General features: G+C 40.4%; 3 protein-coding genes and 2 long non-coding RNA genes across 6 annotated transcripts; 3 read left to right on the top strand and 2 right to left on the bottom strand.

Moving 5' to 3' along the window:
• The first annotated feature begins 3,604 nt into the window (after positions 1–3,604).
• LOC141638142 (ervatamin-C-like) lies at positions 3,605–5,805 on the top strand. The gene is made up of 2 exons (XM_074447557.1): positions 3,605–3,946; positions 5,383–5,805. Exons 1-2 carry the CDS (start codon positions 3,605–3,607, stop codon positions 5,803–5,805), a joined length of 765 nt encoding a protein of 254 aa, XP_074303658.1.
• Positions 5,806–16,588: 10,783 nt separating this feature from the next.
• Positions 16,589–24,073, bottom strand: LOC141638140 (uncharacterized). Of its 2 annotated transcripts, XR_012542021.1 has the most exons (5): positions 23,947–24,038; positions 23,572–23,650; positions 23,341–23,416; positions 23,079–23,255; positions 16,589–16,691 (listed from the first exon to the last, which is right to left on the bottom strand). It is a non-coding gene; the product is annotated as an uncharacterized LOC141638140 (long non-coding RNA). The 2 variants fall into 2 exon arrangements; XR_012542020.1 differs by having other exon boundaries at positions 23,341–23,650; positions 23,947–24,073.
• A 1,478-nt stretch (positions 24,074–25,551) lies between these two features.
• Positions 25,552–29,604, top strand: LOC141638138 (pterin-4-alpha-carbinolamine dehydratase 2, mitochondrial-like). The gene is made up of 6 exons (XM_074447552.1): positions 25,552–25,650; positions 25,735–25,778; positions 27,930–28,015; positions 28,494–28,617; positions 28,726–28,794; positions 29,249–29,604. The coding sequence occupies exons 2-6, from the start codon at positions 25,772–25,774 to the stop codon at positions 29,335–29,337; spliced, it is 375 nt and encodes a 124-aa protein (XP_074303653.1). The 5' UTR covers positions 25,552–25,650; positions 25,735–25,771; the 3' UTR covers positions 29,338–29,604.
• An 8,441-nt stretch (positions 29,605–38,045) lies between these two features.
• Positions 38,046–38,675, top strand: LOC141638154 (uncharacterized). The gene is made up of 3 exons (XM_074447567.1): positions 38,046–38,261; positions 38,349–38,441; positions 38,538–38,675. The coding sequence occupies exons 1-3, from the start codon at positions 38,046–38,048 to the stop codon at positions 38,673–38,675; spliced, it is 447 nt and encodes a 148-aa protein (XP_074303668.1).
• An 18,690-nt stretch (positions 38,676–57,365) lies between these two features.
• Positions 57,366–58,123, bottom strand: LOC141638141 (uncharacterized). The gene is made up of 2 exons (XR_012542022.1): positions 58,032–58,123; positions 57,366–57,569 (listed from the first exon to the last, which is right to left on the bottom strand). It is a non-coding gene; the product is annotated as an uncharacterized LOC141638141 (long non-coding RNA).
• Between the last annotated feature and the right edge of the window lie 13,966 nt (positions 58,124–72,089).

Raw genomic sequence — 72,089 nt, 5'->3', positions numbered from 1 at the left:
CAAAACAGAATACCTGTTGCAATATCACTCTTATCAGGAGTCGCTGTAGTATCAGGAGTTAGACCTGCAACATCAGCAGGAACACTATAATAAGTAGGACGAAATTGATAAATTTTGATCAAATTCAGGATATTATAGCATACATTCACGAAATAACTTCTCAGATTTACAAAATTCACTCTTAGATTCACAATATAACCTCACATATTCACAAAATCAGGAGAATTTGGGCCTTTTGTTTAGATTATTCAACTTCCGTTGTTTCTCAATGAACTCTTCAACCTTCCTATTAAACTCATCATTACTCAATACAACTCCCTTGTATTGAACTTCATGATTGGGATAAAACCCAATGACATAAATGTGTTTTGAAATCGATTAAGAAGCTTAAATCCTCAGTACTTGATAGTTCATACTTATATCTCATCAAATTAGCAAACAAAAACAAGCTACCCAGACAAGCTTAACACTAAAATCTTCTCATTAACATATCCACAACTGCTAAATGATCCTCAGTAATCATCACAGTCCATCTTAAATAGCAACAAAATGGTTCACAAAAATTCAATTATTCACAAAAGAAGCTCTGTGATTCACAAAATAGACTTCGAGATTCACAACATCAAAACAAAGACCTGAAGTTCGATTATCATCAAAATTTCACAAATTAAAACTGAAATAGAAAACAATAATTAGAGCTTCAATAAAAGAAAATACTTGTTTCACAAACACTATTATTATCAACCATTGTTTTATCTACAATCTCCATGGCAATTTGAGCTGCAAAAATCGTCAAAAATTATGTAATAAGTAGTACAAAATCGCTAGGTAAAGGAAATCGCGCAATCTGCATCAATTTCGAACATTATATTTACAAAATCGCTCAATTTGATGAAATTCGAACCAAATCTTCTGAAATTATCGCACAATATCATCATAACTGCAATTGTCGATCAATTTGCTCAAATACATGTTTCCTTGTTGTAGCTTGTTGATCAAAACACGATATTGTTGTAGCTGTGTTGATCGGCAAATCGCTGCAATTGGAATTTACGAACAATCGCTGCTATTGATTAGGTTATGGAGGAGATTTGGGAAAGATGGCTGCAAGTATAAGAAGAACTGTAGCTTGATGATGAAGAAACTTTGAGTACCGTGTTTTTTAATATTTGGGATATAATGAACTCAGTGGGCCAAATTTTGAGCCCAAATTTGAAGCGCGCAACATTCACAATCCGCCCCAACATGAATGAATTTGATGAGACCAGCTGCCTCGCCGTAATGAGGTGCCTCACCGGATCCGGCCTCTATATATATATATATATATATATATATATATATATATATATATATATATATATATATATATATATAGTATTGATTTGAAAAAAATATACACTTATTAAAAATTTAATTTAATATCCATAATTCGGAGGTTATGATTATATTTCAAGAAAGTTACTTTAGTTCATTTCTTAACAAATAATATTTCGAATTTGGAAAAAAACAGCATGTAAGCATTTCCTTGAACAATTTCGGATGATCGGGATTTGGAAACTACTTCCTCCGTTCCAATAGATTGTATACGCATGCTTTATGCACGTACATCATTGCTCGTTTTCTTTTGCGCTTATCTTTAGTTACATATAACTAAAAATTATAAATATTCATAATGTACACGATAAGACAATTTAAACAGTATCTCACATGATTATCTTTTATGTTATATATTAGAAGTTATATTGAAGATTCTCCTCACTTATGAATAATGCCCAAAAAGCAAACGTATACAATTCAATGAAAGGGAAGAAGTACATCATAGATTTGGTAATATATTTCAAAATGATGACTTGTTTACTTCCAAAAATGGTTTTTGTTTATTTTAGGAAGATGTGATTATGTTTAAGGCAAAAAATTAGATGAAATTTGATTTTTATAAGGAAGTATTTCCATAAAAAAAAACTAAATATTAGTAAGGATTTGTTTGGTTCACTATAGGAAGTTAAATTCATGTGAATTGCAAAATACAAATTCTCATTTGTGACGGGCGTCATCCGTCATTGCAAAAATGTTGTTTGGTTGTCATGGGAAAATGAATTCACGTAGGAAGTTGTACTTACCAAAAGGGGACTAGGTAAGTGACTTTTTCCATTATGTAGGAACTAATATTGGTGCCCGTCTTCGCCCGGGCTACCTCTACTTACCATTAATTTTTTTTTCATTAAATAAAATTAGTTAAAGTTGCACAACCCATAAATTTATCATTAATATATTTTTCTATGACATATCCTAAAATTACGATGAAATAAATTTTGAGACAAATTCAATACTCCCGCTATTAATATTTTACTCTTATTAATGAAACAATGGTAATAACATTTCACTATTTGCCCGTAATCATTGTTACTTTCACTACTCCCGTTGTAATTATTGTTACTGTCACTACTGCCGCATTAATATTGATAATTTCACTACTTTCGCTGTAATTATTGTTAGTTTCACTATTGCCGCATTAATATTGATTATTTCACTACTCCCGTTGTTGTTTCTACCACTTTCACTAATCTCGCTAATAATATTGTTACTTTTACTATTCAAATGAGTGATTACTATCATATAACTATATCCAATGTTACTACAATTCTTTTCTTTACAGACGAAATTACTTTTACTACTTAGGCATGCAATTTTATGAGGATTATATATTTATATAAATATATTACATATATACATTAAATCAGATCGAAAGAATTATGCAATATTATATATTATGGAATCTAACTTGAATTATTTATAACCTATTTATATTATATTTTTGAATGTTGAATAATTAACACCTCTATACATCTAATAAACTATACAGTTTAATAAAATTGTATAGATTTTAAATTTAATATATAATTTTATGATGATAATAACTAATACCATAAGTGTGCATGTTTATACTAATTAATTATTTATTTGAAGGAAATTGACCATCTTCTAGTCTTGTACAAATATTTAGAAAAATTACCCGTCATCTCCTTTCTTCTAGTCTCCTTGAAATTGACCATCTTAATTAATTATTTTATTTTAAGGAAATTGACCATCTTAATTAATTATTTTATTATAAGGAAATTGACCATGTTTTAGTCTCTTACAAATGTTTAGGAAAATTACCAAGCTTCTATAAAATTTAATCTTAACACAAACTATATATATTTGCATTGAGATCCCTTAATCGGGGTCCATCACACGGTGTTATTAATTTAAAACTATATAGTATAATTAATTTGTATAACTTTTTTTTAATTACATTGAAGTCCCTTGATTTCTGAATTTAATATATAGTATTGGTTAGAGCTCCCTGAGAAGTTTTAATTACCATGAAATGGACAAACCAAAAAAACATCACATTTATCTAATTCACGGGAAGTTCTACTTAAGACTTGTCCTATAAAAGCCATCAAAGTTGTTCTAATTCTAATATTAACACTAGCTTTTGAAAGAGATAGTTACAATGGTTTCAACCCATCAAATTTTCCAATTCTTTTTGTTTGTATTGTTCCTTTGTTCTTGTGCAATTTCTCGTACTCTCGAACCTATGACCACCCCTTCCATAACCATGATCGACAAGTTCGAGCAATGGATTGCTCGCCACAGTCGTGAGTATAAAAGTGTAACCGAGAAAGAAAAGCGTTTTCGTATATTCGAAGAAAATATGAAAAGTATAGAGAAATTTAATAACGATGGAGCGGCTAATAAGTCGTACAAACAAGGACCAAATGCGTTTACGGACATGACCATTCAAGAGTTTCAAGCAACTTATACGGGTTACAAGGCACACTACAAATCATCAAGCACAATTAACTCTACGTTATTTGGCAATAATAATAAGGCTTTGAAAAAATCAATTGATTGGAGACAACATGGCGTTGTCACACCCGTAAAACAGCAAGCGATTGCGGTAAGTAAACAAAGATCATGACATGTGTTTAATTTATTCATCTACGCTATAATATACTCCCTGCATTTCAATCATTTGTTTAAATCAAGGCAATTATAATTTGAAAAGTTGAAATAACATGAGAAATTATTTTACATAACTTTTCTTAGTTAAAAAAATTATGATATCAATATGGTTTTTTAGTTTTTTTAACAGTAGTTGGTGCAGGAGTAGTAAAAACAATAATAATATAGCAGGAGTACTGAAAGTAACAATAGCGCGAGTATTGAAAGTAACAATAGTAGCAACCATTGTTGTTAAACTCCCGATCCGGATAGTAGGATATTACGATTCTACGATCCAAAAGGTGGCAACCGATCCCGATCCTAGGTAGGATCTTAATTTTGTAGGATCTTACGATTCAACTTATCTCAAATTTTTTTAAAGTAGAATCGTCTTAACCCGATTCTACGATCCCACGATTATACAATCTGATCCTACACTAGTAACATTTTAATTTTTTAGGTTACTAGAATTTTATATATGACCTTAAGATAGAAAATTACTATAAACTGGAACAATTTGTTGGTTCATGGTAAGATAATAGTGTTTTGAGAGTTAAATACAAAATTTTAGCATATTTTGTTAACGTAAATATGTATTTTAGTCAATTAGTAGGATGTTACGATTCTACGATCCGATCCTACCGATTCGATCCTAATAGCCTCATCGATCCAAAGTAGGATCTCGATCCAAACAACCTTGGTAGCAACGATATAAGTAACAATAGTAATAATGAGAATAGTAAAATTAAGATTAACAATAGAAAGTGTAGTGAAATTATCTCATAATTTGGTTGTTAAATATTTCCTAATCATAATTTTAAAAAATGTCATCATAATATTAGCATAAATAATAAGAGTTTCTCTAACGTGTGTCCTAAGGGCACACATTAAGAATTCATAAAAAGAAAGATTCTCAGGATAATTTTATTAAAAATGGCAACAATGAGTTCATCTCTAAATTTAAAGTAAATTGTAGTAGCAACGAGGGCATAAAAAACAATAGTAACAACGGGAGTAGTGAAAATAATTGTAATAATAAAGTAAATAGTGAAAGTAACCATTGTAACATCAAGTGTAATGAAAATAAGAGAAGTTTAACTTGAGTAGTTGACATGTCTCATAATTTAGTCGATAAATTTTTATTTTTTATTAATTATAATTTTAAGAGATGTCATACAAATTTAATTACATAAATGATAAATGTATGAGTTATAAAAGTCAATATAATTACAATTCACATAAAACATAATTTAAACGGTAAATTTAGGTATCACATGCATGGAGGGCATGCACCCTAAAGTGTAAACCGTGATAAGATGTCTCCTTTTAGTTTCAATCAATTGTTTCTCGTTGTTCCTTACGCCTTGTGATTATTATATAGCGGCGTGTTAGGCATTCTCCACCGTTGGGGCGGTAGAAGGGGTTTACAAAATCACAACTGGAAAACTGGTCTCATTCTCAGAACAAGAACTCGTCGACTGCCTTCACCCAGACGGTTGTGGTCGTGTCGGGGACATGAAAGAGGCATTTAAGTATATCAGTGAGAAAGGCATATTCACAGAACAACAGTACCCTTACGTTGGCAAGGCAGGCAAATGTAGAACTGGCCCCAACTTAGTTAAAATCTCGGGCTACTCAGGCTTTTCAAATGGCTCAAATTTGCTAATGGAGGCCTTGAAAGCGCAACCTATATCTTTGGGTATTAATTCTCGTGCAAAAGGATTCAACCATTACTCTAGCGGAGTTTATAACGGTGGATGTGGGACTAATTTGTTGGAGATAACCATACTCAGATTGTTAACCATAGTCAGTTAGTTAAATAACAACTATAGTTAGGTTGTTATAACAGTTAGAAGTTTGTTACTAAGTCGGTTTACCCAAACTGTCTATTTCTATATAAACAGATATGATTACCTTGTAATTACAACTGAAATTATAATACAATTGATTACTCTTCTTCAATTCAATTCCCTCAACTTATCTCTCTAACACATTCTGTTACATTCATACATACATACAACAATATTCATCTTCTTCATCTCTCTAATCATGGAGGAATCATAATTCCTTCATGGTATCAGAGCGAGGTTGTTCTGAATCTTGTTTCTGCTCGTTTTTTTAGTTAGTTCTTCCGCTGTTTCTCCATTGTTATTTTCTTCTTTCTTTTTCTTCTAAATCAAGATTTTGTTCTTCAAATATCCATATCAATCATCATGCCTGTAAACGAATTAGTCAACACTACCATCAATGTTGATGACCCGCACTACGTTCATCCATCAGACATTCCTGGTGTCAAGTCGGTAGGAAACGTGTTTGAAGGTTCGTGTTACGGGAATTGGCGTAGATCCATGCTCATAGCGTTGTCGGCAAAGAACAAAACTGGGTTCATTGACGGTACCATTCCAAAGCCATCAGCAACGTCTGCAACTGCTAAGTATTGGCAACGTTGCAATGACATTGTATTTTCTTGGATTCTCAACTCGCTCTCTCCAGAAATCAGTGATTCAATTCTTTACAGCAGTTCAGCGGAAATAGCATGGAAAGAGTTAGAAGATCGTTTTGGGCAATCGAATGGAGCTCAACTTTATGGGGTTCAAAAGAAGCTTAATGACTTTGCTCAAGGAAGTGACACTATTGCAGCATATTTCACCAAAATCAAGTCTGTGTGGGATGAAATAGAAGGTATGGGGATGAATCCTCGATGCTCGTGCAATTGCAATTGTGGAGCAGCAGAAAAACAACAGAAATTCGAGGAAGATAAAAGAGTTGTGCAATTCTTGATGGGTTTAAACGACTCATACACTACCATACGGGGCACAATTCTGATGCAGAATCCCCTTCCTAAGCTAGCAATGGTTTATAACATCTTGCTTCAAGAAGAAAGGCAAAGAGAGTTGCATAATTCATCTCAGATTCAGGCTGATGCTGCAGCAATGATGTCCAAGAATATGAATTATAAAGGAAATTCATTCAATAGAGGTTTTCAAGGTAATTCACAATATTTCAACAAGACACAGAATGCCAACTTCAGACAAGCTTATCAGGGTAACAATCAGAGAAGTCAGGGTAATAACTATCAGAATCAGGGCAATTACCATCAGAATCAAGCAAATGGCAAAGGACAAAATCAATTTCAGTCTAATCAATCTCAGTCTTTTGACGATAAACCTGTGATGTTCTGCAAGTATTGTAAAAAGGGCACTCAAATTAGTGGATCTGGTGGTAATGGAATGTTCACTAATAATTCTGGTGGATTACAGCATGGAAATTCTGGAGGAGCTTCTACTTCTAATGTTGATGATGAGGTTGCTGTTGCCTCTGCAAACTTTGCAGGTACTCTCACAACCAAATTCAATGCTTATTTCAATTCTTGGATTTTAGATTCAGGTGCCACTGATCATTTCTGTGCAAATAAGGATTTATTTTCTGAGTTTCATGACATTGATAAACCATATACTGTTTCTTTGCCAAATGGTCATGTTGTCAAAATAGGAATCATAGGCACTGTGCATTTATCTGCTAATTTTTGTCTGCAAAATGTGATATATGTACCTTCTTTCAGGTTTAATCTTTTGTCTATCAGTAAGCTTGCTAAACAATTAGGGACAGTAGTGAGTTTTACTCCCACAATTTGTTATATGCAGGACTGTTCCAAGAAGACATTGGTCCTTGGTAAAAATTTTAATGATCTATATCTCCTACAACAAGAATCTGATAAGCAGAAAGCCATGAGTACTATTTCTAATAAAAGTTGTAGTCTAAATTCTACAACAAGTGATGTAATGGATAATAAGTGCATTTCTAATTCTGCAAGTACAGTTGTTTCTAGCCATATTTGGCATAAGAGGTTAGGACATTTACCATTGTATAAATTGAAAACCATGGGCATTTGTACTTCTGATTCTAATAAAAACAATGAATTGCATTCTTGCTATATTTGTGCTCGGGCTAGACAGCATAGGCTTTCTTTCCCTATGAGTTCTAGCATCTCTTTTCACCCTTTTGAACTCATCCACATTGATTTGTGGGGTCCTTACCATGTTCCAACTTACAATGGTTACAAATACTTTTTGACCATAGTTGATGACTTCACCAGATGTACCTGGACTCATCTTTTATCCTCTAAAAGTAATGCTTTTCCTTTCATTAAGACTTTCTTGCAAATGGTAACTAGGCAGTTTGATAGAAAGGTCAAAATTATTAGGTCAGATAATGCATTTGAGTTAGGTACTAGTGATTCAACTGCTGCTTTTCTTGCTGATAATGGCATTGTTCATCAGACATCTTGTTTTCACACACCTCAACAAAATGGCATAGTAGAAAGGAAACACAAACATCTTTTGGAGACAACTAGAGCATTAAAATTTCAGTCTAAATTGCCAAATAAATATTGGGGTGAATGTGTACTTACAACTACTTATATTATTAATCGTATACCATCTAAAATACTTAATCATTTCTCTCCATATCAATTACTGTTTGGTAAAGCACCTGACTTGATGCACATGAAAGCTTATGGTTGTTTGGTTTATGCATCCACTCCTAAACCTGGGAGAGACAAGATGTCTCCTAGGGCCACTGCTTGTGTATTTTTAGGCTACCCATTTGGGAAAAAGGCTTATAAACTTCTGAATTTGGAAACAAAAACTGTTATGATATCAAGAGATGTGGTTTTTCATGAAGAAATTTTCCCTTATGTTGATAATAAAGTGCATCATTTTATTCCAATTGCTATTAGTGATAATATAGACAATATGCCTACTGTTGATGTTTCTGCAAGATCTCATGTCACTAATGAATCTAAAATTATTCCAAATAGAGCACAGACTAGAGTTTCTAATCACACTATTCCCTCTACCATAGCACCTACAAGACAGTCAGTAAGAACATCTAGACCACCTTCATATTTACAACACTATGATTGTCCATTAACTACTAAACATTGTAATGTTGTTCTACCTGAAGTTTGTTGTCATACACTCACATCTTTGTGTGCAAATCAAGCTTTTGCATGTGTTTCTGTTGCCACTAATCCTATTTCTAGCATAAATTTCACTGGTCCATTAAAGGAGCCCTCTATTTATGAGGAGGCTTCCAAGTTCCCTGAGTGGCAAGCAGCTATCCAAGCTGAGTTCACAGCACTTGATATGAACAATACATGGGATGTGGTTCCCTTACCCCCTGGCAAAAAGTCCATTTCTTGTAAATGGGTTTTTAAGATCAAGCATAGATCAGATAGGAGCATTGAAAGATACAAAGCTCGTTTGGTGGTGAAAGGATACACGCAAAGAGAAGGGATTGACTACACTGAGACCTTCTCACCTATTGTGAAGATGACAACTATAAGGAGTCTAGTTGTTGTTGCTGTCAAACAAGGTTGGCAAATGACTCAACTGGATGTCAACAATGCTTTCCTACATGGAGAGCATGATGAAGAAGTATATATGAGAATACCACCTGGGATGGATGTACAAGGAGACAATATGGTTTGCAAACTACAAAAATCCCTTTATGGATTAAAGCAAGCATCACGACAATGGAATGCTAAGTTGTGTGCAGCACTGAAAGCTAGAGGATATAGACAATCCTTGAATGACTACTCCTTATTCACTAAGAAAACAAATGGTAAAGTGGTATACTTGGCTGTCTATGTAGACGACATTTTACTTGTTGGGGACAACACAACAGAGATACAAGCCATCAAGCAGTTTTTGCATTCAACATTCAAGATAAAAGATTTAGGAAATCTGAATTACTTCCTAGGATTGGAGTTCATTTCTGTGGAAAATGGAATTGTCATTACACAAAGGAAGTTTGCTAAGGAGCTGATTACAGAATTTGGACAAGAAGGGATCAAGCCTGTTACATGTCCTCTTGATAATACTACAAAGCTTAATTCAGATACAACAAACTTGATGGATAATCCTGCTGCATACAGGAAACTGGTGGGAAAATTTAATTTTTTAACCAACACCAGACCTGATATTGCATTCTCAGTGCAACTTCTCAGTCAATACATGGCATTTCCACGAACCCAACACTGGGATGCAACCATACACGTTCTCAGATACATCTTAAAAGATCCTGCCTTGGGAGTTTTATTGAATAATGGTGCCACTTTTAATCTGGAAGGGTTTTGTGATGCTGACTGGGCAGCTTGTCCAAACACCAGAAAGTCAGTCAGTGGTTTTGTCATCTTTCTAGGAGGAAGCCTTATTTCTTGGAAGTCTAAAAAGCAGCAGACCGTCTCACTGTCCTCAGCTGAGGCAGAATATAGATCCCTGAGAAGGATCACTGCTGAACTTGCTTGGTTAAGTCGTTTGCTAGCTGAGATTGGTGTACCCAATATTGTACCAATACCTGTCAAAAGTGACAGCCAGGCTGCTATCCACATAGCTAAAAACCCAGTCTTCCATGAGAGAACGAAGCACATAGATCTCGACTGTCATTTTGTCAGAGAAAAGCTGATGGAAGGACTGATCAGTCTGTCTTACATACCTACCACACATCAACCTGCAGATCTTTTCACAAAATCATTAAATGGTCCTCAGTATTTGAAGTTACAAAGCAAGTTGGGAATGTCTCAGCCATCCTCCAACTTGAGGGGGGATGTTGGAGATAACCATACTCAGATTGTTAACCATAGTCAGTTAGTTAAATAACAACTATAGTTAGGTTGTTATAACAGTTAGAAGTTTGTTACTAAGTCGGTTTACCCAAACTGTCTATTCCTATATAAATGATATGATTACCTTGTAATTACAACTGAAATTATAATACAATTGATTACTCTTCTTCAATTCAATTCTCTCAACTTATCTCTCTAACACATTCTGTTACATTCATACATACATACAACAATATTCATCTTCTTCATCTCTCTAATCATGGAGGAATCATAATTCCTTCATAATTTAAATCATGTTGTGACAACGATTGGATATGGTAGAGATGCTGCATCAGGGAAGGATTATTGGTTGATTAAGAACTCGTGGGGTAATACATGGGGTGAGAATGGATATATGAGGCTTCTTAGAGACGAGAGAATTTGTCCCGTCACTCTCGATTGTTCTTACCCTATCATCGACGACTAGTTCGCATGCGTGCTCGAGCGCTCGGTGCATGCACAATAAGATCGCGATGAGACCATATTCACCTATATTTACTTTAAGCATATATAGTTTGTTGAAAATTCAATAATGGCCATGTTTGGAAATCTTGTATTGGATTTGAATTTCGTAAGTGAGATAGTTTAAGTCTTTGGCAAATCTTAGAATTTAAAGTTGGAATTGCACTCAATTTCATACCGATTGCAAGTTAGTTAAATTTTGGGGCTCATAAATTTTTAGAGTGTGTTTGGGTACAAAGATTTGTATTCTCAAATTCAGATTTGGACCAATTTGCGTGTTTGGCAAACCTATTAGATTTGGATTTGGATTTCATACAAATCCAACCAAATCCAAGTAAGGCTAAGATAAACCTTTTTGAAATCCACTCTCTAACCCTCTCATTTCCAAATCTTTATTTCACTTTGTTAAATTGAAAATGAGTCATTTCAAATTAAATTTTTGGTTCCAAACACTCTCTCCGTCACAATATTAATTTTTTTATCTAATAAAAAAATATAAAAAAAAATTTGGTGACCTCAACCTATACCCATCCCGACCAAGCCCAATTACAAATTCAATTGCATGGGTTTCCCAAATTCCATTGAGAAATTGAAATCCGGAATTGAATTACATGTGATCTCTAAACGAACTTTTAGTAATTGAATTCAAACATTTTAAGTTTTACAATTGAACTTTTTTGAATTGGTTTCCGAAACTTCATTTAGATAACTTCATTTGGGAGTCGCATTGACAGATTTACGAGTTAATTTGAGTGGTTAAAGACGACTGTTATTTATACATGAAATTTAGTCATATGTGATGCAACTATGTATTGACAAATTGATATTTCTATTATCTGTTGAGAGAAGCGCTACAGTTTCGCGAGCTATCTACCTAATATCACAACAAAACATTATGGGATATTCTACAGTGTATCCTTGGTTTTTGGTTTTCCACGTTATACCCCTCCTTTTTTTATATTTTAAGGTGTACCCCTAAACTCTATACATTAATCTATACCATGACCTATTATGGTGTACCCCTAAACTAGTAAACTGTAAGATAAATTATTAAGGATCATTGTATAGGGGTACATACCTTTAACGGAAGCAGCTGTTAGATCGTCTGAAGCGTATTATAATAATAATAATAATAATAATAATAATAGTGATTAATTAGTATACTAGGATCTTCTCCTCCCTCTTCTAGGTTTCCTTATGATGACAATCAATGGGGTCGGGCATGTCATTCCAATAACCTATTTATATAGGTTAGATGTATTCTAGACAGGAAGAGAGACCTGGCCATAATAGAACTGTATTTGGGCCCCCCATCAAGCTGCCCACTGTATAATAAACAGACCCTACACTTATCAGTACCATCACACTATGTACTTAACCGTACTGACTGAGACAGACCTAGGCCCAATGGATCATATAACTGTAGTGGGCTTTAGCGGTCACATTCAACCCGTTTTCATAAATAAGAAAATCGACTAATGAAAGTCCAAATCCAACATTCTCCCACTTGGGCGACATTGTTGGTTTTATTAAAAGAAGTTTTATTTTACGAAAATATTTCGAAAACTTTTATTTTGTAAAATGACTCTCGGGTTGAACAACATGGCCATATAAACATCTCAATCAACAGAACTCGGTCCAATACGCAATTTAATGTGAATCATAGCGGACATAGTACAATTAAAGTCATACAAGACCTTCCATGTTCACAGCACCAAAAGCTTACCGACATGAGTCCCAAGTGTGACAAAGTGTAGTGTGGTTTAGCATAATAGATCCAAACTTTAAGATGAGCATGCTTAACCACATTCGGTCACAGTCTCAAACAAGACCCACTTCTGAAGAAGTATTCCTCTTAACTACCTTAAAAGGTAAATACCACTAAAGGTATATTTATACTCATTAGAGATTAAACCACCCATTAAAGGGTAAATACACCAAAACAGGCAATGGCTAAACAGCCAACATCCATTAAAGGATAACTCCACCCACTAATGGGAAAATACACCACAATTGGCAATGGCTCAACAGCCAACATCCATTTCAGGATAAATCCACCCACTAAAGGGGAAAAGCTTTAATGCATAACATCTCTTAACGAGACAGGAACTGAACTATAACAATAATCATACATGCATTAAGCTTATATTTAACATGCATACACTTAGTGAGAATTAAAACATCAACCTTATCACTGAAAACATATAGTACCTCAAGTACCAAAATATCTTAACTACAACTCCCACTAATTCAGTGCATCAAAAGAAATTACAAGATTCATATTTTCAACATGTTTTTAATAACTCAATAGACCTGAGTCCTTTATTCAACGAGTCTGCAATCATCTCTTTGACCCAATTTCCGACTTTATGAATCTTCAAATAAAATCACTTAGATTTGCCAGATTTTACATTCTTCTTAGTGCATAAGACTAAATCCCTATCATCACAACTAATAGTGATAGCTTGTGTGATATGAAGAATGACCATAAAGCTGTAGATGTAATTTCTCAATTTCTTGACATGATTTGTGGATGTATAACAGGCTGTAATCTTTGCCTCCATAACAGAGGTAGACAACTAGACATATTCTTTCAAGAGATAACACAAACCAGCTAACATAAAAACAAATCCTATACCGGATTTCATATCATCAAACACAGCCTCCAAGGTCTAATACACACCTCAGTATACATCAAATTACCAACAACACTATCATAAGAAATATTCTACGTAGTGTTCTCATCAAGTCTACTTTAAGGACGACATTCATTCTTACTTAAACTATCACTTTTAGACATGAGAGTTACACAAAAAACATAACACTGCCGTTTTAAACGAGGCTAGAATTAATTCTAGCAAAATGAACTGAAAGTGAGGTGCTTTTATGGTGTTTGGTTGCCTAACTTAACCTTGCCCTTCATTGATTCAATACTACAATAGAGCTTTTTTAGGAGTGGAATGGTAGCAGGTTAATAAATTACTATTTACTAACAATTGAGTAATTGTTCTATGAAATTACTATTAATGTTACATTATTATACACCATATGAATCCTATCTACAGAGTATTTAACAAAAGTATTACTGTTTTGTTATCATCAATGGATTTCAAGAGATAGGGAAGGGAGGTAGAAAAAAGGATACTTTCCCTTTGTGCAAGTTAGTAAGTCGTGGCCGACTTTTAACCTAAAATTGTATAGTGTCATGATAAAGACATTCATAACTCATTTTGTCAGTTAATTAGACCATCAATTTTAGAGATTTAATAAAAATGGTACAATAAAAACCTTCTAAACTCATCATGTCAAATAAAAACTTGTAAACATGATCCCTTTCTGCAATTAAATTACTATAGGCATCCAAATATAATATACCAACAACAATAACAATGATAACTACAATCACTTGATATACTTATGGATTACAGTGTATATGAGGTGTGACTTAAATGTTCAAGCAAAGTCAAACCTACCACTTTGAATAAGGTCAATCCCCTGCTCATGTCCTTCAGTAGAGGGAGGATATGCGATAACTGATGCATCAGACGAACAACCATCCTCAGGCAACATGGGCCTGACTCTACAGAAAACACGGATGTTTCCTTTCAACTAGTTTTAAACCCGTGCATCTGCATTGATGCACGGGTTTGCTAAGACAAATTTGAAAGAAAATCAAATCTATATCGATTTTATTTAGTGCAAAAATGCACAGGTCTTTATTTTCATGACTTATATTTAACAAAATGATTTAAGATATTTATTTTGTGACTTTTTCTTATTGCTAATTGTGTTTTTTTGGCCTAAACCGAATTTTAATTTTCATGCATATTTCCATAATACGCTGCGCATACCTATTTTATTTTTAATCATGATTCATACATGTTTTACTACTTATATTACCATTTTTTTTATAAAAATATAAATTGAATTTACGATAAACATATTGATAGATCAACTCTTAGGAGAATTGCTCTCTTCGTCTCACGCATTTGTCATTTGTTTATACAAATATGTGATCGTAGGTTAGAGTGCTTAGACCATCAAATTAAATAGAATTGGTTACGTCGCTAAATTTGAAACCAGGTCCGCAAGGGTGGAGTCTAGTGGTTAAAATTTGGGTGAAATTCCTAGGAGACCCAGGTTCAAGCCTCCCCAAGAGCAAAATCTTGTAGAGCATTGTTGGCCTGAGTCCATGCCTAATATACTTCGAGTCTGTCACCCTCAGGTGGCTTACCTGGTATACGTGGTTTCCAGGCTATCATGTACACCCGAGGGTTTACCCAGTGCGCCACGAAGGTAGCGGCTGCGGGTTCCCTGGTCACCAAAAAAAAAATAGAAACCAGTTACTCTCGTTTAAGAGGCATACATCGATTTTAACATTAACACGGGTTAAATATTATCTCACTTGTCACTTGTCATATAAAACAAACATACGGAGTATTAATGTATTACGTGATTTGATGAAATTGGGCCAAAACAAACTTGGTCCATCAGCCTATTAATTTGGTGGTTATATAAACAAAATCACGTTTTACCCTAGTAAAGTAGAGTGCCTCTTGCCCTCTTTCTTCTTTATCCCCATCCATTCATCCTCTCTTTTCTAGTTTTCTTCAACACCTCTTTATGACTTTCTCAGTCACATTAAACATCACCGTGACTAAATTAATACTCCGTAACCAAACTCTTTCAGCAGCGGCTCTTGTTGAAGTCAAATCTACGCCATTTTCATGAAATTTGATGACTTTATACCCTTTTTACTCGGTTTTCATTGCATAATTTTAGCCCGTACTTGCATTACATGATTCACTTATACTATTTTTTTTGTTTTTGTTAATGTAAAAATTAGTAGTTCATTTTGAAATTTTTGCAAAATTGTTACCTTTGATATTTATGTCAATGATTTTTATTTTGGTTTTAGCTTACAATATTTTCATTTAATTGATGAATTTTATAAAAATTATTTGAGACACCTCATTTTTCCAACCGGATTTTTTTTTATTTTGTTCCCAAGTTTATTTATTACTCCATATTTCTAGTTTATAATAATTTGAAATGAGTTTGGATTTTAAACTTTTCTTGATTATAATAATTTATTAAACAATTATAAATACTTGAATTTTATAAAAATTATTTGATTTTAACAATTTGAGCAAACTGGATGTAATTTATAAATACTTGATTAAACAATTACATTCAGTTTGCTCAAATTGTATTTATAAATTAAATTGCATATTTATGTTATACAATTATGGTTAACTCAAAATATATAACCTACTATATTTTATACAGAGTATCAATTGTTGGAGTTGGAGTAACTATTTTATTTCACAGAAAAGAAAAAGCTATTTTGAGAGAGATGGAAATGATGTTGTAAAACCATTAGGGGTTCCAAAGAGAACCAAAGAGAAATAGAAATTAAATTAGATTTAGAAAAAAAGAAAGGAGGAGAAGGAGAGAGGGTAATTAATTAGCAGAAAGAAATTATGGTGAAACCAATATATTTTTTCATCCCTTAATTTCAGGAGTCAATTAAAAGCCAAGAAAAAACCTGGCTTTTATACTATGTAGATTCCTGCAAAAAAATAACATTGACATAAGTAGAGTTTTAAAAAATAAGCTTTTTCACATTTACAAAGACCACTTTATTGTCAACTGCTAAATAATTTAGGGTGTTGATTTTCGCAGTACGCATTTTACTCTTTGCAGTACACTATTGACTCTTTTACCCCTCTCATTTCCCCATCTCCTTTCTTTCTAATTTGTTATTCTTTCAATTCTCATCTCCTTTTCTAGACTTCTACCCACCACTGCAATCATTCATCACCGTCAATCACCGCCCTATGTCGTCGCCGTAAACCACCATACACAACCACGGTCAGAAATGACTGATTTTGCACAGTCGCATAGGAAACGGGGGTGTTGAGTTTTGTTAAGCCAACAGGAATTGGAAGACATAATGAGAGAAGTACAAATGCAGTTGAGCAATTTGGAGAATGTTGTTGTATATTTCATTAATTGTCTAAGTTGTATTTTTACAAGTACAGAGAAGTTTTCATATAAGAGAAAGATGTTGTGCAAGGACCGTTGGTCCATCAGAGAAAGCAACTGGTTTGCTGACTCTAGAAGACTAGCCTAAAAAGCAAATAAGACTACTAATTGTACTAGAGTGCATAATTTATTCAAGGAGGATCTTTTGTAGGATTTTCTTGATCTTCTTTTCTACACTCCCCCTCAAGATGAGAGTGTAAGCCTGCTGAAACTCCCATCTTGGATAGCAACCTATGATGTTGAGCTATAGGACAGGATTTGGTGAAAACATCAGCAACTTGGTCTTTGGTATTGACATAAGAGGTGGTGAGAATACCTTGTTGAATCTTTTCCCTGATGAAATGGCAATCTACCTCAATATGTTTGGTGCGTTCATGGTACACTGGATTGGCAGCAATAGCCAGGGCAGCTTGATTGTCACATTTGAGGTGAGCTGGTCCTAAGTGTTGCAAGCCAAGTTCCTGAAGCAACTGGAAGAGCCAGGTGACCTCACAGGTGGTCATAGCCATGGCTCTATACTCTGCTTCAGCAGAGGATCTAGACACCACTGTCTGTTTCTTGGACTTCCAGGAGATGGGGGAATTGCCAAGGAGGATGCAGTAGCCAGTGGTAGATTTGCGACTAAAAGCATAGGAGGCCCAGTCAGAATCACAATAAGCAGTCAGTTGTGCTGCAGAAGTGCTGGCAAAGAGCACACCCTGACCTGGTGCAGATTTGAGATATCTCAACACCCTCCTAGCTGCTTGCATGTGATCAGAGGTAGGGTGCTGAAGAAATTGACTGAGCAACTGGACAGAGAAGGCAATGTCAGGTCTGGTAATGGTCAGGTAGATCAATTTGCCAACTAGTCTTCGATATATGTCAGGTTGAGGAAGAGAAGTGCCTTTGCCAGGTTCTAATTTGAGGACAGGATTGACTGGGAGCTGAATAGCTCGAGACTTGTCCACTCCAAAAGATTTGAGCAAGTCCAGAGTATACTTCTTCTGAGAAATGAAAATCCCTGCACTGTTTCTCTCAACTTCAATGCCTAAGAAGTAGTTCAACTCACCAAGATCCTTCATGTGGAACAAATAGTTGAGATGAGCTTTGAGTGCCTGAATTTCAGCAGAGTTGTCCCCTGCAATAACCATATCATCAACATAGATAAGTACAACAGTAGTGCTCCCATGTACTTGTTTGATAAACAGTGAAGGATCAGCGTGAGATTGTTTGAATCCAGAAGAGAGAAGAGCTTGTGAGAGCTTGGAAAACCATTGTCTAGGTGCCTGTTTCAGGCCATAGAGAGATTTCTGTAATTTGCAAACTTTGGTTGCACTGATGTTGGAGTTGGACTCCCCCTGACCAGGAATGTTGAGGATGCCATCACAGTAACCTAAGGGAAGCTTCATGTAAACGTCTTCAATTAGGTCACCATGGAGGAAAGCATTTGCTACATCCATTTGACAGGTTTCCCAATTGTTCATTGCCACAATGGCCAAGAGAGCTCTCACAGTGGACATTTTGGCAACAGGCGCAAATGTTTCATCATAGTCAATGCCAGGCATTTGCCTGATACCCTGACAAACCAGCCTAGCCTTGTGTCTTTCTACTGATCCATTGGAGTTGTATTTGGTTTTGAATATCCATTTGTTACCAATGGCCTTCCTGTTCTTTGGGAGATCAGTGATAGTCCAAGTGTGATTGTCATGAAGAGCTTGCAGTTCCATGTTCATGGCTTGTATCCACTTGGGTTCTTGAATGGCTTCATGAAAGGTGACAGGATCAGGGCAAGTGCCATGAGTAGAGACATGGCCAGCAAAAGGCTTGTCCCAGGTGGAGAAGAACTACATTGGCAATGGTAGTAGGAGCCATTACAGGATTGGTGACAATGTAGTCTCTAGTCCACCCTGGAGCCCTTCTTTCTCTGCTGGGTCTGGTGGAGATGTCTGACTGCACAAGGTCAGGCAACTCAGATAACTCAGAGACTTCAGAAACAGCAGTCACTGGTTCAGGACTGGAGGAAGCAGGAGAGATACCAGCAGAGTTTGGGGGAACAGTAGCTTCATTCTCAATGAAACCAGATGAATCACTCATAAGAGGCCAAGTGTGTAGTTGATATTCATTAGACTGAAGTGTAGGAATGAACTGAGCAAAGTTTTTAATCTTGTAGGGAAACACATTTTCAAAGAAGATGACATCTCTGGACACAAAAACATTCTTTTTGACTAGGTCTAACACTCTATATCCTTTCTGAGAGGGAGGGTATCCCAGAAAGATACAGGGAATGCCCCTAGGTTGGAATTTGTCCTTATCCCTGGTGGGATTGTGAACCATAACCAAGCATCCAAACACTTTCATTCTGTCATACTTGGGAGCTTTATTGAACAAGATTTCATAAGGAGTTTTGTTGTTCAGAACACTGGTTGGCAGTCTGTTGATGATGTGGGCAGCAGTAAGAACACAGTCACCCCAGAAGCACAGTGGAAGACCTGAACTGAATCTTATGGCTCTGCTTATCTCGAGGAGATGCCTATGTTTCCTTTCAACAACCCCATTTTGTTGGGGTGTATCAACACAACTTGTTTGTTGCCAAATTCCCTTGGATAACATGAATTTCTTGCTGTCACCTTCAGTAAGTTCAAGAGCATTGTCTGATCTGAATGTCTTAATGGGTTTGCCAAATTGTGTCTTGACAAATTTATAGAATTGAACCAGAAGAGATGGAACCTCAGACTTATGTTTCATTAGATAAACCCATGTGGCTCTTGAGTAGTCATCAACAATGGTGAGAAAGTATTTGTGTTTGTTTCTTGTCTCTTTTCTGTAGGGTCCCCACACATCTATATGAACTATCTCAAAAATTGCTTTGGCTTTATCTTTCCTTAAGGGAAATGGTAGTCTAGTTTGTTTTGCCATAGAACAAGTAATGCAAATCTGTCTGGGTGTGTGTTTGACAATGTTAGAAGTGTTTGAGATGTGATGTAGTTTGTCATCAGAAGCATGGCCTAGTCTTAAATGCCAAATATTGTGATTTTTATCATTAATAAGAGGCAAATTAGTACAAGAGTCATCAGGTGCATTACAGGCATTGAAAACTATGCCACCTGATGACTGATCCTGACTAGAACTAGGAACAGGAAAGACTACATTACAAGAACCAGAATTACTCATCCTAATAGAGTCATTAATTAGCTGAGGGTGTGGTCTGCTAGCTTTATTTAGTAGATAATAAACCCCCTTGTGTCCTCTGCCAATCCCCCTAATCCTCTTGGTGATAGAGTCCTGTATCATACACCAATTTTCATGAAAAACCACAAAATAATTCTCATCTCTTGTTAGTTTATGGACAGACAAAAGATTGTGTCTGAAAGCAGGTACAAAGCACACATTAGTCAAAGTAATGCCATTTTCAAATTTGTATGATCCCATGTGTGAGACCACAGTTGTTTCACCATTTGGTAGATTTATTTTAGGTTTAGTTTTCAGTTCTCTTTTATTATCAAGGGATTTCAGATCTGATATCATGTGATCAGATGCTCCAGAATCAATTATCCATTCCTGAGCAGTATTTGACACATAGCCACAGTTAGAGTAAGCCATACCTGCAAAGTTCACTTCCATCTCATCCTCAGTTTCAGGATAGTTGCTGGATCCCTTCCCTTTCTGACTATTCATGAGTTGTTCAAACTGTTGAGTTGTCAAAGTGATGGAGCCACTTGTATCTCCAGTTCCATCACTTACAGCAGCATCACTTACAGCAGCATGAGCAGCCTTACCATACCTAGGATAGGTACTTTGTTTTCCCTTATTCATACCAGATCTGTACCCTTTGGAGCTTGACCCTTGCTGAGCAGTTCTGAGCTTATATGACTGAGATTTTTCAGGAAACCTTTTTGATACTGGGTGATCATCAGGGTATCCAATGATCTTCCAGCACTTATCTCTGGTGTGACCCTTTCTAGTGCAGAGTGGACAGGTGGGTGCTGGTACAGGTAACTTTTGTTCAGCTTGTCCTGCATAGAAAGCTGAGTTGTCACCAACACCCTGGTCCAAGCTCTTGAAATTTTTCCTTTGAGCCTCCTCTTGCTGGAAGATAGATGCAGCTTCTTCCACAGAAGGAAGAGGGTTCATCATCAGAACATGGCTTCTCATAGTAGAGTAGGAAGGGTTCAAGCCATTTAAGAATTGAAAAAGCATCCTTTCATTCTTCTCCTTGTGTTGAGCCTCAAGCCAAGCATTGATCTCAGCTGTGACTTGAGTCACAGGAGGCCAATCTGTCATGATCTCAAGGTTTGCCACAGGATTCTGAGTTCAGTGAAGTACTCATTGATTGACATGTCACCTTGGGTGAGATCCTCAAGATCTTTGTTCAATCTAAACTTCCTAGCTCCATTGCTTACAGAAAATTGGGTTTGAAGATAATCTCAGATTTCTTTAGCAGTCTTTGAGTACATCACAGATCTCTTGATAGATTTCTCCAGGTTGTGCATAATCCAGGAGATAAGCAGAGAATTGCAAGTGTCCCAAGCAGCTTCTTTCAGAGGATCGTTGATAGGTCTCTTCACCACACCAGTTAGGAATCCCAGCTTCCTCTTTGTACATAGAGCAATCTCCATCTGCCTCTTCCATTCAAGGTAGTTCTCAATACCAGTCAGTTTGGTGTCAACCACCACGGGATGAGTGCTTTCAGCAGGATGCAGGTAGAGAGGATCAGAGTGATCCATGAAGAAAGGAGCACTTGATGGAATTGGTGTTGTTATGACAGTGTTACTATCAGTAGTGTTGCTACTGTCTGTTATTTGAACATTGTTGTGTGGGTTTGTCATGATTTGTGTAGAGAGATATTTGAACAGATAGAGAAGAGGGAGTTGTTGTGAATTTGTGTGAACAACTCTTGCTCTTAAATAGGCAAAGATTTAATCTGAGGTAGTTTGCCCTCAGTAAATGCCATTCATGGTGTGGTTATCAGTCTCCTCTTCCTGTTGCTCTGATACCATGTTGAGTTTTGTTAAGCCAACAGGAATTGGAAGACATAATGAGAGAAGTACAAATGCAGTTGAGCAATTTGGAGAATGTTGTTGTATATTTCATTAATTGTCTAAGTTGTATTTTTACAAGTACAGAGAAGTTTTCATATAAGAGAAAGATGTTGTGCAAGGACCGTTGGTCCATCAGAGAAAGCAACTGGTTTGCTGACTCTAGAAGACTAGCCTAAAAAGCAAATAAGACTACTAATTGTACTAGAGTGCATAATTTATTCAAGGAGGATCTTTTGTAGGATTTTCTTGATCTTCTTTTCTACAGGGGGCGGACAATTTGATTTCTTGATACATAATTAGAGTGATGGGGAATTGGGGATAACCATGATTACCAGGATAACCCTTGTATGCCATTATTAGTGGACCAAACATTAACGACATGCATAAATTGACAATTAGGCAAGACATTTGTTTAAGTTGACATATGAAGTTGGGAGTACATCTGGGTTATAGACTTATAGTATACATCTGGGTTTTTCGAATTACGGAGGGTGAGAATGGCCGTCGGAGGAGGGTGGGTTTGTTGGTACAACAGGACGAGGGGAATGGTGACGTGTGGCCGAACGGACATCGAGGATCCGACGGTGGGGCCAGGGGTGAGGTCTATGGTGGTGGTTCAACATGGTAGTGAACTAGTGGGTGGATGAGGAGTACAATAGTCAATAAGGGTATGTAAATGGAAAATAGTGTGTAAAAAGTACTGTAATGAGTAAAATACGTACTGCGAAAATAAATTACGATAATTTAATACTGCATTTGATTCTTTGTTGGATCACGGTCAAAATATGGGTCCAAATAATTTATGATGTCTTTTCTTTTATCATTTTGAAAATGAATTTATATTTTAATCATATTCATAATTAGACTGACATGTACGATATTGTTAAAATTACCTGTCCATGTAAGATTTCTTAATTGCAAATGAAACTTATAATTCAAATCTAAAATAGTGTTGTTTAGTGTTCTCCTTAACAGCTCCTTCTCATGGATCTGAATTTCGGCTTCTGCTAAACCATCTTTTAGCTGCTGCATTATTAACTGCTGTTGCTCTTCATAATTGGTTCTTGTTTCTGCAAAAACAGATTTTAAAGCATAAATACAAGAACCCTAAGAAAATCGCTACCAAAAATAATACATAGAGGATGATTAAATCACCTTTTGTTTTTCATTGGCCAAACCTAATTGATGTTCAAGTATCTGGAGTTGTTGCCTTTTGAGAAGAGCAAGTTTCCTATGACAGAAAAAGGGACATATTAAAAATTATCAAAAGGCATTTGATTTCATCATCAGATTGTCCAATTCTTTTACAGTTGTTTCAGTGAGCCTTTTGATTTCAACAGTCCGTTCATGAATTTGTGACTGTAAACGATCACCATCCTCCCTTACTTGTTGAAGTTCACCTCTTAAACAAATGCACTTCAATGTTTAGCGTTCCTTTTAACTTTACAGCTTCATCTTGGGAAGCCTGGGGCCAAATAAGTGCCACAAAAACATAAGTCCACAGTCTTAAATCCATCACCAAGTTATACACATAAATGATTTTTACGGGTTTTTATATGAATATAGTATTAGTAGATATACTAGAATATAACAAATCACAAAAGAAACTTTCGCTATAAGTCACAAAATTCCATCATTCACCAAACAAGGCCTAATACAGCTAATACTAAGAGACGCCCTAAAATCTTAAACAACCATAATTACAAATGAGTATTTCGTCTCAATCGAACTTGTATTTTTAATCTAGTAAAGTATTATTACCTTAAATTGACTGGAATCGCCACCGGAGAATGATCAGATCTCAGACAATATATGTGATCCAAAATTGGAAGTTGGTTTTCTCACATAAACCATCCCTTACACTAATTTGAGTGAATGATTTTGTGTATTACCTCAATTTGAACAATGGGCCTACTCCCTCCATAGCTAATTGCTTATAGAGTGGCTGGACTATTTTTCATCCGTTTGGGTGTGGCTCAGGCCCGTTATTGAATTTAACAGTTTAAGCCACCGGGCCGAAATTTAGGCCTGATGCCGAGTGGTACTGTCAATCTAGAACTGAAAGTTTCTGAACCTTTTCTGTTTAGCATCGGAAATGATTCACAAATTATATATTCAGGATTTCAGGCCCTCTCAATCTGTGTTTGTTCGCCTCTACCGACAGATAAGTGGTTCCTTATCAAATTAGACAACCATATTAGTTGCAAACATACATGAGAAATTCGGAATGTATAGATTTTCGTATAATAGCAAACCTGATGCGAAATTCTAAGCATTCTAACCTCTAGTTATTTATTATTACTCAGTTTTTTCCGTTGTATAAACAATGTTTATAAACTAAAATATTTCGAAGTAATCAACAATCAGCACTATTAATAATTCAAGTATCTCATCTATTCAGGTAATGCTATTACAATAACAAGTTAACTTGTACCAATCATCAAAGTCAAATGGAGTAACGTTACACTATCGCGTAATTCTCAAGATTATACCATATATACCAAGACAACAATGGATTATCCTGCTCTTCGGGTTTCAACAAACTTTTAATCGGCTCCTCAGGATGTCGTAGCAGGATGCTACCTCCTGCAACACAAGTCCCACGACAGCCGTAGGGAGAGTTTTTGGGAAAATCTTGTGCAGTAAAAACTAAAAACTACTCCTATTCCAAGCCGCCTTCGGATTTTTATGGTTGAACAATGTAAACTGTTGTATCTCATCACTTTCTATCTGCCAAATGAACAGAGTTGGATACGCTTTCAAGGTTACCACACTGGTATCATGAATTTCATGGTCATTAACCCAATAAATTTCTCCATCGAGACAAAACCTATTGTTGCTTCTCCAATAACGCGAGTTCCTGGTCACTGCACAACCTAGAAATTTACTCTCAACAGTTTCCTGATAAAACTAATCCGACCCAAATTTTTGAACCCGTATCCAATTTGGATCCGAATAGTAATGTTATTCGTATTACTTAAAATTGATTGGAATGCCCACCCGAGAATGATCAGATCTCAAACGATATGATGTGATCCCAAATGGTCCGGATTGACTAAATAGAAACGAAAGTTGTATACTTGTATGATTATGTATCCGAATGACTCGACTCCAAAATAAACTATTCCGTATACAAAATGACGCATTAAAACCGCTTGAACATAATCCAACCTAACCTAACCTAACCTAAAACAACCCGACAACGTGAAACCGTCTCGATTGACCTGTTTATTTTACTCAAAAATATCTGAACTAATCCGCATTAAAAATGACACGGTAAAAAATCTTAAAAATAGTTCTACATGAAATAACCCGACCCAAAACCAACTCGATTGATTTGTTTACTGATGACTGATGAGTATACTGCCACAGTGCCACTCTCCACTGAACAGACCCGTTACAAATTAACAAAGCATGTCACGCATACTGCCACCACTTCGTCTTCTTCATCTCTCCAAATCTCAAGTACTCATCTTTCTTCTTTCTTTCTTTTCTTTTGAATTGTTTTTGAATTATTTAATTTTAATTCGTAAATGGGTTTTCTTGCAGGCTCAATTTTCTCCATTGTTTCATCTCTGTGCTGATCATGGATGGTATTATAATTTCCCTTTTTTTTTTATTTGGGGTTTATATTTCTCTTGATTAGCTTCTGAACCCATGTCTTGATTTTCGGGATCGTTTCTAATTGTTGAATTAAATTACTCCGTCTATCCCAATCATTTGTATACCTTTGATTAAAATATTTCTCCCAAAGTATAAAAAGAAATAAACAATTGACTGGGACGGGTAATACGTAAATGTGTTACGGCGTATTTATATATATTAGGCTCCGAGGTAGTCAATTTTATTCCTGAAGCTTATATGTTAACTTGTAATTTGTACTTCTGTAAGTATAGGTTTCTAATTTTGTTGATTATCTGTATCGCGCTTTAGCGAGATTTTATTGATGTACTGCAAGTGTTTGGCGTAGAAATTGTGGTTGAAGTTTGTTTAGGAACATGGTATTTGTGATATTTCATATATGGGGGATGCTGGGGACTTGTAGATTATAATTGATAAAAGTTGTGAAACAATTTGCAAATGATAGTATGAATGCCATTGTGGAGCTCGGTAATAATGGAGCTCGATATTGATATCATTTCCGATATCAGTCAAAACTGATAAGTCATTGCCATGCTCTTTAGCTCTATGAGCAAACACCATTTTGTTTATAGGAATATGGAAAAGCATACATCTTTGTAGTCAGATCACGCCGCTCTCAATGGACTTTTCATTAGTGGCCATTTGGTGCTATTTTCAACACGCTTTTCATCATGGGTTATTTGCACATGAGTTAGCTAGGTTACGTGCAGTCAGCCCCATTAACTCGTCTTATTATGGAAAGTGGAAACCTGTAAGTCAGGGTAATATTGTTTGGATATGATCTATTGTTTCTATAGAACCCTACACCCTTGTTTTACCCTGAAATATGAGATGGTTGTCTTGTTCGGTTGTTCCTACTAGGGGGAAACGATTTCCAATTTCTTGATTATTCGAAAGAAAAATTGTTCTCGTTTGTGGCCTTAATACCTCTTTGGATGTAGTGGATAGTGATGATGATGAAAAGAACCTTAACCGCTTGATTGTATAACTTAATGATGTGTAGGAAAAGTGTTAAAATTTATGTGTAGTTCCACGTAAAATGTCTCAGGTGAATTCTACCACCAATGTATGCTCGTGACCTCAGACCAAACAGACCGTAAGAATTCAACAAACCGGCATCAACTGCTGATATTAGATAGCTACTCGCTCGTCTTGGAAAAATGTACAGTTTTTGCTCTGACACAGCTGAAGCTTAATGCTGCCCTTGTTGCTAATATGTTTTCCTGACAAATCAGTGGACTTCACCGAGTTATCTGCTTATAATCTTATCTTTAATTTTAGATAAAAAAATTAATGCTGGCGAAGATCATTTACTCTTTGTTTTTAATTTGATAACTGACCAAAAATATTTCCACATAAAATCAGGCACCCTCAGAATAGTGCAATACTATAACTTTTACATAATCGACAATTTCATTTCTGCTGTCTTAGTAAGTAAATCATGTTTATCATCTTCCTGAGTCCTGAGTCCTGACTTTGGAGAAGACATGGAGTGAGAGAACATTTTTCATTTAATGACAGCTCAAGTACCCGAGTCAATGAATTGTTACAGAACCATATGCAACTGTCTAAATCTAGGACGATTCATTATGAACATAGAAACTTCAGCACTGCTACAGGTGCGTCTAGTGTTTATTGCTTGCCTCAAACTTGAGTTGGGTCTCCGGCTGACCGATGAATCATGTAAAAGGACTGATAGTCTGATAGATAATCCTGCCAACTCTGGGATGTATCATAGTTGAGTGGTCTACCTCATGTCATTTTTGCCTACAAAAGTCTTTAAATCAACAGTTGTAACCTTTCAAATGAAACTTAAGTTCGTTTGTGACCTGTATCTGCTGTAAATATTTATGATTGAGAAACAAGAATGCAAAATAATAGTCAGTGAGACTGTTTCAAGTTCCCTTTTGCAGACAGTATCTTGTGGTCTGTGACTACTTTGAGGATTTATGTGAAAGGCTGAATTCATGCTCGATACTAAATATTGTATAGATCATAATTCTAACAAATTTGCTTACGCTTTGCTCCTGTTAAAAATTCATCATATATCACACATTTTGGCTTCTGCTAGCAATTAAAACACTTTGTTCCTGCTTTTGCAGAATTGGGGTCGAAGAGATGTGTTCCTTGTAACTCAAAGGATTTTCGCCCTATGTCCAAAGAACTAGCAAATGAGTTGATCGCAAAGGTTAATGTTTTACTCTCCCTTTTGTTTGATTTATCTCCAGAAAGTACGGAGTTTTTTTTTCAGTAAAAAAGGCTGGTGACTCTTTGTGCTGCTCAATCTACGTATATCTAACCTATGTTCTGAAACATGCCATAAAAGTTCTCTTTATGTAACAGAACCCTAGACCGCTGCAACATTATTTCAGAAATGCCCCACTGAACAAAATGCAGATTTCCTAGTCACATAAACTAATATTTCAAATTTCTTTAACATGTTTCCTAGACAATGTATACTCCACATTTGGTAAATGCTTTTGAAATTGCGGCTGAAATGCCGCTACACGTTCTGTTGCAAATGGTGTATGTAGTCCAACAGATACCGCATTTCAATATCATGCTTCTGAAGTTAGCATGTAATTCAATCTGAAAATCTACTATTATCTGTATACACCATCCGCTCTGCAAAAGTTGGCATGTATTAGCTGTTTGCTGTTATGTAGGTTCCTGAATGGAAATTGCTCAACGAAGGAGAGAAACTGAAGCTGAGTCGCTCGTGGAAAGTGAAGACTTTCACAAAAGGACTGGAGTTCTTACAGGCCATAGCTGATGTTGCAGAAGCGGAAGGTATAGTTTTGCTTTAGTTTGCTTGTGACAGATTTTCATATTGGTTGGCAACTATATACCACTGCAGCTCGTTTTTCCTAATTATTTTCCTGTTTAAATGTATGACAGGCCACCATCCGGATCTCCACCTTGTGGGTTGGAACAATGTGACAATTGAAATATGGACATATTCGGTTGGTAAGTACTGCAATTTATTTGATTTTGATTAGGCCTCGTGCTTCACTTGAATTTTTTACTCTCGTGGTTAAGAATGAATATCATTTGCATTCTTTGGATTAGCATTTAAATTTATCGATTTTAGAGAGCTTTTAAAAGAACTAAAATCGTAATCATCATGAGCATGGCTAGCATCCGGCCAAGCATCAATCATTTATAATGGATGCATTTATAGCATATTATTAGCATGGGATTATGCACTTCTGCATAATGTGTGCATCATTTTTCCAGGTTTGGGTTCGGGCTTATTTGGTCAGGTCTGTGTACGAGTAAAGCACACTGGATTCTAGTCCAACTAACCTAGTTCGGGCTTATTTGGTCAAAATCTGACATAATGATGCCGAACTGTCATGAATTTGATTTGTAGCGTTTGTCTTGCCATTTCCAACTGTAACCTGATCTTTACCGTGTGCAGGTGGACTCACAGAAAATGACTTCATACTAGCTGCGAAAATTGATAATCTGGACCTTGCGCACCTTCTCAGGATTACGCCTGCTAAATAGCTTTTCTCTACTACTACTGCTACTAGTGCATGTAATCCTGTATGTTACTCCATGCTGACTTCTAGAGTGTACACGAGTGTAAGACGCTTGTCGAACTGTAGTTTTCATGATAAATCTCGAGTGAGAGTAAGCATTACGCTTTCAGTGACTTCTGCATAATGTATTTTGGTCGAAAATTATGCAACATATGCTGAATGAAGTGAACAGTGAAAGGGATCCCAGTTGGTTCATAAATTAGAAGAGAACCATTGTACCTGTTTCTTCTAAGCATACTTTCTTCTTCTTTCTTTCGGATCTTGTTACTTCTGTTACTTCTGTAAATTGTGAGGTCCAACAAAACTATGGAACGTCTTTCATCCGTTGGAGATTTGGCGTGCAGATTTTCAGTTTATTTTGGCGGTTGCTCAAGATAGAATCCATCACAAGACATCATTTGGCGTGCAGATTTTCAGTTTATTTTGGCGGGTTATCTTGTGTTCAACTATCTATTCTACTGACATACAACTCCTCATCATTACGAATATTGGATGAATCACATTAAGTGAAAATTGTTATGGAGTATAATGAAACGCAAGTTAGGATGCGAAAATGGAACAGATTATCCATTCTCCGTTATTTGAGGCATTTGTCTCCTTTCTTTTGGAGCAGTCCAGATCCTCTGTCCCATTTTCGTGTCTCGTCTTGTGTCCCATTATCTCTCCATTCGACACATAAGCAATAAATATTAAAAATAAGTATTTAGATATTATATTATCTAAAGATGAGTTGTCAACATATTAAAGAATTTATAAAAAAGATGGGACACTATAATGGGACAGGGATCTGGATTGCTCCAAAAGAGGAAGAAGATGATTTTGTGATTCATTATATCAAAACTTAAAGATTAAAATTTTGAAATTAATTTAGAAAATGAATTGAAAATATTGAAGTTAAAACATTTAATATTGGAGTGTTAGAGATCTATAACCAATTAATAAAAGAATAAAAATGAATTTGAATTAATTGAAAAATAAGAAAGATATAAATAAAATAGCTTTCACATTTAGGAAAATCATCGAACAAACGCAAATTAGTAATCTAAATTTCAAGGAAAATAAAGAAAAAACGAGAACACTCCTGCGACCCTTCAAATAAACGCAAACAATGTGGCACCTACTAAAAGACACACGTGTGATTTTGCGTCAACCCTTAGTGGCTGAAAACTAATTTGGGTCTTATATTTATAATTCCGTAAAGAGTAAATATAACTATATGATCAGGAAAACGTTTGTGATATACAATATGAAATATATAAAATTTGATTAACTACACCCACTCAGACTTAACATGTATGCATTACGAACAACGGAGCAAATCGATTTTAACTTGTGTTACTCGAAAGTGATAAAATGAGAATGCTTTTTTTTTTTTTAGAAAACCCCAAAATGGGTCAATTCATTTCATTCAAATCAGAGAGAACAATATTAGCAAGATGCAAATTCAGAGTGTCCCTCCAAACTCGCTTACCAAAACACAATCCATCGAAATGAGCAAGCTCATATGCTACTCTATTTGATCTCCGATTCACAAAAGACCAACTCACACTATGAAAGAAACTACATAAAGACACAATTTCATCAAGCAAAAGAAAGAAATCATTACGCCCTTGTTTTTTATACCCGCACATCCACTAAATTCCGAGCATTTGTAGATACCTCATTTCTGCACCTCCCGCAAACCACCCGGTGATGATTGGGCCGCATGTTTGGTACGCGGAACGATTTGTGACAGTTCGTAAGTTTATCGTCAAGTGATTGCTCAAACACTAATGTCTACCTATTAGTTGTCATCTACGCGCCGATACGGTCGTTTTGGCAGTAATTAGAGTACATTTGGAGTCCGGGGCCTAAAACCGTCTTCATTTTCTGATAACCGTTAAATCCCGAGTCAGAATGTTCTGGAATGTTCCGGGTATTTCTATTCCACATTTTTATAAATATTTCACAATCTTTAATCTTTGGTAAACAATTTCCCGTAATGTTCATACAAAGTATTAAGGAAAACCAAATTATCCCGTTATTCCATAATTTAAACACGGAAATCTTTCTTCCGCAGGAGGAAACCACTTGGGAACAGACGCAGCAGGTGCTGCGCCTCTTCCAAGAGACGCAGTGACTGCTGCGCCTCTTCCCATGTCCTCTTCTGCGTATTTTTCGTATCTTTTTCATATCTTTTTGAGATTCACTTCCAAAGTCTCTCCGAAAACCCTATTCCTTCACGTGATTAGTATAAATAGGAGCCTTCGCTCCTCATATTTCTCACGCGAGTGTCCGCCCTTCTCTTCTCCCTTTGCATTCTAAGTCCACGTTCTTACTTTTTGGCGTCTACGTGCTTGAACATTCGACCACGTAAGCTCGGATCCTTCTGAGTACCAGCCTCGTTTGCATGACCGACCAATTTGACCAACTCCACATCAATCAACTTAATTAATCTAATCGTTTTCCTCTTACGAGGGCACTTTCGTTACATTCGAGTCGATCATCACTAATCGTAAACTTAGTTCATCTCGTTTCGTCAAACATGTAAGTCTGAGGGTGTAAATCCTTCTTTATTTATTGTTATTTATCTTTTTGTATCACCAATGTAAGATTTATGTCGAAAATACTTGTTAAAACCGATTTCTAAAACCCCGTTTTAAAACCCTTTTTACGGATTACCAGAAGATAACCGTCGAGAAAGGACGCAGCAACTGCTTGTGGACAGCGGGCCGCCCACGGGGGCGCTTGGTTGAGAAACGAGGGACAAGCGTTTGCATTTTGTATGGAGTCGCCACCAATTTTTATGGGAAATTGGAACCGTTCGAATACCTCGTGTCATGTCAAGACACAAAGTAGTGACATGAACACTAAGCAATCGTTACCCTTAGCATTCTATGTCTAGAATGACTCTCGCGGATGCCAATGAACACGGGTGCTCACGGAGATCTGGAGTAAGGGGTGAGGGTACGTATTAGGAAGCTCTTTTGATCGAACACCTAATCCCGCCCGCCTCGATAGCGGCCTCTACTAATGATTAGGGAGTTTATTCGTACTTGATATACTGTCGGTTATATGCATGCAATGCAACATCCATTGATTAATCCTAACATGTGAATTAAGACTAAGTCGGTGAACAATTAATTTATCATGCAATTTGGTCGAAGTTGGATTTAATACTCATTTACATGTGAAAACATACAAGCAATAGGAGAAATACAATAGCGATAAATTACAATAATGAAAATTACAATAATTACAAAGGAATAGGCGATTTATGTCGAAAATACCTTTAAAACGGATGATTTGATAAAAAGGAATAAAAGAATAAGAAGAACTAAATACGAACAGGAATTAGGTGATAATATGATTATTAGTCAATTAATACGTAAACTAAATAACTAAGTCAAAGCAGAAACGGAGTTCAGAGACAGAAATCACCCTGAACAGTAGCAGACAGACATCGCGCCCTTTGGAAGAGGCGCGGCGATTGCGCGTCTGTTCCAAGGGTGAGTTCTGGCCGTGGCCGAATCGCAAACCGTTAATGTTGATTGTTAATTTAATGGATTGATTGATAATAATTACTCGGATGAAAGTGATTTAATGTATTATTTAGCATATGAATGGGTCATAAAAATGGAAAAACATGGATGAGACTGAATTAGACGGATTAATTACATGAAGGGACGATGTTAATGAATGATTAATTAGTGACATCGGTGAATAGAGCAAACTAAACATGATGAATTAATAATGAACATGGATGCAAATATATCAATGACGAATCTCAGAAACCCAATATGAACAGATTGAACTTCTAAAATCCGGGTTCGAATATTAATGACGAAAACCCGTAAATATTGATTATTTAGGATTTAAGTCGGAACAATGATGAATTAAACATGTAGATTATGATGATGAATTATGATACATATGAAATTATATGCTAATATGATGAATGAACAGACGAACAAAAGAAAATAAACAATTTTGTCACGAATTACAGAGGACGGAGGAAGAAGAAAAGAAGCAGAGTCTGCGCGACCTCACGAAGAGGCGCAGCAGTGCCGCGCTCCTTCAAGAGGCGCAGGCGATTCTTTGCGTCTTTTCTCTCCGTCTGTCCACTGGAAATCCGCAAAAACAGGTTTTAAAGCACGGTTTTAGAAATCGATTTTAATGGTATTTTCGACATGAATCTTACAATTGTTATACGATAAACAAAATACAATAAATAAAGAGAATTAATACACCCTCAGACTTACATGTTGACGGAACGAGAAGAACTAAGAAGATCGATTAGTGATGCTCGACGCGAATGCAAGTAAAGAATGCCCTCGTGAGAGGAAAACGATTTAACAAGTTGATTAATTAGATTGATTGAGTGTAGTGGTCAAATTGGTCGGTCATGCAACGGAGAGGCTCGGTACCGGAAAGATCCGAGCTTACGTGGTCGAAGGTTCAAGCACGTAGGCGCCAATTAGTAAGAACAAAGTCTAGAATGCAAAGGGAGAAGAGAAGGGCGGACACTCGCGTGAGAAATATGAGGAACGAAAGCTCCTATTTATACTAATCACACGGAGGAATAGGGTTTCGGAGACTCTTTGGAAGTGAATCTCGGAAAGATATAAAAAAGATACGTAAATCATGCAAAGAAGGGCCTGGGAAGAGGCGCAGCAGCCACTGCGTCTCTTGGAAGAGGCGCAAAGACTGCTTGCGTCTATTCCCGTGAGGTTTCCTCCGTTTAAGAAAGATTTCCGTGTTTTAGTTATGGTAGGACGGATTTAATTCGATTATCTTTTGAATATTATGTAAATATGACGGGATATTATTTGCCAAAAGATAAAATTTGAGAAATATGGAATAGAATTATCCGGAACATTCCAGAACATTCTGACTCGGGATTTAACAGTTATCAGAAAATGGAGACGGTTTTTGACCCGGACTCCGAATGTACTCTAATTACTGCCAAAACGACCGTATCGGCACGTAGATGACAACTAAGAGGTTGACATTAATTTTTGAGCAATCACTTGACGATAATCTTACGAACTGTCACTAATCGTTCCGCGAATCAAACATGCGGCCCAATCATCACCGGGTGGTTTGCGAGGGGTGCAGAAACGAGGTGTCTCTGAGCCCCCACTTTGACTGAGGCTTGGACAAGGCGAAAGTCAAAGTATAGCCATCAGGTCAATCGAAGATTACAACCTGACGACTATGGCGACGCGAGGCGGCTCAAGGGGTCTGAACCAAGGACCTATCGTCGGGAACATTTTAGAGTCTGTCGACTATCGGGGAGGGTCGTTTAAAGTCCATTAGACTACGTAAGGAAGCTCGCCAGCCATAAGAAGAGATCATACCTGAGATACCCCTGGGTGAAGCGGGACTGAAGACGCTTCGGCAAAAAAACTCTTTGGTCTGAAGATAACTTGGTGTCTGAAGGCATCAGGGGGGTCACAGGGATTCTGAAGAAGCTTCTTAATACTTATGAAGGCTAAACTCTGAAGGCTATCTCCCTCTGAAGGAAGGCTGAAGGATAATCCTCTCTAAAGGGAAGGCTGAAGGATACTTCTCTCTAAAGGATTGAAAGGGGACTTAACTGGGGGGAATCTGAAGGATCTCTGAAAGGATTATTCTGAAGCGTCTGAAGAAATAAGGGATTATCTGAAGGGAGGAAGGATCGCCTGGGGGAATCTGCCTGTTTCTGTCCTCAAGCAAACTCTCGTTGGGGAATAAAATGATAATTTTAGGGAATCTGCCTGTCTCTGTCCTCAAGCAAACTCTCGTTGGGTGAGCAATACCGCAAAATATCGCTGCGCTGGAGAGAAATGACGATTAGGAACATCTTGATCGTCAGGGGAGAAACTTCGAGTGAGCAGTACTGCAAAATACTACTGCGCGAAATAAATTGAGCAATACTGCAAAATACTGCTGCGCGAGGTAAAATGGGTTTGGACAATACTGCAAAATACTGTCGCGCTGGAATAAACATGGGCCGGAACGAAAGAAAATCGTCGAAATGGACCAAAATGTCAAAATAGCATCGAAGAAGAGGCGCACCAAAGATGGGCCCACAAATAACGAACTCATAACGAATTTTCGAAAATTCGTAAGGAGGGAACAAAAGGAAGAGGCGCAGCAAGAGCTGCGTCTCTTGGAAGAGGCGCAGCACCTGCTGCGTCTGTTCCCCAATTTGGCAATTCTGCGTAAAAACGCGAAATCAGAAAGGTTTATGTTCATTATTTCGAAACTTATTTTCTTCAATTTCTCTCTCAAATCTTCACCATTTCCGTCGAGGTTGGATTCAAAAGCTTGCTTGAAATATGACTAATCGAGGTATGTGTTTTAATCTTGCATTAATCATCCGTATTTGTCGAATTTTGAGCTGCAAACATTAGGGTTTTCGACCCATTTACTCGAAAATTTGGGGCTTTTCCCCAAATGGATTTGTCTTGCCAAATTGATGCTAGAAATGGATAGTAGGCAATGTTAGGAACATAACCATGTATTCACTTTGAATTTTCATCGAGTTTTGAGCCCTTGAGCGAATTTTGAGACGGTTTCACAGCTAGATCGAAAATGGCTTCGAAAACGACCTTAGGATTGCCCATTGGTGATGAAATTTGATATTTGGGACCCTTGGGTGATGGGTAAACTTCCTGTCATCTCGGAATTTTGGTTGGTGACAACTTTTGCAGGGCACCTTTTAGGGCATAACCGCCATTATAGCGAAATGCTGCCGAATTTTCGACTCGAACCCGGAACTAGGCTTTGACTTTGACTTGACTTGACCCAATTTGTCACATGAGTGATTGAGTTGGTGAGAACATGGCCAAGGATGGCCAGAAATAAGGAATTCCCGGGCCTTGGAGGCTCGAAAACTTCTTAATCAAAGGCTCGCCGTCACGTGACGCGGCTGAATTCACTTTAATGCTTTGCAGTGATGATGCTTCCACTTCCGGGAGGACTCCCATGGAGGTTGACGCCTTGATGCGGTCGAGGAGGCTTTGGAGCGGGCTTTCACCGACGCGGTGATGGTCTGCTGCAGACGAGGTTCCCGAGGAGGAGGTTGCTGATGAGGAGGAGATTCCGCGACGGGCCCACCTTGGACGAGGGGGTCGTCACCGAGAGGAGCTCCCACGTGGCCGAGACCAGGGAGAGTAGGCACCTTGTGTGGGCTGCAGAGGGTCACTTGTCCTACAGGACGGTGAAGAGCTTGGTAAATAGGAATTCCCTAACTCATTACTTATCCTCTTTCTGTTTTTGTTCAAATTTCCTTCAAATTTATTTCAAAATTAAAGATAGCTTTATTTCGAATCATAATAGGAGGCGGGAATATCCGGTCGTTCTCGGGTACACGACGGCGATGGAGCACTACGAGCGGTCCGTCGGAGGAAGAGAGGGCCATGATCGAGCGTGGAGCGTTCGGTCCTCTCCTGGTTCAGTCCGGAGGGATATCGTGAAGAGGAAGTTGCGGGCCAACCTTAGCCTGGTCCGCGCTTTCTTGGATCGATTTTGGGATACGACTTCCACGTTTCACCCGCCTTTTGGTGAGGTGGGAGTCACCTTGGAGGATTACGGCACGATTTCGGTCCGCCGTGCGGGATCGAGGAGATGGTGTGGCCGGAGACCGGCATGAGAGCGGATTCGGCCGAGGCGAGGAGGTTGATCGGCCGGAACCCGTCGCCGAAGGCCGTTGCGGTGCGGGTTTGGTACCCAGGACCTATGTTCGAGATTACTTCGCGGGGAAGACCCCGGCATCGGTGGTGATCGATGGGAGGGAGACGGCTCCTCCTCCTTGTACACCGAAAGCGGGGGCTCGCCCGTGGCTTTGGTGGTTCTTGTCTTCGATTTACCTCGAGACAAGGGTGAGAGGTCACGACGAAGCTTCTTCCCTTTCTTGCCGACCCGAGCTCCCTAGGGCGTTGGGATTGGGTCACCGCTGGTTTTGCGGTCCTCATCCGCTTTATGAGGGCCATGGTTCGTCCGGAGTTGATGGAGAAGGGGACTTCTCCTGCGCCGTCGGACACAGGGCTATTGTTGGAGGTATGAACCTTCCCTTTGATAGCAAAATAAATTCCTTTCTTTCATCAAGATCGAAAGATCGTCATTGACTATTCCGTTTACGGGCGTGGGTGTACTCTTACTTCCGGCCTCGCCCCAAGAGGACGGAGCCGTTGGAGAGGGCTTATCCCGTGGTGAGGGATTGGGTCATGTGCCGGACGAAGAGCAAGCGTTCTTCTCACAATGTCTACCGGCGGGATGTGAACGCCCTTCACCGAGCAAATGAGTATCCCGTTTGTATGCATTTATACTTCTTTCCCTTCATCCGATCATAGGAATGATCTCTGTCTTTATCTTGTTGCGGTGGGTGCCCCGGACCTTGGGCGGAGTATGCCGAGGCACCTCCTTTTGTTCGAGGTCCTTCGACCTAGGAGCCCGAGTCGGCGGTTGTTGTGGACGTCGATGGGTCCGGTGTGGTACTTAGGCGAGCGTTTGGCTCGTCAGTGCTCTCGGGGCGCGTTGACGGTTCCCGTTGATCCTCCTAGGACGATGTTCGGGAGCCTTCCGAGGCCGAGAGGGAGGCGGACTTGGCCGGTGCCGTGGTGACGACCTCCTTCGCTCGTGAGGACTACTCGGCATTCCTACGGGAGGTTGGCGTCGCGATAGTGGTGAGTATCCTTTTATTTCTCTATGGTTGACCTTGGGAATTTCGATGAAAGATCACCGATTAATGAGAGTCGTTTGTCTTTGCAGGAGGTTGAGGCGGCGGGCATCGAGCCCCCAGTGTATCCCGAGACTCTCGAGTACACCGACGCGACCGGGAGGACGACGATCTCCGAGTTGCGTGATTTTGACGTGGCTGTGACGGATGCTGGCCTTGACGACTGGCAGCATCTGATTCGGAGGGTGAGCCTCTGGCTTATTCACCTTTTGCGTAAGAACACATTGGATTAAACTTGTTCAATTTGCTGAGAATTTCTTTTGAAAACGCAGGTCGCGCCATCTCGGTTTGTGGCACTATGGAGGGTGGCCAACCGGCTGCGAGCTACGGCCATCGAGGCACTCGTCGGTGGTCGAGGTCGTCAGGTATGAACCTTTTTTGATCTCTTTTGATTGATTTTTTTTATTCTTTTTTATTTTGTTTGAACCGATTGACATGAGCCAATTTGCTGCTGTTCTCAGGCCGATCGTGAGCTGGAGCGAGAGTTAGCCCAGTCCCGGGAGGAGACGGCTCGTTTGTCGAGGGAGCTCGAGTTTCGGGATGCCGAGATCGCTGCTCTTATGGCGAGGGTTGCCGAGTTGGAGGGTGCTCAGCAGTAGCCTGCGCGGTTTTTGTAGTCTTGATTTTGAACATTTTTGGATTTTGTTTGGGGCGAAGCCCCCAGTTTATTTAGACTTGGATTTGTTTGGGGCGAAGCCCCCAGTTGCACATCTGGACTTGTTTGGGGCGAAGCCCCCAGTTTGCTTGTATATTTGCTTTTTGTTGTATATACGACGGCCTGAGTGCCTTTTGCTGCTGGGTTGCGTTGTTTGTACCTGCAGGTTAGCTTTTGGACAAGTTTGGTAGACAACGGTTTGTACCGTCATGCTGCCGAAATTTACATAGAAAAAACACATTCATTTACATTTTTATATACACATGAGGCCTTTAATTAGCGCAAAAAATGAGACTCAAAAAGAACGCGAAAATGCAAAAATTTTGTCGGAAATGACCGGACGGTAGGGAGGGTTACCCCCGCAAAAAAAGAAAAAAAAAAGAAATATATAAGTTAGAAAATGAAGAAAATAGAAATGAAATGACTAAATAAAAGTGAAAATAAAAAAGTAAGAATTAAAAAAAGAATTAAAATGAGAATTAAATATAAAAATGGCCGAAAATGTTGACGTCGCCTCGAAATGCGCGTTCCTGGATCAAGGAAACCTGAAGCATGGTAAATTTTGCGGATTTACCAAAATAAAATCCCGTAGGAATAGGAAATTATTCGTTTATAGAATTAGGAAAGATCCAAACACGGAAATCACGAAGTGATGCTAGGGAAGAGGCGCAGAAGAGTCGCGTCCCTTTGAAGAGGCGCAAGCAGTGCCGCGCCTGTTCCTGCAGTGCCGGTTCGGCAGATTTTTGGAAACAAAGAATTAGTATAAATAGAAGTGTCGATGAAGCTTTAAATCATACAATTCTTCCGTCTCTTCTTCGTCGATTCACATATAAAACTCCCCAAAAATTTTCAAGAGAAAATTATCATCATGAATACCCTAGAAATTCGCTTGAAGGAATGGACTAACGAGTTTTCGAATATTGAGAAACATGACATGGGTGCTTACAACCTTGGATCTCTGTTGAGTTTGAAACTCATTATGGTAGTAAAGCCGTTCTTGGATGCTTGTCTTGATTATTGGGATCCAAATTATCATGTTTTCGCGTTCCCAGGAGGTGATATTTGTCCTTTCCCGGAGGAAATTGCTGCTATTGGCGGGTGGGACCCTGAACATTCACCTGCCATCCCCTCCACTTCACAAGGGTATAAGAGCAAGTTTAGAGACTTGCTTGGACTTACTAGGCTTGAGGTAGATAGTCTTGTTACTTCGAAAGGCGTGCGGATGTTGGACTTTATTGATCGATTCATCAACAGGGCCGACCCTACTGTCTCTTATGTCGCTAGGAGGAGAGCATTTGGCTTCTGTTTGCTTCACGTTTACGTCTTTCAGGGACATGTTGATGAAGATTTGAGAGGTGATCCCCGCCTATTGGGTCTCGTTGAGCAAATGGAGCTGCGCAGGAGCCCAGCTTGCTTGTGTTTAGGGGAGATTATCTTGGGCTTGGATAATAGGAAATCCAACCGCGATCTTCCATTCTTGGGGAGTCCCGTCATCTTACAGGTAAAAGACACCTTTTTTTTTTTTTTTTTTTTTTTTTTTTTTTTTTTTTTCGTTTTTTTTTTTTTTTTTTTTTTTTTTTTTTTTTTTTTTTTTTTTTTTTTTTTTTTTTTTTTTGGGTGTCTAATACCTGTTTTGGTAGGTTTGGCTTATGGAACGGCTCCGATTACTCGAGCCCCCGCTTCATGCACTTTCCTATCATGCCCGTATGATTTCGATGAGGACGAGGTTGTACATGGTGGATTTCACCCGGTCCGTGACTATTGGAAGAACAAGTCAAGAATGACGATGGCCCTTTGATCGTGTGGATTGTACCGTGGTGGCATCTCAAGTCTGTCACCGGAGTGTCTTCTTTGGATCCTACTAGGTCCGTGCGCCCCCTGGATTGGAGTTTATGGTATGCATCTTTCCCGAGAGGTTGATGAGGCAAGTCGGTTTGAAGCGATGATTCCCGTGCTTGACACCGTCCCGCAGATCGCCATGGCCTTGACTACCGAGAGCCGAAGAGAGTGGGCTATGAAGTGGGCCCAAAGAAACATGTGGTTCCCGAGTTTCTCCTCCAATGCCTTGTGGGTGTCGATTCTTATCCGAGGTGGAGGAAGGCCGCAACTTCGGAAGAGCGCGAAAGACTGAGGAAGCGTGAGCCCGTTGACTACAAGGTGCGCGAAGGAGAGAAAGAGAAGGAGAAGCATCTGACCGAAGGAGAAGAAGAAGCCGGCTTTCAAGTCATTCATCCTTCGAAGAAATCGAAGACTACTCCTGTCGGAGAGGTGGTGGTTGGCAAGAACGGAAGAGTCAGGCCTCGAGAAAGACCGTTGGTGATTAGGTCTGAAGTGGTGCAAGAGCGTCCGGCTCGAGGTCGTGACCAGAAATATGACAAGAACGACAAGGGCAAGGGAAAGATGGAGGAATAGCCCAAGTCTTATTTATTATTTGATTATTATTATTTATTATTGTTGTAATAAAAGGAGGGATTTTTAGAATCCTAGCCTAGTCTACTTTTATTATTTGCCGTATTATTATTATTAGAAATTGAATGAAATAAAAAGGTTAAGTGGTTATGAAACCGTTGTTATTTTCTTTAATTATTCTTGTCGAATTTCAAATGCAATGCAAATGTCCTTCTATTTACATTTTAAATAAAATGGTGGGTTGAATCCCGTGAAGGATTGCCTACGTATTCACTTAAAAAAGCGAAATCAAACCCTTGCGCGTAGTTCGAGTAAATGTAAAAGAATAATTGTTCGAAGCAAGAGCTTGTAATGAACATAGAAAATAAGCATGAGCTTTTGCTTACTCAGGAGGTGCGAATTTAGTTTGTTTGATGATATGAGGATGACAAGTTTGCCAAGATGCAAGAGCACAAAGGATGACATTCGGATGGGCCAGGGGCCGTTTATTTAGTGCCGCAAGAGCGACACGTAGGTTTACGCGAGGCGCGTTTCTGTTCTATCCTAGGCATAGTACCGTTTCAGTTGGTCGAGATTTGTGGGGTTTGAAAACTCATTCCCATCTAGGTCTGTGATTCTAACCGCACCCCCTGGGAGTATTGATTTGACTAGATATGGTCCGGCCCAGTTAGGTTTGAATTTTCCCCTTGGGTCGACAGGTAAAAGAGCTCTGACCGATTTGAGAACTAAATCTCCTTCTTTGATGTTTCTTGGCCTAACCCTTTTGTTGAAAGCTCGTTTGATACGTGCTTGATATGTTTGGACATTATGTAAGGCACGAAGCCTGCGTTCATCCAGGAGGATGAGTTCTTCATACCTATCCCTCTTCCAATCGGCTTCTGGGATTTGACTTTCGAGTAAAATACGCAAGGATGGTATCTCTAGCTCGACCGGTTGTACGGCTTCCATGCCGTAGGTCAAATAGAAAGGAGTGGCCCCAGTGGGCGTCCTGACGGATGTTCGATACCCCCACAAAGCGAAGGGTATTTTACTTGGCCAATCTCTGTAATTGTCAGTCATTTTCTTGAGGATTGTGACGACATTCTTGTTAGCCGCTTCTACCGCGCCGTTAGTCTGTGGTCTATAGGGCGATGAGTGATGGCGCTTGATCTTGTACTTGGCTAGCAATTGTTCGGTTTCGGCTTGGAAGTGGGACCCATTATCGCTGATGATCTCATGTGGGCAACCATATCGGCAGATGATGTTATTTTGTATGAATTTGGCTACATTTTTGGCTGTGAGAGCGGTGTAGGAAGCCGCTTCTACCCACTTGGTGAAGTAGTCAATTGCTACTAGGATGAAACAGTGACCTCCCGTTCTGCCGGGTTATTTTCCCAATTATGTCGATTCCCCACGCGGAGAATGGCCAAGGAGATGTCATCGTATAGAGCAACGAAGGAGGGACATGCTGTACATTCCCGAAAATTTGGCAATTGTGGCAGTGCCTCACATATTTGATGCAATCGGATTCCATTGTGCTCCAATAGTACCCTAGACGTGTGATTTTCTTTGCCATCATAGGTCCACTCATATGAGGACCGCACTCTCCATCGTGGATTTCTTCCATCACCTTTCGTGCCTGTGAATGATCAAGGCAACGCAGGACTACACCAAGAGGTGTTCTTTTGTATAATTCTCCTTGCATGAGGACGTATTGTGAAGCTAGTAGGCGTATAGCTCGTTGTCCCCTCTTATCCATATCCGGTGGATAGGTACCATTGAGCTTGAAGTTCAGGATTGCTTGGAACCAGGGTTCCTGTGCGATTTCTTCTTCATCGGTAATTTGATGGACATAAGCCGCTCGACCGTCGTTCGATACACAAAGGCATTTCCATCATGTAATCTGGTATACTTATCAAAGATGCAAGTTTCGCAAGAGCGTCTGCAAATTGATTTTCCTCCCGAGGTAGGTGCAAGTAGGTTATGTGATCAAAGAATTGAGCGACTTGGTCAATCCTAGCTTGATAGGGTGCTAGGCTTTCGCTTCGGATTTTCCAAGATCCCGTAACTTGGTTGATGATTAGTGACGAATCTCCATGCACTCGGAGGTTTTTGATGCCTAAGCTTACTGCCGCTTGTAGTCCAATTAAACAAGCCTCATACTCTGCGGCGTTGTTTGTCACCTCGAAGTCGAGTTTGACAGCGATCGGTGTATGCTCACCTTCAGGAGAAATGAGCAACACTCCTATCCCAAATCCTCTTAGGTTTGATGCTCCATCAAAGTATAGGTCCCAGGAGTCTACATCTGTTTGAAGTATATCCTCGTCGGGAAATGACCAAGTATCTATGGCTTGTGCGTCGTTGATGGGATTTTCTGCGAAGAATTCGGCGACGGCGCGACCCTTTATTACTTTTAGTGGTACGTATTTGAGGTCAAATTCTGAGAGCATCATGGTCCATCTTGCTAGGCGTCCATTGAGGACAGGTTTCTCGAAGAGGTATTTGACTGGGTCCATCTTGGAGAATATTTTGACGGAGTAGCTAAGCATGTAGTGGCGTAGCTTCTTTGTTGCCCACACAAGAGCGAGGCATGTCTTTTCGAGTTGTGAGTATTTGCACTCGTATTCCAAGAACTTCTTACTTAGGTAGTAAATAGCTCTTTCTTCACTTCCTACGGTTTGAGCTAGCATAGCACCCATGGCAGTTTCAGTTACTGTGAGATACAAACCAAGAGGTTGATCTTGTTGTGGTGGCATGAGCACTGGTGGTTTAGCCAATATCTCCTTGATTCTGTCGAACGCCTTTTGACAATCATCATCCCACATGGTGTGGTCTGTCTTCTTAAGTTTCTTGAAGATAGGCTCGCAAATCATCGTAAGTTTCGATATGAATCGACTTATGTATTGAACTTTTCCCGGGGAATCCTCCGACTTCTTTCTCTCGTCGAGGTTGTGGCATTTCAATCAGAGCTTTGATTTTCGCGGGATCTATTTCTATACCTCGTTGGCTAACGACGTATCCTAGGAGTTTGCCAGACGTTACCCCAAATGTGCACTTCTGAGGATTGAGTCTCATGTTGTACTTTCGTAGCCTTGCGAAGAACTTGCGAAGGTTCGCAATATGTCCCTCTCTCTCTTTGGATTTGACGATCATGTCATCTACATATACCTCAACTTCTTTGTGCATCATGTCATGTAAGAGTGTAGTTGCGGTGCGTTGGTATGTAGCTCCAGCGTTGATCAATCCGAACGGCATTACTGTATAACAATAGGTTCCCCATTGGGTGACGAACGCGGTCTTGTGCATGTCTTCCATGGCCATTTTGATTTGGTTATAACCCGCATATCCATCCATGAAGGATAGTAATGCGTGGTCTGCAGTATTGTCCACCAATATGTCGATGTGAGGTAGAGGAAAGTCATCTTTCGGACTTGCTTTGTTCAAATCTCTAAAGTCAACACAAACTCGAATTCTCCCATCCTTTTTGGGTACGGGTACTATGTTAGCCACCCAGTCAGAATACTCGGAAACTTTGATGAACCCGGCTTTGAATTGCTTATCAACTTCTTCCTTGATCTTCAGGGCCCATTCTGTTCTCATCCGTCGAAGCTTCTGTTTTACAGGCTTGAAACCTGGCTTAATCGGAATTCTATGCTCGGCAATGTCTCTGTCGATCCCTGGCATGTCTTTGTAGGACCAAGCGAAAACGTCTTTGAATTCATTTAGGAGGTCTATGAATTCGGCCCGTTCGGTAGAGCTCAAGGTAGTCCCTATCCTAAGTTCTTGGGGTTCTAGTTCAGTTCCTACATTGATGGGTTCGGTGTCCTCACCATCGGTCCCCCTTCCCTTTCCTGTAGTATTTCTTTGGCTACGTAGGGAGGTATTTCGGTCAAGTCTGGGTTTTGGTCATCCTCAGTATCATCATAAACAGAATTGCACTCAAGATAACGCAAAGAGTAAGCAGAACCTGATTTATTCATATTAAGATTTGAGTAAAGTTGAAACAAAGAAGCCAACTGATCCATGGTCACAAGGCAAAAAGGAACGATAGTTGGGGCATTTCCCGAACTACTGTGACTACTTGAAAGTAAGCTAGGAGAAACGAAAGGAGTGGGGATGACGACAGGAGTAGACTCTCTAATGACTTCTCTAGACTCTGACTCTGACTCCGACTCCGACTCTGATTCGAACTCGTCGTCTTCCGGCTCTTCTTTGAACATCTCTCCTTCTCCAGTGGTGAGCTTGAAGAGTCTTCCTTGATTGTCGGTCCATTTGATTGATTTTCTCCATCCTTTCTCGCGCTTTGCATCGATTTCTGTGATTAATGCGGTGGGGTTGAAGCGATCGTCTTGAAGTATTGTAGTAATGATCTCATCCTCGCGCGCCCTAACAAATCGGTCCTCTCCAAATAGGAGGCTAACAGCTTGTTCGTCTAAGCAAGGTGCTTGACGGGTTTTGACGGTAGGAACCGTTTACGAGGGATAAAGTAGCAATCGTGAAAGATCTCGATTCCGGCTAACTTCCTCTCGAGGTAATGCCAAGGTTCGGGAAATCCATGATAGAGTTCCGAACTTCCTTTTTGAACGAAGTACCCATTCAAGGTGGGGAGATATGGCTTCATTTGGACTCCTACATACTTGCGATTTTGGACTTGAGCAAGCATTTCGAGAACTTCTTCACTGTGGGGTTTGTACCCTAGTCCAAGTGGTATTCTTGATGAGTTGCCTTTCTTGTATGGTGCGAAGGTGTTCTTCCGAATTGGGTTCAAAGGCATTCCAGGGAAGTATCCCTGATTTTTGAGTATGTGATTGACCACTAAGTTAGAGTAGGGATTGTAGTACAAGGGTGCCAACTCGCTTTCTATGACACTTACACTTTGGAAGCCCCCAAGTTCGTATATGGGATCCGCAAGGACTTGATTGCTTGATTGTTTCTCGATTATTGCCTTGATAGGCGACGAAGTGATTGTCACAACTTTGCCATTGAGTGGGATCTTGATCTTTTGGTGAAGGGTGGATGTTACAGCTTTGGAAGCATGAATCCAAGGCCTTCCCAGAAGTATGTTGAATGAAGCTTCGATGTCCACTATTTGGAAGTTGACCTTTCGCTCGATTGGTCCCGTGGCTATGGTTAGGCTAGCAAGTCCAACCACTTTTCGTCGCGTATCGTCATATGCGCGTACACCTTGACTTGTAGGGGTCCAATCCGACTCTTTCATGCCCAGTTTATATGCCGTTTTGAGGGGTATGACGTTGACCGCGGAGCCATCATCTACCAAGGTCATTGGCACATTTTTCTTTAGACGGATGACAAAGTGATGTATAGAGCGAGGTTGTGACTAGCGCCAAAAGGTGGCAAGTCTTCGTCCGAGAAAGTAATAGGATTACTTAACTTCGGTGATTCTTGGAAGACCAAGTTGACTACATCTTCAGGAGTAGAGTTATGTGCCACATTCAATTTGGCCAAAGCTTGCAAAGAAAGCTTGGCGGTGTGGAAATGAGCTTGCCACTAGTTGCCGACCGAAAGATCACCTTGGTTCTTTGTAATTGCTTGAGCAAATGGTCAGTGGGATCGTCTTCGTTGTCATTTGGTGTGATGACATTGGTTGGACTGTTTTGAGTAGTACTTTGGTATGGACGGCCCGAGCGAGTTAGGTGATCCACATCTTGGTCTTCGCCATTTTGGACTATCTCTTTTACCAAGGAGTTTTCGATGAGATACTCGTCTTCATCGTCATCGGCCCAAACCCCATTAATTGCGGCTAGTTCTTTCATCCTCATGATGTCACTTTCTAGTCGTATGATTTGATCAACTAGTCTATCGACCACGGTGACTACTTCTTGCATAGTGGCATTTTGAGAAAAGGTCAATGGTATGCGTTCTTTAGGCGTTGCCTTGGGATCGCGTAAGATCATTACCATGTTTTCTAATTCCCACACTTGTCTATCTACACTCCTTGCCCATGCGATGAAGTCGGAAATGGTAAGGGAGATGGTAGAGTAGAGTCTTTCTTTCTCAATTGCATGAATTTCATTTTCGGTGGGAGAAATGAGATGTGAGCAATCTAAGGTAGATTCGTCACTTGTAATCACTAGAACTCCAAGAGGATTCTGAGTGTTGTTGGGCTTACCTCCTGGTGGAATTGGAAGCCGGCCATCTTCAATCATATCCTGAAGCACATGTTTCAACTTGTAGCATTTTTCTCGTGTCGTGCCCCTTGCCCCTATGGTATTCACAAAGAAGAATTTTCATCCCAGAATTTGGACTTCCTTTCGGGTTCGGGAGTAGGTCCAATAGGTTGGAGTTTGCCTTGCTTCATTAGCCTTTTCGGAGCGTTGAGTATGTGTCCCCAAGGTTTGTGAACTTCCTTGGTGGGCTAGTTTTCTTGGATGGCTCGAGAAGGTTAACTTCGTCGGTCTTGCTAGTAGAGCCGTATGAACGACTTGTGGACCCTTGATATCCTCGACCTACCGTTTTGGACAAGAGCCCTTTGCGGATGTCATCTTCAATTCGTGTCCCCAACACGGTTAAATCTTTGAAAGTCTTGATGTTTTGATATCTCAAATGGTTGGCATATATGGGCTTGAGATTGTCCACGAACTTCTCCACAAGAGTGGCCTCATCTGGACGTTCTACTAGTTGAGTACTAGTCTTCCTCCACCTACTTAGGAAGTCGGTGAATCCTTCTTTGTCATTTTGGGTAAGAACCTCTAGAGTGCGCATGTTGACTTGGATCTCGGCATTATCCGCGTATTGTTTCGAGAACTCAATGGCGGCGTCCTCCCAAGTAGCGACCTTTTTGTGATCTAAAGTGTAGAACCATTGCTTTGGGATGGTGTCAAGAGATGAAGGAAAGATCCTTAAGAACATCTCGGGTTTGATGCCTTTGATAGACATGTAGTCCTTGAAGGCGCGGATGTGGTTCAAAGGGTTCTCATGTCCTTTAAACTTAGGGATATCCGTCATGCTAAAGTTAGTGGGCAATTTGGAATTGACGGCTTCATACTTACGATTGTTCTCCCTGTAAATGTCATCCCCCTTAAGGTACATCAATTGCTCCTCTAGGTATTGGAGTCTTTTCTCACCGCATTGTCCCCATGAGAGGATTCTCATCTTTGGACTCGTCATCGGAAAAACCTAGTACTTCACTTTTAATGGGAGGTAGCTTTCCCTCTACATCAAAGATGCGGCCTTCGATGAGCTCCAGGCGGTCATAGGTTTGTTCTTGAGTGATTTGCATTTGGGTTATCGCGGCCAGGATTCGATCATTACTCTCTTGAATTTGCTGGAGGTTCGTATCATCACTTGACCCAGGCATCTTGGAAACTGGATAAGAGACCGGCGACGAATCAAAACACGATCGACCATTCTATCACATTTGCTAAAAGAGGAAAAGTTTTTGACTCGTGAAGTGGGTGTGTGCCACTTGTGTTGAGTGAATTTTGAAGAAAGACAAGGTCTTTGAAAATGTGTGTCCTAGCCAACTGTAGTGTAGTTGTAGGAGTGGACTCGAAGTGAGGTTTGAAATGGGCTTGTGGCCCGAATTTTGACTTGACAAACGGACAGAGTTTTGACCGGACTTTGTACTGATTAAAGGCCCTATTTTCGAAATTCTTGATTGAAAACGGGTTTTGATTTTTTTGAAAATTCGTCATGGTTTGTTTTGAAATGGTGATCACATAAGGTTTTGCATATTTATACAAGCATTATAACGGGATGCTGAGTGCATTTAGAAAGGTTTTGGTTTAAAGGGTGGGTTGCCATACCGAACCATCAAACCCGAAGTCTGTGGAGAGGCTCGTGCCAAACAAGAGTAAGGCCGATTCCTAGTCCATTTCCTCAAGTAGTGAAGGCCCTTGATACAAACAAGAGTAAGCATCATGGTATGGATGACGTCAATCGCTATCCATCCTTAGGCCCAAATAAGAATTAGGACCGTTTAGACGGGACGATTGGTCGAATGGGTTGGGTTGGGCCTAGGAAGGCCGATTAAAACGATCTAGGAAGACCGAGTCATGAAAACCGACAATTGTCTTGTACAAACTTATTCCCTAACCTTGTTCAAGTTTCACCCTAGCTACACGTAAGTGTATATCCCAATGAGTCGCCAAACCGTGGACAGGGCCGCCCACGGGGCGCTTGGTTGAGAAACGAGGGACAAGCGTTTGCATTTTGTATGGAGTCGCCACCAATTTTTATGGGAAATTGGAACCGTTCGAATACCTCGTGTCATGTCAAGACACAAAGTAGTGACATGAACACTAAGCAATCGTTACCCTTAGCATTCTATGTCTAGAATGACTCTCGCGGATGCCAATGAACACGGGTGCTCACGGAGATCTGGAGTAAGGGGTGAGGGTACGTATTAGGAAGCTCTTTTGATCGAACACCTAATCCCGCCCGCCTCGATAGCGGCCTCTACTAATGATTAGGGAGTTTATTCGTACTCGATATATCGTCGGCTATATGCATGCAATGCAACATCCATTGATTAATCCTAACATGTGAATTAAGACTAAGTCGGTGAACAATTAATTTATCATGCAATTTGGTCGAAGTTGGATTTAATACTCATTTACATGTGAAAACATACAAGCAATAGGAGAAATACAATAGCGATAAATTACAATAATGAAAATTACAATAATTACAAAGGAATAGGCGATTTATGTCGAAAATACCTTTAAAACGGATGATTTGATAAAAAGGAATAAAAGAATAAGAAGAACTAAATACGAACAGGAATTAGGTGATAATATGATTATTAGTCAATTAATACGTAAACTAAATAACTAAGTCAAAGCAGAAACGGAGTTCAGAGACAGAAATCACCCTGGAACAGGCGCAGCAGACACTGCGCCCTTTGGAAGAGGCGCAGCAGTTGCCGCGTCTGTTCCAAGGGTGAGTTCTCGGCCGTGAAGCCGAATCGCAAAACCGTTAATGTTGATTGTTAATTTAATGGATTGATTGATAATAATTACTCGGATGAAAGTGATTTAATGTATTATTTAGCATATGAATGGGTCATAAAACAGTAAAACATGGATGAGACTGAATTAGACGGATTAATTACATGAAGGGACGATGTTAATGAATGATTAATTAGTGACATCGGTGAATAGAGCAAACTAAACATGATGAATTAATAATGAACATGGATGCAAATATATCAATGACGAATCTCAGAAACCCAATATGAACAGATTGAACTTCTAAAATCCGGGTTCGAATATTAATGACGAAAACCCGTAAATATTGATTATTTAGGATTTAAGTCGGAACAATGATGAATTAAACATGTAGATTATGATGATGAATTATGATACATATGAAATTATATGCTAATATGATGAATGAACAGACGAACAAAAGAAAATAAACAATTTTGTCACGAATTACAGAGGACGGAGGAAGAAGAAAAGAAGCAGAGAGCAGGCAGCCCTCACGAAGAGGCGCAGCAGGTGCCGCGCTCCTTCGAAGAGGCGCAGCAGTTGCTGCGTCTTTTCTCTCCGTCTGTCCACTAGAAATCCGCAAAAACAGGTTTTAAAGCACGGTTTTAGAAATCGATTTTAATGGTATTTTCGACATGAATCTTACAATTGTTATACGATAAACAAAATACAATAAATAAAGAGAATTAATACACCCTCAGACTTACATGTTGACGGAACGAGAAGAACTAAGAAGATCGATTAGTGATGCTCGACGCGAATGCAAGTAAAGAATGCCCTCGTGAGAGGAAAACGATTTAACAAGTTGATTAATTAGATTGATTGAGTGTAGTGGTCAAATTGGTCGGTCATGCAACGGAGAGGCTGGTACCCGGAAAGATCCGAGCTTACGTGGTCGAAGGTTCAAGCACGTAGGCGCCAATTAGTAAGAACAAAGTCTAGAATGCAAAGGGAGAAGAGAAGGGCGGACACTCGCGTGAGAAATATGAGGAACGAAAGCTCCTATTTATACTAATCACACGGAGGAATAGGGTTTCGGAGACTCTTTGGAAGTGAATCTCGGAAAGATATAAAAAAGATACGTAAATCATGCAAAGAAGGGCCTGGGAAGAGGCGCAGCAGCCACTGCGTCTCTTGGAAGAGGCGCAGCACCTGCTGCGTCTATTCCCAGGAGGTTTCCTCCTGTTTAAGAAAGATTTCCGTGTTTTAGTTATGGTAGGACGGATTTAATTCGATTATCTTTTGAATATTATGTAAATATGACGGGATATTATTTGCCAAAAGATAAAATTTGAGAAATATGGAATAGAATTATCCGGAACATTCCAGAACATTCTGACTCGGGATTTAACAGTTATCAGAAAATGGAGACGGTTTTTGACCCGGACTCCGAATGTACTCTAATTACTGCCAAAACGACCGTATCGGCACGTAGATGACAACTAAGAGGTTGACATTAATTTTTGAGCAATCACTGGACGATAATCTTACGAACTGTCACTAATCGTTCCGCGAATCAAACATGCGGCCCAATCATCACCGGGTGGTTTGCGAGGGGTGCAGAAACGAGGTGTCTACACTGCTGCGCCTCTTCGTGAGGCTGCCGCAGTTCCTGCTTCCTTTCTTCTTCCTTCGTCCTCTGTTAATCCGTTGTTTTTATTTGTTTTCGTTTGTTTTCTTCAATCTTTGATGTAATAGCATAATAATTTCACATGTATTATTAATCATCATTAACGCATATTTATCATCTTTTAAATCCCGACTTAAATCCCTTATAATTCATATTTGCGGGTTTTCGTCATTAAAATCAAATTCGGTTTTTAGAGATTCGATTCATCAATATTGAGTCTCTGGAATTCGATCTTTGATATATTCCCATCTGTTATTTATCGTTGCCATCATTAATTCGTGTTTAACCTAATTAATTTGTTTGTATCATTAATTCGTTAATTAACCTTTTAATCTTGTAATTAATTCGTATTAATTAGCTTTCATCCATGTTTATTGCTTTTATGACCTTCAATCACATGTAAATAACCTGTTAATCACTTCCATCCAAGTAAATATATCATAATCAATCATTAAATTCACCAATTAATATTAACGACATGCAATCCCGGCTTCACAGCCAGAACTCACCCTTGGAACAGACGCAAAGAATCAAGCTTTCTCTTCCAAAGGGCGATCTCTTTGCGCTGTTCCAGGTTGAATTCTGTCTCTGAACTTCCGTTCTGCCTTGACTTAGTTTAATTAGCTTACGTATAATTAACTATTAACCGTATTATCACCTACTGATTTGTTCGTTAATTCATTCTTTTATTCTTTTTCTCAAATTATCCGTTTTAAAGGTATTTTCGACATAAATAAATGAACCCAATGTAATTATTGTAATTTTCATTATTGTAATTTTCATTATTATATCTATCATATTTCTTGTATCATTTGTATGTTTTCACATGTAATTGAGCATTAAATCCTACTTCGACATTTATTGTATGATAAATTACATGTCTCATCGACTTAGTCTAATCTTCACATGCTAGGATTAAAACTTGGATGTTGCATTGCATGCATATAATCGACGATATATCGAGTACATATGATGTCCCTAATCATTAGTAAAGGTCGCTATCGAGGCGGGCGGGATTAGGTGTTCGATCAAAAGAGCTTCCTAATACGTACCCTCACCCCTTACTCCAGATCTCTGTGAACATCCGTGTTCATTGGCATCCACGAGAGTCATTCTAGACATAGAATGCTAAGGGTAATGATTCGTTAGTGTTCATGTCACTACTTTGTGTCTTGACATGACACGAGGTATTCGAACGGTTTCCAATTTTCCACAATAAATTGGTGGCGACTCCACAAAATGCAAACGCTTGTTCTTCCCAAGCGCCCCGTGGCCCATGTCCACGCTTTGGCGACTCACTGGGGATAATACACTTACGTGTAGCCAAAAGGGTGAAACTTGAACAAGGTTAGGGAATAGTTTGTACAAGACAATTGTCGGTTTTCATAACTCGGTCTTCCTAGACCGTTTTATTCGGCCTTCCTAGGCCCAACCCAACCCATTCGACCAATCGTCCCGTCTAAACGGTCGTAATTCTTATTTGGGCCTAAGGATGGATAGCGATTGACGTCATCCATACCATGATGCTTACTCTTGTTTGTATCAAGGACCTTCACTACTTGAGGAAATGGACTAGGAATCGGCCTTACTCTTTTTTGGTACGAGCCTTTCCACAGACTTCGGGTTTGATTGTTCGGTATGGCAACCCACCCTTTAAACCAAAACCCTTTTAAATGCACTCAGCATCCCGTTATAATGCTTGTATAAATGTTTGTAACTTACGTGATCACCGTTTCTAAACGAAACCATGACGATTTTTGTAAAATCAAATCCCTTTTTAACATGAAAATTTCGAAAAGGCCATTGATTAGCGCAAAACCGAGTCAAAACTCCGTCCATTTGTCGAGTCAAAATTTCGGGCCCAAGCCCATTCCAAAACCTCACTTCGAGTCCACTCCTACAACTACACTATAGTTGACTAGGACCAACATTTTTCAAATCTTGTCTTTTCTTCAAAGCTCACTCAACACAAGTGGCACACACCCACTTCACAAGTCAAAACATTTCTTTCTTAGTAAGTGTGTTAGAGTGGTCGATCGTGTTTTGATTCGTCATCGATCTCTTATCCAGTTTCCAAGATGCCTGAAACAAGTGACGTGAACTTCAATCAACTTCAAGATGGTAATGATCGAATCCTAGCCGCGTTAGCTCAAATCCAAGTTACTCAAGACCAAGTGCATGACCGCCTTGACACCATCGAGGGCCGAATGTATACCCTAGAAACGAGGTTGCCCCCTCGGGAAAGTGAAGTCGTTGATGACTTCGTGAATGACTTCAGGGATGAAAACCCTCCCATGGGAATGACTGCAACTGAGAAAAGACTCCAATACTTAGAGGAGCAATTGATGTACCTTAAAGGGGATGACATTTATAGGGAGAATAATCGCAAGTATGAGGCCGTAAATTCCAAATTGCCAACCAACTTCAACATGACGGATATTCCTAAATTCAAGGGACGCGAGAACCCTTTGAACCACATCCGTGCCTTTAAGGATTACATGTCTATCAAAGGCATCAAACCCGAGATGTTCTCGAGGATCTTTCCTTCATCTCTTGACACCATCCCAAAATAATGGTTCTACTCTTTAGAGCACAAGAAGATCGCTACTTGGGAAGATGCCGCGATCGAGTTTTCTAAGCAATACGCGGATAATGCTGAGATCCAAGTTAACATGCGCACTCTGGAGGTTCTTACCCAAAATGACAAAGAAGGTTTCACCGACTTCCTAAGTAATTGGAGGAAGACTAGTACCCAACTAGTTGAACGCCCAGATGAGGCTACCCTTGTAGAGAAGTTCGTGGAAAATCTAAAACCCATTTATGCCAACCATTTTAGATATCAAAACATCAAAAGTTTCAAGGACTTAACCGTACTAGGAACAAGGATTGAAGATGACATCCGTAAAGGGCTCTTGTCCAAAACGGTAGGTCGAGGATATCAAGGCTCAACAAGTCGTTCATACGGCTCCACTAGCAAGACCGGTGAAGTTAACCTTCTCGAGCCATCCAAGAAGAGTACCCCACCGAGGAAATTTACGAACCTTGGGGACACTTACTCCAACGCTCTAAAGAGGTTAATGAAGCAAGGCAAACTACAACCCATAGGACCTACTCCTGAACCCGAAAAGAAATCCAAGTTCTGGGATGAGAACTCGTACTGTGAATACCATAGGGGTAAGGGGCATGACACAGAAAAATGCTACAAATTGAAAAATGTGCTTCAAGACATGATCGAGGATGGTCGACTACCAATACCGCCGGGAGGTAAACCCAACAACACTCAGAACCCTCTTGGGATTCTAGTGATCACAAGTGAAGAATCTACCTTAGATTGTTCACACCTCATTTCTCCAACTGAAGATGAGATCCACGCGATCGAGAATGAAGGGTTCTACTCTACCATCTCCCCTACCATTTCCAACTTCATCACATGGGCGAGGAGCGTGGATAGGCAAGTTTGGGAATTGGAAACAACCTTACGTGACCCCAATACGACACCTAAAGAACATGTGCCACTAACTTTCTCTCAAAATGCTACTATGCAAGAAGTAGTCACCGTGGTTGATAAACTAGTCGACCAAGTCACACAATTAGAGGACGAGATCATGAGAATGAGGGAATTAGCCACAATCAATGGAGTATGGGCCGATAATGATGAAGACGAGTACCTCATTGAAAACTCCCTAGTCAAGGAGATAGTCTAAAATGGAGAACACCAAGATGTGGACCACCTAACTCGTTCGGGGCGTCCATATCAAAGCACTACTCAAAACGGTCCAACCAACGTTGTCACACCAAATGATAACGAAGATGACTCCACCGATCATTTACTCAAGCAATTACAGAAGACAAAGGCTGATCTTTCAGTCTGGCAACTAGTAGCAAGCTCATTCCCACATCGCCAAGCTTTACTGCAAGCTTTGGCCAAGCTAAATGTAGCACATAATTCCACACCCGACGATGTAGTCAACTTGGTCTTCCAAGAATCACCAAAGTTAAGTAATCCTATTACTTTCTCAGACGAAGATTTGCCACCCTTTGGCGCTAGTCATAACTTAGCTCTCTACATCACTGTCGTTTGCTTAAAGAAGAATCTGCCAATGACCTTGGTGGATGATGGCTCTGCAGTCAACGTCATACCCCTCAAAACAGCATACAAATTAGGCATGAAAGAGTCGGATTGGACCCCTACCAATCAAGGTGTCCGCGAAGAAACACCTTCGCGCCCTACAAGGAAGGCAACTCAAAGAGGATACCACTTGGACTAGGGTACAAACCTACTAAAGAGGAAGTTCTCGAAATGCTCGCTCAAGTTCAAAGCCGTAAGCACGTAGGAGTCCAAATGCGATCATATTTCCCTACACTAAATGGATACTTTGTTAGGGAAGGAAGTCAAGAACTCTTTCACGGATTTCCCGAGCCTTGGCACTATCTCGGAAGGAAGCTAGCCGGAATCGAGATCTTTCACGATTGCTACTTCATTCCTCCAGAAACAGCTCCTACCGTCAAAGCCCGTCAAGCACCTTGCTTAAACAAACAAGCTGTTAGTCTACTATTTGGAGAAGATCGATTTGTTAAAGCCGCGCACGATGAGATCATTACCATGATACTTCAAGATGATCACTTCAACCCTACCTGTAACACCCCGGCCCAAACCGGGTCGGGAGCGGTTACTTATGATAGCTCACCAGGCTGTGTACATGGCCCACAGATCAACACGGGTCCTTTATAGCGCATTTTCTCCTCACTCATGCGCATCCCGGAAACCTTCCCAGGAGGTCACCTATCCTAAGACTACTCCCAGCCAAGCACGCTTAACTTTGGAGTTCTTTCACATGGATGACCATAAAAGAAAGTGCACTTTGTTGATATGAGTAGTACTTCCAATCCCTTTAAGCACTAGTCATTTAAGCCTATCACTGGACCTCTTCAATTACCGTGGGGTGTTACACTACCGCTTTAATCACAGAAACTAACGCGAACCAGCAGAAAGGATGGAGAAAATCAATCAAGTGGACCAACAATCAAGGAAGACTCTTCAAACTCACCACTGGAGAAGGAGAGATGTTCAAAGGAGAACCAGAAGACGATGAATTCGAGTCAGAGTCAGAGTCGGAGTCAGAGTCGAAGTCTAGAGAATTCACTAAGGAGTCTCCTCCTGTCGTCATCCCCATTCCCTTTGTCTCTCTTAGCTTAGCTTCAAATAACAACAGTAGTTCGGGAAATGTCCCAACAACTGTCCCTTTACCGCCACTGACCACGGATCAGATGGCTTCTTTGTTTCAACTTTTCTCAAACTTTAATATGAATAAATCAGGTTCTGCTTACTCTTTGTGTTATCTTGAGTGCAATTCTGTTTACGATGATACTGAGGATGACCCAAACCCAGACTCAATTGAGATACCTCCCTACATAGCCAAAGAAATACTACAGGAGGGGGAAGGGGGACCCGTAATAGAGAACACTGAACCCATCAAAGTAGGAACCGAACTAGAACCCCAAGAACTTAGGATAGGGACTACCTAGAGCCCTACCGAAAGGGCCAGTTTCATAGACCTCCTACACGAGTTCAAAGATGTAACACCCCCATACTCCAAGTGCCTTACCAGAACCACTCAGGTATGAAGACATCACCATCTCGGTCGCCCGAGGTATGATAATCAAATAGACAAAACGGAAACAACATTTATTATAAATAGTTTAATGATAAATACAATCCTCGAAACCAAACTGAAAGTACAATACATTATTCCAAACTATCTGTTCTCAACTGAAATGTAAATAAAAGCTAAACTACAGCGGAAGACTCTATCGTCATGTCGTGGCCATCCCAGCTATCCCCGTACTCATCTCTATACCTGCTCAATATCTGCTCACCATCCCCGAATGGATCACCGCAGGTTTTACAAAACAACACCGGGGTCAGTACTAATCACACAATCAATATAGACAACAATAATAAGACAAACAGACAGCTGAACTGCCACACACACACACACACCACCAACTCCCATCATCTCAATACTCGATCGTCCACCGGACCACACCGCGCTGGGGACCGCAGCCGTTCCCACCTAAGCCCCGCTCATCGTACGAGCGATAACCCTGTCCATTAATGTGCACATCCCCTTTCGTGGCGGGTTCCACGAAGGGCGAAACTAGGGCGTGAGATCACTCCCGCAAGTGACCCCACTCAGCCGAGAACGCATCTCGAGAGCCATAGACAACCAAACACAATCACAATCACAAACACAATCATCATATCAAACAACTAGCTACAGCACATCACCAATATCCCATTATGGGACTAATACTGAGTAGGAAATCCTACCTGGAAAGCACAACACGCAGACGGTATCTACAGCTGTATCAAAACGGCTCCTCTACGAATTCTCCTCCTACCATACAACACATAGATGCTACCATTCAATTACTACTCATAAAAACCCCCAATTCCTAAATTAGGGTTTCATCAATCTTAACAAAACATAATATAAATTATATTAAAAGCTTACCCTCGACGCAAGGAATCCAACGACGCGAACTACGATACAAACTGACCGTCTGAACTCCGGGAATTGTCAAGAACGCGATTAGGAAGAAGACTAGTTGCTTTCTCTCTTAAACAGGTTTTAGGTTTTGTAAAAAGTGATTTAGAATAAAGACGAATATGTTTAAATACCTTAATCGCGTAATAAACAAAACCCGAGAAAAACCCCCGATAAACCGGACACTCGATCGAGTACCCAAGGTACTCGATCGAGTACCCCCCTACTCGATCGAGTGCCCCAGCTACTCGATCGAGTGCCCAACAGGTCAGAAACTGTTTATCTTCGCAACTTGCCCTTACTCGACAGAGTAAGGGCTACTCGATAGAGTACCCCCCAAGACATAAATACGGAGTATTACAGTCTTCCCTCCTTAAAAGGAACTTCGTCCCCGAAGTTCAAACCACTACTAAAACAAAGGTACTCCAAAACATTACCGACTCAACAACCAAAACAAAACTCAACATAAAACACGCTACTTATCCAACTCATCCCGACAACCTACCGACGCAACATACAAAAAGGTGCATAAAACCCTTAAAAAACTGCTCGCGATCATCTCCTACCCCCCTAAAAGAAACAAGGTTACGTCCCCGTAAACACACATACCTGATCAAAAAGAAAGGGGTAACGCTCTTTCATGATATCCTCTGCCTCCCATGTAGCTTCCTCGGTCTCGTGGTTAGACCAAATGATCTTAAGCAAAACTGTCTCACCACTCCTGGTCTTTCTAACCTTTCGGTCTAGGATCTGCTTAGGTACCTCAAGATATGATAAAGACTCATCCAGCTCTAAGCTCTCTGCCTCCAACACATGTGACGGGTCACTCACATACTTCCGCAGCTGCGATACATGAAACACATTATGTACTCTCTCCAACGCAGCCGGTAAAGCCAAACGATAAGCAACTTCCCCAACTCGCTCTAAGATCTCATAAGGCCCTATAAACTTCTGACTTAGCTTGCCTTTCTTCCCAAATCTCATAACTCCGCGCATAGGAGACACTTTCAGAAGAACCTTGTCCCCAACCTGAAACTCTATGTCCCGACGATGTAGATCTGCATAACTCTTTTGTCGATCCTGGGCTGCTCTCATCCGTTCCCTGATCATCTTAATCTGTTCCACCATCTCATGTACCATCTCTGGTCCTAAAACCACTGCCTCAGCACTATCGTCCCAACAAATTGGACTCCTACATCTCCTCCCATACAAAGCCTCAAACGGTGCCATACCTATACTTTGGTGTGATAGCCGTTTGTTGTTGTAAGAAAATTCTATCAAGTCCAACCTCTGCTCCCAGCTACCACCAAAATCCATCACACAAGCTCGCAACATATCCTCAAGGGTCTTGATTGTTCTCTCGGTCATCCCATCTGTCGCAGGGATGAAATGTCTTTGTACTCATCTTCAAAGCTGTTCCCAACGATTCCTGCAACTCCTTCCAAAACCTCGATATAAACCTCGCATCTCTGTCAGACACTATGTCCTTAGGGACTCCATGTAACTTCAGCACGTTCTTTCGATAGGCCATAGCCAATTGTGCCTTAGTCCATGTATCTTTCATTGGAACAAAGTGAGCTGACTTGGTCAGACGATCTACTATCACCCAAATCATATTGTTACCTTGTTGACTCTTCGGCAAACCCACAATGAAATCCATGGAAATGGATTCCCACTTCCACTCAGGCACCTCCAAGGACTGAACCTTGCCTTGTGGTCTTCTTTGTTCCCCTTTAACTCTCTGGCATGTCAAACAACGGACACAAACTCACTGTCTCTTTCTTCATCCTGTGCCACCAAAACGTCTTCTTCAAATCTTTGTAAAGCTTGTCTCCACCCGGATGAACTGAATATGGTGTGCAATGCGCTTCTGTCATGATTGTCTTTTTCAACTCCTCATCATTAGGAACACACCATCTACCATCAAACCTCAAGCTACCATCTGTATGAATGGAAAAGCGGGACACTGTCCCTTTCTCTACTCCAGCTCTCCACTCCACTATCTTAGGATCCAAAGCCTGCTTATCCCGAATATCACCATAAAACTCTATATGTACTGTCATATCACCCATGGCATCTCCTTTCTGCATCATATGTATCCCAAAGCTCGCTACCTCATCTCTCAGCCTCATCAAAGATAGAGCCGTACATAAGGAATGTACACTCTTCCTACTCAAAGCATCAGCTACAACGTTTGCCTTCCCTTCATGGTAGATTATTTCCATGTCATAGTCGCCAATCAACTCCATCCACCTCCTCTGTCTCATGTTCAACTCCTTCTGCGTGAAGATGTACTTGAGACTCTTGTGATCAGAAAATACCTTAAAGATTGCTCCATAAAGGTAATGTCTCCAAATCTTGAGAGCAAACACCACTGCACCCAACTCCAGATCATGAGTAGGGTAGTTCTCCTCATAAGGCTTCAACTGCCTAGAAGCATAGGCAATTACTTTACCATTCTGCATCAACACACATCCCAACCCATTCTTCGAGGCATCCGTATAAACCTCGAAATTCTCGCTCCCCTCAGGTAATGCGAGGACAGGAGCTGTGGTCAAACGCTCCTTTAATGTTTGGAACGCCGTCTCACAACTCTCATCCCAACGAAACCTGTTCTCTTTCCTCATCAACGCTGTCATCGGTCTAGCTATCTTGGAGAAATCTTTCACGAACCGTCTGTAGTATCCAGCTAAACCCAAGAAACTTCTCACTTCAGCAACATTCTTTGGTGCTTCCCACTTTGTCACTGCCTCTATCTTCGCCGGATCCACAGCTACCCCATCTTTAGAGATTACATGCCCCAGAAAAGCAACTTTCTCCAACCAAAACTCACACTTGGACAACTTAGCATACAACTCATGATCCCTCAAAGTCTGCAACACGATCCTCAGATGCTCCTCATGCTCCTCCTTAGTCTTAGAGTAGACTAAGATATCATCGATAAACACCACCACGAACTGGTCCAAGAACTGTCTGAAGATCCTATTCATCAGATCCATAAACACCGCTAGAGGCGCATTAGACAACCCAAACGGCATCACCACATACTCATAATGGCCATACCTCGACGTGAAAGCTGTCTTCGGTATGTCCACATCTCTAATCTTCACCTGATGGTACCCCGACCTCAAATCAATCTTAGAAAAGACTGTTGCACCACTCAACTGATCAAACAGGTCATCTATCCTTGGCAAAGGATACTTGTTCTTTATCGTCACACGGTTCAACTCTCTGTAATCTATGCACAGCCTCAAACTCCCATCTTTCTTCTTCACGAAAAGAACTGGTGCTCCCCAAGGCGATACACTTGGTCTAATGTATCCCTTCTCTATCAAATCATCCAACTGCTTCCTAAGCTCCTCCATCTCCTTAGGACCCATACGATACGGTGCCTTAGAGATTGGCCCCGTCCCTGGCTTCAACTCAACGGTGAAATCTATCTCCCTCTTCGGTGGCAACCCCGGAATCTCCTCTGGAGAAACATCTGCAAACTCTCCCACCACTGGTATCTCGTCAACTGCCGGGCTCTCTATCCGGTCATCTCTCACATGGCACAAAATCAGAGGACATCCCTTCCTCAGATACGACTTCAAGGTGACAGCTGCAATCAACTTAACTTTGGGTTTGACTAGAAACCCACGGTAAGACACACTAACACCCTTAGGGCCTCTTAGGGACACTTTCTTTTGATGACAGTCTATCTTAGCTTTATACTTTCCTAACCAATCCATCCCAACTATCATCTCAAAACCATTAAAAGAAAACTCTAGCAAGTCTACAGGGAAATCGACTTGCCCAACTATCAAGGATACATCTCTAAACAACCTCCCACACGATACAGACTCTCCCGAAGGTATGAAAACTTGTTCCCTAACAGACTCATATACTCTCAAACCCAACTGTTTTACATGACTCGAAGACACAAACGACTGAGAAGCCCCCGAATCAAACAAAACAAACGTAGGAACACCATCAACAAGAAATGTACCGGTGATAACGTGCGCATCTTCCTCAGCTGCCTTCTTGTCCATCATGAACAACTTGCCATCGGTCTTCCGCCCACCTCCCGGACAAGATCGGGCGATGCGGTCGGCTTAGCACCCGACCCCGATTGTTGTTGTTGTTGTTCGTCGGTGTCTTCGATAAGAATTACCGCCGTTGCGGTTGCCTCCACTCGGTAGCTCCGACCTCCCGGTTTGGCCATGATCCCGCCGGTCATGTTGCTCGCGAAGCTCGCGCAGTCTCTCGGAAAGATCCCGGTGCACTCGTGCACTCATGTCTCTTGTGGCCTACGCCACCACAACCAAAGCAGTCACTCCCCGGCCTATTGCTCACACTCCCACGGCCTCTCTCCCAAAGGAAGTTCCAAAGACTAAACCCGGACCCGAAGAAAACCCCTCGGATTGATTGTGGTTGCCTTTCTTGAAATCAGATTGGCCACCACCCTCGCTCTCCGACTTCCTCTTCTCTCCACCCGACCTCTCCCGAGCCATCTCCACTAGCCTCTCGGCTCTCCCCACCCTCTCATATGCTTCCTTTACATCGCAAGGACTCCCACGGGTAACTTATCCATAATTTTCGTGGTTAGCCCTCTCTCAAACCTCAAAGCCGATTCTCCTCACTCAAACCCATATCCTCAAAGATATCTAGATTTCTCATTGAACTGCCTGTAGTACTCGCCCACGTACATCTCAAGCGGTCATCTTAAACTTGTCGAACTCCTCTCTCAACTTACTCCTCACATGTTCGCACGAACTCCTTCCTCACAAACCCTACGAAACTCCTCCCAAGGTATAGCGGGTAACCCCTGGTTGGTATATATCTCCTTGGCACTCACTTTCACTGAGTCCCACCACTTGCCAGCTGCCTCCCTCAGATAAAATGCAGCCTGATCCACTCTCATCTCATCAGGACAACGAACTAAATCTAGTATGTTCTCCATCTCCCTCAGCCAACTATCTAGAAGATTAGGCTCCTCAACTCCCTTATACTCCTTCGGATTAAACCTCGCAATATAGAGGCTGACTTTAGCATGGTCAACCTCCTTCTCCTTACTCTTATCCTTGTCCTCATTCACTCTCTTCAGGGTCTCGGAAGAGCGTCCTGGTGCTCTAACATCTTGACGATGTCGTCCGTAGTCATAAGCTCAGCTCTCGCATACAAGGCATTTCTCTTGGGCGGCATCTTGAAGCTATACAAAAAAAGGGTAAACATAAACACACGTTCTAAACCCCAAAACACGAAAACGCGCTGCCCAGCACCTACTCGATCGAGTATCCAAACCCACTCGATCGAGTAACGGGCTACTCGATCGAGTGCCCCCATGTACTCGATCGAGTACCCGAACTCCAGAACCAAACAGACCTTCTGATCTCTAACCCACTCGATCGAGTATCTAGGCTACTCGATCGAGTGACCCCCTACTCGATCGAGTACCCCTAGTTACTCGATCGAGTGCCCCAAAACGCGATTCTGGACTCAAAATCGTCAAAAACCTACCCGATCGAGTCAGCCTCACTCGATCAAGTACCACCCATACGTAATAGCTACCCGCATATTACGTCATATACTAACATGCTAACTTTATAAATCACATTATATCATATCAATCATGCTATTAATTGCCACGTTGTAAACATTCCATCATGCTATCATTTCATCAACAATATCTATATATATATATATATATAACATCACTTTTCTTTTATCTCATCAACTTCCAACTCGAACATACGACCATCAACACATTCCATCACATTGTTACGCAAGTTACTAAGCACACACATGACTCAACACACACATTCCCCCATGTAACCGGTTCAAAGTTGTAGGGCGACCCCTTGCGACTTTAGGACGTCTCCCAAGCCTTTGCACTAGCTCCTACGACTTTTACCCCGGGTTCATTTTAATTGACTACCTATGTTCATTAAGTTCATTGGTTACAGGTTTCAGGATCGTCGCTCTGATACCATTTGTAACACCCCCATACTCCAAGTGCCTTACCAGGACCACTCAGGTATGAAGACATCACCATCTCGGTCGCCCGAGGTATGATAATCAAATAGACAAAACGGAAACAACATTTATTATAAATAGTTTAATGATAAATACAATCCTCGAAACCAAACTGAAAGTACAATACATTATTCCAAACTATCTGTTCTCAACGAAATGTAAATAAAAGCTAAACTACAAATGGAAGACTCTATCGTCATGTCGTGGCCATCCCAGCTATCCCCGTACTCATCTCAATACCTGCTCAATATCTGCTCACCATCCCCGAATGGATCACCGCAGTTTTACAAAACAACACCGAGGTCGAAGACTAATCACACAATCAATATAGACAACAATAATAAGACAAACAGAATGCAAATTTGAATCGCCACACACACACACACACCACCAACTCCCATCATCTCAATCTTGATCGTCCACTTTGGACCACCCCGCCAATGGGGGACCGCAAATTCCCACCTAAGCCCCGCTCATCGTACGAGCGATAACCCCGTCCATTAATGTGCACATCCCCTTTCGTGGCGGGTTCCACGAAGGGCGAAACTAGGGCGTGAGATCACTCCCGCAAGTGACCCCACTCAGCCGAGAACGCATCTCGAGAGCCATGGACAACCAAACACAATCACAATCACAAACACAATCATCATATCAAACAACTAGCTACAGCACATCACCAATATCCCATTATGGGACTAATACTTTTGTAGAAATCCTACCGGAAAGCACAACACGCAGACGGTATCTACAGCTGTATCAAAACGGCTCCTCTACGAATTCTCCTCCTACCATACAACACATAGATGCTACCATTCAATTACTACTCATAAAAACCCCCAATTCCTAAATTAGGGTTTCATCAATCTTAACAAAACATAATATAAATTATATTAAAAGCTTACCCTCGACGCAAGGAATCCAACGACGCGAACTACGATACAAACTGACCGTCTAAACTCCGGGAATTGTCAAGAACGCGATTAGGAAGAAGACTAGTTGCTTTCTCTCTTAAATAGGTTTTAGGTTTTGTAAAAAGTGATTTAGAATAAAGACGAATATGTTTAAATACCTTAATCGCGTAATAAACAAAACCCGAGAAAAACCCCCGATAAACCGGACACTCGATCGAGTACCCAAGGTACTCGATCGAGTACCCCCTACTCGATCGAGTGCCCCAGCTACTCAATCGAGTGCCCAACAGGTCAGAAACTGTTTATCTTCGCAACTTGCCCTTACTCGACAGAGTAAGGGCTACTCGATAGAGTACCCCCAAGACATAAATACGGAGTATTACAAAAGACGTCTTCGCGTGGTCCTAAAAAGACATGCCGGGGATCGACAGGGATATCGCCGAGCATAGAATCCCGATTAAGCAAGGTTTCAAACCCGTGAAACAGAAGCTTCGTCGAATGATAACAGAATGGGCTCTCAAGATTAAAGAAGAAGTAGATAAGCAATTCAAAGCCGGGTTCATCAAAGTTTCCGAGTATTCTGACTGGGTAGCCAACATAGTACCTGTAGCCAAAAAGGATGGGAGAATCCGTGTTTGTGTTGATTTTAGGGACTTAAACAAAGCAAGTCCTAAAGATGTCTTCCCTCTACCACATATTGACATATTGGTGGACAATACCGCAGATCATGCATTACTATCCTTCATGGATGGGTACGCGGGTTATAACCAAATCAAGATGGCCCTAGAAGACATGCATAAGACCGCCTTTGTCACTCAATGGGGAACCTATTGCTATACGGTCATGCCGTTTGGTTTAATCAACGCACCGCAACTACACTCTTACATGACATGATGCACAAAGAAGTTGAGGTATACGTAGACGACATGATTGTCAAGTCCAAGGATAGAGAAGGGCATATTGCGAACCTTCGCAAAATTTTCTCAAGGCTGCGAAAGTACAACATGAGACTCAATCCTCAGAAGTGCGCATTCAGAGTAACATCTGGAAAACTCCTGGGATACGTTGTTAGCCAACGAGGTATATAAATAGACCCTTCCAAGATCAAGGCTCTGATCGAAATGCCACAACCTCAAACGGAAAAAGAAGTCAGAGGATTGCTGGGAAAAGTGCAATATATAAGTCGATTCATATCGAAACTCACCATGATTTGTGAACCTATCTTCAAAAAGCTCAAGAAAACGAATCACACCATGTGGGATGATGAATGTCAAAAGGCATTTGACCGAATCAAGGAGATATTAGCTAAACCACCAGTACTCATGCTACCCTAACGAGATCAACCTCTTGGTTTATATCTCACAGTAATCGAAACAGCCATGGGTGCCATGCTAGCTCAAACCGTAGGAAAGGAGGAAAGGGATATCTACTACCTTAGTAAGAAGTTCTTGGAGTACGAGTGCAAATACTCACAACTCGAAAAGACATGCCTCGCTCTTGTGTGGGCAACGAAGAAGCTACGCCATTACATGCTTAGCTACTCCGTCAAAATATACTCCAAAATGGATCCAGTCAAATACCTCTTCGAGAAACCCGTCCTCAACGGACGCCTGGCAAGATGGACTTTGATTCTCTCAGAGTTCGACCTCAAATACGTGCCTCTGAAAGTTATAAAAAGGCGCGCCGTTGCCGATTTCTTCGCAGAAAATCCCATCGATGATGCACAAACAATAGATACTTGGTCATTTCCAGATGAGGATATACTCCAGACCGATGTAGACTCCTGGGACCTTTACTTGGATGGAGCATCAAACTTAAGAGGATTTGGAATATGAGTGTTGCTCATTTCTCCTGAAGGCGAGCATACACCAATCTCTGTCAAACTCGACTTCGAGGTGACAAACAACGCTAGAATCGACTTGTCTCATTGGACTACAAGCGGCAGTGAGCTTAGGCATTAAAAACCTCCGAGTACATGGGGATTCATCCCTGATCATCAATCAAGTTACGGGATCTTGGAAGATCCGAAGCGAAAGCCTAGCATCTTATCAAGCCAGAATAGACCAAGTTGCCCAATTCTTTGATCACGTGACCTATCTACACCTACCTCGGGAAGAAAATCAATTTGCAGATGCTCTTGCAAAACTTGCATCTTTGATTAATATGCCAGATGACATGGTGGAAATGCCTTTATGCATCGAACGACGGTCAGAGCCAGCTTATGTCCACCAAATCACCGACGAAGAGGAAATCACGCAGGAACCCTGGTTCCAAGCAATCCTAGATTTCAAGCTCAACGGTACCTATCCACCGGATATGGACAAAAGGGGACAACGTGCTATACGCCTAATAGCTTCCCAATACGTTCTCATGCAAGGAGAGTTATACAAAAGAACACCTCTTGGTGTAATCCTACGTTGCCTTGATCATTCATAGGCACGGAAAGTGATGGAAGCAGTTCACGATGGAGAATGCGGTCCTCACATGAGTGGGCCCATGATGGCAAAGAAAATCACACGTTTGGGGTATTATTGGACCACAATGGAATCCGATTGCATCAAATATGTAAGACATTGCCACAACTGCCAAATCTCCGGGAATGTACAACATGTCCCTCCTTCGTTGCTCTATACAATGACATCTCCTTGGCCATTTTCCGCACTGGGAATTGATATAATCGGAAAGATAACCCCAGCCGGAACAGGAGGTCACTGTTTCATCCTAGTGGCAATCGACTATTTCACCAAATGGGTAGAGACGGCTTCCTACACTAGTCTCACGGCTAAAAACGTGGCAAAGTTCATACAAAACAACATCATCTGTCGATACGGTTGCCCACATGAGATCATTAGTGATAATGGATCACATTTCCAAGCTGAGACTGAGCAATTGCTAGCCAAGTACAAAATCAGGCATCACCACTCTTCGCCCTATAGACCACAAACTAATGGCGCGGTAGAGGCAGCAAACAAGAACGTTGTCACGATTCTCAAGAAAATGATTGACAACTATCGAGATTGGCCAAGCAAGATACCCTTTGCTTTGTGGGGATATCGCACATCTGTTAGGGCCCACCGGGCCACCCCTTTCTATTTGACCTACGGCATGGAGGCGGTACACAATCGAGTTAGAAATACCATCATTGCGTATCTTACTCGAAAGTCAAATCCCGGAAGCTGATTGGAAGAGGGATAGATATGAAGAACTCATCCTCCTGGATGAACGTAGGCTACGCGCCTTGCATAATGTCCAAACATATCAAGCACGTATCAAACGAGCTTTCAAAAAAAGGGTTAAGCCAAGAAACATCATGGAAGGAGACTTAGTACTCAAATCGGTTAGAGCTCTTTTACCTGTCGATCCAAGGGGAAAATTCAAACCTAATTGGGCCGGACCATTTCTAGTCAAATCCATACTTCCAGGGGGTGCGGTTAGAATCACAGACCTAGATGGGAACGAATTTGCCAACCCGACAAACCTCGATCAACTAAAGCGGTATTATGCCTAGAATAGGAACAAAAACGCGCCTCGCGTAACCTCACGTGTCGCTCTTGTGGCACTAAATAAACGGCCCCTGGCCAAGCTGAAAGAAGCTAATGTCACTCTGCTCTTGCATTTTGACAATTTGTCATCCTCATATCATCGAATAAACTAAACTGCACCTTCAGAGTAAGCAAAAAGCTCATGCTTATTTTCTAAAGTTCATTACAAGCTCTTGCTTAGAACAATTATTCTTTTACATTTACTCGAACTACGCGCAAGGGTTTGATTTCATTTTCTAAATGAATACGTAGGCAATCCTTCACGGGATACAACCCATTTTATTTCAAAATGTAAATAGAAGGACATTTGCATTGCATTTGGAATTCGACCAGAATAATAAATAGAAGATCACAACGGTTTCATAACCAATTAACCTTTTCTATTTCATTCATTTTTTTTTTCTTTCTAATAATAATACGCTACATAATAAAAATAAAAATAGGCTAGGATTCTAAAAAACCCACCTTTTTATTATAACAATAATAATAATAATAAATAATAATAAAGACTTGGGCTATTCCTCCATCTTCCCTTTGCCCTTGTCATTCTTGTCATACTTCTTGTCACGACCTCGAGCCGGACGCTCCTGCGCCACTTCAGACCTAATCACCAACAGTCTTTCTCGGGGCCTAACTTTCCCATTCTTGTCAATCACTTTATCCACGACAGGAGAGGTCTTCGGTTTCTTCGAAGGATGAACAACTCGAAACCCGGCTTCTTCCTCTCCCTCAGTCAGATGCTTCTCTTTCTCCTTTTCCACCTCGCGCACCTTGTAGTCAACGGGCTCACGCTTCCTCAATCTCTCGCGCTCTTCCGGTGTAGTAGCCTTCCTCCATCGCAGATAGGAGTCCGACACCCACAAGGCATTAGGAGAAGAGTTCAAGAACCATACATTTCTTTGAGCCCATTTAATGGCCCACTCTCTCAGTAGTAAGCGCCACGGCTGTCTGCGGGACGGTGTCAAGCTTCGGGATTGTCTGTTTCATTCCAACCTGTCTCATCAGCCTTCCCGGGAAGATGCATACCATGAATTCCAAGCCAGGAATGCGCACAGATCGAGTAGGATCCAAGGAAGACACTCCAGTGACAGATTTGAGGTGCCACCATGGTACAATCCACCTAATCAAGGGGCCATCATCACTCTTCAATTTATTCTCCCAATAATTGCAGACCCGAGTGAAGTCCACCATGTAAAGCCTGGTCCTCATTGCGATCGAACGAGCATGGTAAGATGGAACATGAACTGGGGGCTCGATCAATCGAAGACGCTCCATAAGCCAGACCTACCAAAAGCGGGTATTAAAAGAAAAAAAAAATAAAAAAAAAAGAAAAAAAAAAAGAGAACAAAAAAACGAAAAAAAGAGAAAAAAAAACGAAAAGAAAAAGAAAAAAAACGAAAGAAAAGAAAAGAAAAAAAATGTGTTCTTTTACCTGCAGAATAATGGGACTTCCCAAGTATGGTAGGTCGCGATTGGCTTTCCTATTATCCAAGCCCAATAGGATCTCTCCTAAGCATAAACAAGATGGGCTCCTGCGCAGCTCCATTTGCTCAACTAGGCCCAGGAGACGAGGATCACTTCTCAAGTCTTCATTAACATGCCCTTGAAGGACATATACATGCAACAAACAAAATCCAAATGCTCTTCGCCTAGCAATATAAGAAATGGTGGGGTCGGCCCTGTTAATGAATCGGTCGATGAAGTCCAACATTCGCACTCCCTTCGAGGTCCCTAAACGGTCCACCTCAATTCTAGTCAACCCAAGCAAGTCTCTAAATTTGCTCTTATACCCTTGCGAAGTAGAAGGAATGGCAGGCAAGTGTTCTGGGTTCCACCCACCGATCGCAGCAATTTCTTCAGGAAACGGGCAAATGTCGCCTCCAGGGAACGCAAAAACATGATAATTCGGGTCCCAGTAATCAAGACAAGCATCTAGGAATGGTTTGACAACTTTGATAAGCTTCAAGCTCAACAACGATCTAAGATTATAGGCGCCCATGTCGTGTTTCTCCATGTTGGAAAACTCATTGGTCCACTCCTTTAGACGAATCTCCAAAGTATTCATGATGGAAGATTATATTGAGAATTTTATGTAATAAGACGAAGAAGAGACGGAATAATTGTGTGAATAAAACCTCTATCGACGTCTCTATTTATACTAAACTCTGTTTCCTAAAATCTGCCAGATTAGACACACCTGGGAACAGGCGCAGCACCTGCTGCGCCTCTTCAAAGGGACGCAGCTCCTGCTGCGCCTCTTCCTCAGCAAGGTTTCTGTGATTTTCCGCGTTGGATCTTTCCTAAATTCCTTAGAGAATAATTTCCTATTCCTACGGGTTATTATTTTGGTAAATACGTGAAAATTGCCATATTTCGTATTTTCTAAATCCGCAGGCACGCATTTCAAGGCAATATCAGCATTCTCGTCATTTTAACCCACTCGTATATTTTCATTTTAGGAAATAATTTTCATTTTAATTTAACTCATTTCAAAACTTATATATTTCATTTATATATTTCATTTATTTCTTTTTTAGACATTTCATTTCTAACTTATAGGTTTTTATTTTTTTTTTATTTTTTTAGGGGTAACCCTCCCTACCGTCCAGTCATTTTCGGCAAATTTTTTGCATTTTTTGCATTTTCTCTTGCATTCTTTCGAGTCATTCGTTTTGCGCTAATTTAGGTCATATGCATATACAAATGTATGTTATACGTGATTTCTATGTAAATTTCGGCAGCATAATGGCGTAAACCGTCATCTACCAAACCTGTTCAAAGCTAACCTGCAGGTACAAGCAACGCAACCCAGCAGCAAGGGCACTCAGGCCATCATATACAACCAAAAAAGGGGAGTGTACAACAAACTGGGGGCTCGAGCCCCAAGCAAAGTCCAAATGCCCAAAATGAAGTTCCTAGTATGTACAAATGTGCAACAAACAACAACAACAAAGCAAAACTACTGCCGATCGCCCTCTAGCTCCGCAACTCTCGCCTCGAGAGCAGCAACCTCGGCGTCGCGAACCTCGAGCTCCCTCAACAAGCGAGCTGTCTACTCCCAAGACTGGGCCAACTCTCGCTCTAGCTCACGATCCCCCTGCAAGCAACAAAATTGGCTCATGTCAATCATTTCAAGCAATCATAAAATCGTAAAATCAAAATTCAATAATGAAATAAACACAAGGTTCATACCTGACGACCTCGACCGCCGACAAGTGCCTCGACGGCAGTAGCTCGCAGCCGGTTGGCCACCCTCCATAACGCCACAAACCGAGACGGCGCGACCTGCATTTCCAAAAAGAAGTTCTCAAATAATTGAATACGTTCATTCAAATGTGTTCTTACACAAAAATCATACAAATTAGAGGCTCAC

This window comes from Silene latifolia, unplaced genomic scaffold (assembly GCF_048544455.1).
Source record: "Silene latifolia isolate original U9 population unplaced genomic scaffold, ASM4854445v1 scaffold_187, whole genome shotgun sequence".
NCBI lineage: Eukaryota > Viridiplantae > Streptophyta > Magnoliopsida > Caryophyllales > Caryophyllaceae > Silene > Silene latifolia.
The sequence above is the reverse complement of the archived record's forward strand: the minus strand, read 5'-3'. Positions and strand labels throughout refer to the sequence as shown.

What these genes read in the sequence shown, in the direction of transcription:
- LOC141638154 (XM_074447567.1), top strand. Translation starts at nt 38,046, where the DNA reads ATGGTTGACCTTGGGAATTTCGATGAAAGATCACCGATTAATGAGAGT. An exon ending in GGCAGCATCTGATTCGGAGG is followed by an intron (nt 38,262 to 38,348) that starts GTGAGCCTCTGG and finishes TTGAAAACGCAG; the next exon opens with GTCGCGCCATCTCGGTTTGT. An exon ending in TCGGTGGTCGAGGTCGTCAG is followed by an intron (nt 38,442 to 38,537) that starts GTATGAACCTTT and finishes TGCTGTTCTCAG; the next exon opens with GCCGATCGTGAGCTGGAGCG.
- LOC141638138 (XM_074447552.1), top strand. An exon ending in CAAATGAGTTGATCGCAAAG is followed by an intron (nt 28,016 to 28,493) that starts GTTAATGTTTTA and finishes GCTGTTATGTAG; the next exon opens with GTTCCTGAATGGAAATTGCT. An exon ending in TGATGTTGCAGAAGCGGAAG is followed by an intron (nt 28,618 to 28,725) that starts GTATAGTTTTGC and finishes AATGTATGACAG; the next exon opens with GCCACCATCCGGATCTCCAC.
- LOC141638142 (XM_074447557.1), top strand. Translation starts at nt 3,605, where the DNA reads ATGATCGACAAGTTCGAGCAATGGATTGCTCGCCACAGTCGTGAGTAT. An exon ending in TAAAACAGCAAGCGATTGCG is followed by an intron (nt 3,947 to 5,382) that starts GTAAGTAAACAA and finishes GCGGCGTGTTAG; the next exon opens with GCATTCTCCACCGTTGGGGC.